The sequence below is a fragment of the Bufo bufo genome, chromosome 7, assembly GCF_905171765.1.
Source record: "Bufo bufo chromosome 7, aBufBuf1.1, whole genome shotgun sequence".
NCBI lineage: Eukaryota > Metazoa > Chordata > Amphibia > Anura > Bufonidae > Bufo > Bufo bufo.
The window spans coordinates 205,770,036-205,842,124 of NC_053395.1; the positions used below are offsets into that span (position 1 = coordinate 205,770,036).

At 47.1% G+C, this 72,089-nt stretch overlaps 1 protein-coding gene across 2 annotated transcripts; it reads left to right on the forward strand.

The window, feature by feature from the left end:
• The first annotated feature begins 16,079 nt into the window (after positions 1-16,079).
• On the forward strand, positions 16,080-42,631 carry NMI (N-myc and STAT interactor). 2 transcript variants are annotated; one of them, XM_040441370.1, is made up of 9 exons: positions 16,080-16,159; positions 17,928-17,982; positions 21,554-21,712; positions 21,926-22,042; positions 26,781-26,937; positions 33,435-33,541; positions 40,388-40,574; positions 40,817-40,923; positions 41,997-42,631. In XM_040441370.1, the coding sequence occupies exons 2-9, from the start codon at positions 17,938-17,940 to the stop codon at positions 42,183-42,185; spliced, it is 1,068 nt and encodes a 355-aa protein (XP_040297304.1). In that variant the 5' UTR covers positions 16,080-16,159; positions 17,928-17,937; the 3' UTR covers positions 42,186-42,631. The 2 variants fall into 2 exon arrangements, with proteins under 2 accessions (XP_040297304.1, XP_040297305.1); XM_040441371.1 differs by lacking the exon at positions 16,080-16,159 and adding an exon at positions 16,268-16,383.
• The last annotated feature ends 29,458 nt before the right edge of the window (positions 42,632-72,089 follow it).

The window sequence follows — 72,089 nt, forward strand, 5'->3', positions numbered from 1 at the left end:
CGTGTAGAATTGGCGGGAATCCAAGTCGGATCTCCCGTCGCTTCTATGACGCGCTTGCTGGGATGTGCTGTCACTATCCCAGTGAGTGCGAGATCTCGGCACCATGTCGCCGAGTATCAGCGCGACGCTGTCGTGCTAAAAGCACAATGTCACAAACACCTACTGTACATAACAGTGTTTCTGGTGGTAGAAACCCTTTAAATATCATTTTAATACTGTATTGATCATCCATCTGGTCCCAGATAGTTGAGTGCCCCCTACCTATATACTTATCATTTTTTGCTTTCACTGCGACCAGGGGTAGGCCGCAAGGGTTGTGCACCGCATCCAGTTGGTACGGGAGGTTTTGAGCCACTGTACCATTTGTATTTTCTTACTATCCCAAAAGTGCCTCATCTCCTGTTTGACCAATTCATGAGTATCCCTATCCATTATAAAAATCCAGTGGGGGTTTAATCTAAATAGAGGTCTTACTTTATAGTCTTTGTTATTTCAAGAGATAGGGGCACATGGTCCGATAGCGACCTGGCCTCGTATTTCATCGATTGACTAAATCTGAGATAGTTTTTATTTGTGGTCGTGGCAACCAAGTACATACCTATCCTACCTGGGATACCCTACCCCTAGGCGGTCAGAGTTGTGCCGTAACCGCGTCGTGGAGGGACGCCTGAAAGAGGGCAAAAGACATACTGATAGGCAGAAGTAATTTATTGCAAAGTCGTTACAAAGCTAAAGTTTGAAAGGCTGCCGACATTTCAGTTTCGGGGTGAGGTATGTAACGGTTGAAACAAGACGAGTGCCAACGCCCCAGTTTCTGTATGACATGCGCAGGCACTCGGTTTTTGGAGGCCGCGGATGCAGCACCTATGCGGAATGAATGTCCCGAAATTGTGGCAGGGTCACCGCCCGCGCTGGCCACAAGTGACCTTACATGGGATATGAACTGGTGGGTGGTGAGCGGAACCACCCCGAAGGGTAACAATGGACTATTCGGTCCGGCCTCGGACAAGGCAGACCGTAACTGACGGAGCACCGTGACGGGACACCATTGGTGTGCTGTGGGAAAGAAGGATACCGGAACAGGGGGGCCCATGTGGGAGGTCTTGGACGTCCTGAGCAGTAATATGAACCCGTCGGAGTTCTGGACCAGCTGGCTGACCGTGAGGAACCTGCTACTGCCTGGCGAACAGGTGAACTCCCCAGGTCTCAGGAAGGCGTAAAAAGCTAGATAGATGGCGGATTTAAGTACCAAGCTGGGCAAAACCCCGAAAGGATTACCGTCCAAGGCGTCGGACAGTTTGCGGAAAAGAGGGCCGGTGACCGCTTGCCTGCGTACTTGGCTTTGAGGCCCGCACTTGCCCAAACCCTTGAGAGCGGCTTTGACAGCATGCATGGTGAACACTGATGCTAGTTCGGGATGGCTAACAGAGAGGAAGTGTTGCACTCCCGCCAGGTACGACCTCACTGTACCGTGGGAGAGCCTGCGCACTGAGTGGCAGTAACCAATGAACGCCAGGATGTACTCTGGAAAACTGGAGTCCCCTTGAGGACATTCCCCTCGAAACCTGCAGAACGTCTTCCATCCGGTGTTGTATGCCCTGGTTGTGTTAGGTGAGAGGGAATAGCGTATCAGAGCGTGAGCCGTCTCAAGGTGGTTGGTTACATTAGCATTAAGGACTCGTGAGGAGGGACGGTGGCGCCTGTCGCATCTGCCTCTGGCATGACCTGAAAGAAACGGGAGAAGTTAGCCCTCGACAAGGCGTCAGCAGCCCCGTTTTGCGCACCTGGCACATGCGCACTGAAAACATGAAAGTGGTGACGTAGGGAGAGCTGCACTAACCGTCTGAGGAAACACATGACTTGGCTAGACTTTGACAGCCCACTGTTAAGGATGTCTACCACGGCTGAGTTGTCAGTTACGAACAGAACAGACTGACGCGCCCAGAGACTGCCCCAAATGTGGGCGGCTACCACGATGGGGTACAGCTCGAACAGCGCCGAGGTTTGGAGGAACCCCGGGATCTGTCCCACCTCGGCGGGCCATTCGTCTGCAACCCAGTGGGTGCCAAAAATGGCGGCAAACCCTGAACCCGCAGTTGCATCAGAAAAGACTGTAGGCGACCGACAAGACAGCTCGGGTACGAATAAGGACACCCCGTTCCACTGGCTCAGAAAATGGTCCCACATGTGGAGATCCGCTAGGGCTTGACTGTCCAGGCACACTGGGCTGTCCTGTTCCGGGGCGGAACTTAAGAGCGACAGTAGGCGAGATATGAACGCTCTGCCCTGCGGAATGATGCGCATGGCGAAGTTTAACATACCCAGTAGAGACTGAAGGTCAGCCTTAGTGACCACGGTTGTGACTGTAAACCTGTGGATGACTTCTCTAATCCTTGTTAACTTATCCGCAGGCAACCTCGCTAACATGTGCTGGGAGTCTAACTCGATGCCCAAAAAGGTGATGACTGTGGCCGGGCCTTCTACTTTCTTGGGGGAAACCTGGACACCTAACTGGGAAAAACACCTCAGCAACTTCCCCAGCCCTAGGGGGACTGCCCCTGGCCTCTCAATCAGCAGGAAGTCATCCAAGTAGTGGATGACAAACTCACAGAGGACCTTGTGTACCAAGACCCAGTGGAGGGCCTGAGACAACTGATCGAAGAGCCAGGGGCTGCTCTTGGAACCGAAGGTGAGCTTGGTGGAGAAGTAATACAGGCCTCTCCACTTGATGCCGTGCCACTGCCAGAGGGCTGGCATGATGGGAAGCAACTTGAAGGCATCCGATATGTCGGCCTTGGACAACATGGACCCTCGGCCCGTTTTCATGATGATGGCGATAGCCTGATCGATCGAAGCATATCTCATGCCCACTTCCTCCGAAGGAATGAGGGAGTTAAGGCTGGGGACCTGGGAGCCGTGTGGGGCCGACAAGTCAATAATGAGTCTTTCCTTTTTGCTGAACTTGCCTGTAACTACCCCCACGGGACTGACTCTCCAGCGTTGAAAGGGGGGCACACTAAAGGGACCGATCAAGAACCCTTTGCTTAACTCGGCCTCTATTAGTGCGTCTACCGAAGCGGGATTTCTTTCGGCTGACTGAAGGTTCCTGCATTCGTGTGTGAACTCTGGAGTCGTGATCAAGCCCGTATGGAAACCCTCGTGAAATCCTGACACCAGGAACTGTACAAACCCTGGATTGTGATGACCTTGCAAGTACTCTTGTAGACGGCTGATATTGACCACACTCATGTAATTTTTCACCGACTTTAATGAGCACGCTACTCGGGGGTGGGCCCTAAAACAGTTGGTACAGATATGTAACAGACGGCATTGCCCGAAATTGCAAGACGCGTAATTAAAATTGTTACATATCTGTGCCCTCCCTAGCTGAACGATGGGTCGGCCCAGCTTGTCTACTGAGTTGGGGGGTCTGAAGACGTCGAGTGGGCCAGCTGCAGAGCTGGAGGGGTAGGACGCCGTGCTGACGGCGGACTAATCGCACCACTCGACAGAGTGAAAGATAGACTGGCAGGCGGAACAGGAGGGAGCTTTCAGGCCTGCAAAGTGTCTGCAGAAAAGCTCAGTGTCCAGGTTGGACCAGTCAGTAACGTGTTGGAATTGGGAGAGAGCCGCTGCCGCCTTAGCTGAAAATGAACAGTGATAGTCATAGAATGCGTTCCCTCCATACCTGTGACCCAATTCTGTGACCCTGAAGAGATACAGGTCTAGTTCCTCCCTCCTGTCCGGCCTGGCAGTGCAAATCACATCCCTAAAAAGGCTAAACGCCATGACGAATTCCGGAATGGACAATTTGCGGTTGAGCCGGTGGTCGCGGCTTCTCAGTACCACTGACACTTCCCCGCAAGCTATGACCTTATTGTCAGATAGGTCCCTGGAGGCTATCAGTAGAGACGCAAGATTGACATCCCTACCCTCCAGGATGTCCTTCCTGATGTTGATCGGGACAAAGTGGGAGGGAGTCACGTTGGGGACGGACTGGACAGAACGAATGTCTGCCATGGCAGAGGTGGAGGCGACTGGAACCTCGGGGGAGGAAACTGGTAAGACTGTGCTGCGAGCCTCGATAGACTCCAACCTCGCCTGCATGGACGTGACGTCAGACGTCAGACTGTTTAGCATGACATGTATCTGAGTCAGCGAAGTTTGCATCGTGGCCGCAGGGGGATCATTGGTACTGGGTACCAGGGAGTCTTTCCATAGGCGATACAGCTCGGCTTTTCTGGCAGATGCCGGGAAAGGGACGCCCCGCTTTGTCAGCACCGCCATAAGCCTGGGGATGGTCCAAGCACGTAGGGACGGTATACTGCCCCCTTCGGATGTCTCTGCTACGACCTCGTCCACTGACGCTTCGACGATGTCTGATGCGTGTGACATCGTGGCTGTGAAAACAGTAACGTAAAATGACCGACTAGCCTAGATGACCGCCGGTATCCGTGCAGCAGTCTAAACCACGTAACGAAAGGGTGAACTATCCCCGTGAGGAATGCACATTGACACCAGAAGAGCCGTGAAGGAGTGGCCAGGAACCGCCACCTGGGAGTCCATGCAAGGAGACCTGCCGTACTTACCAACTGAGAAGCACTATACTCAGACTTTCACGGAAGTATCAATGAAAACAGAACAACCTGTACGTAAGGTAATGCATGAGACACAAGCCTGACAAAGGCAGCACCTTCCCGTCCCCCAACGTGTACCCCCACTACCTTGGTTGACATGGAAAATCAACTGAGATCCCAACCAACTTCTCTCTGACTAATAACTGCTTTGAACCTGGAAAACAACAACAGAACAACACAAAAGAACCAGTCAATGCGTAAGGCTCAATTGTAGAACGTGGGTTGTGAGTAGAAGGTATGGTCAGCTGACGAGAGTAGGTGTATTGATTGACGTTGACCACTACCTGACGTTGGCGATGAAACCCCTACCTGTCTAAGCGGCACAGCGGCCTGTGCCAGACTTTGGTGTGGGCGAGGAGCGGGCCGTTGCGTGCCCCACCATGCTTCACGGTAACCACGTGGGGAGCGCGGGGTTCCCTGGCATCGTGAACCAAGTGGGGGTGGACCTCTGGGCAACGGCTGACACCCCACGCCAACATGACTCGGGTGCCACGTGGAGAGCTAGCGCATGTCCCTGACAGGGTGCTCAGTGCGGGGGGCCCCCTCCGTCCCAGGGCTGGCCCGCCCGCCGGCTGAGCACTTCTGCCGCGTGGGGAGCAGCGCAGCCCTCTAGCATGAAGTCGACCCAGGGGGGGCCCCCGGCGTCGAGGGCCCCACCTTGCCAAAACTAGAAATGCCGCGTGGGGGGCCTCACCGGTCCCTGATGGAGAGCTCAGTGCGGGGGAGCCCTCTTACCTCTGAGGGCCAACCCACCGCCGGCTGGGCATCTCCACCACATGGGGAAACGGCGCTGCCCCCTGGCATAGGGGGAGGCTTTATCAGACATAGCCTCCCCCTTTCTAATATGCGAACATGCCACGTGGGGGGCCCAGCGCTCCCTGATGGGGTGCCCAGTGCAGGGGTGCCCCCCTACTCCATGAGGGACCGACCCACTGCCGGCTGGGCCCCTCCACCACGTGGGGAGAACGGTGCTGCCCCCTGGCAAACCTGGGGTAATGGGGGAGCTTGTGTGGCTCATCCCCAACTCCGTGTCGTGATGGGCGGAGCCACGTGGTGCCGCCCCGCTCCCCGGCAGGGCGCTCGTCACAGGGGTGCCTCCCCTAGCTAGGGGGCCGGCCCACCGCTGACTGCGTATGCCCACCACGTGAGGGAGCGGGGTAGCACTGGCTGTGTGTGCGGGGCGAAAGGGGGCGGAAGGGGCCGGGGAGGCGGGCGGGGGGAGGTCCTCTTGTGACCACGAGCCCCGCCCCCCCGCCGGAGAGTGATGCCGTGACCGGACCTGGGCGGCGGAGGAGGGAGGTGCCGTCTCCGTGGGCTCGGTCCCCCCCCCCGCCGGCGGCTAAGAGGTACCGCAGTTTTGCAACGGGCAGGAGGGGTCCCCCGTACTGCCGAGGCCCCGCCCCCCGCTGTCTACTGTTAGCGACGTAGTGGCCCGGCGCATGGCGGCCCCTACTTACCAAAGGGCTGAACCACCGCACGGACGTTCACTCACCTAATCTTCCGACCAAGGACTGCCAGGTACGAGCGCACGCTTCCTGCAAAACTCTGCACGTCGTACGTATGTGGGAGGGTGCCGGCCGTTGAAGTAGGTGGCCAAGCCCCTCCCACAAATACAGGCCAATGAATCGGCCTTTACACTTATCAAGGCCAGGTCTATCCTAGACATGGAGTATCTAGATTTACTTATACAGGAATAAGCTCTTTTCCCTTTTCCAATCCATCCCCATACATCCACATATCCTGCTTCCAGACCAAAACGTGCCAGGGGGGGCCCCTGGGCTGGAGTGTAAATATCTCCCCCCAAGGAAATCCTATCTATTTCTGGGTTTATAACACAGTTAAAGTCCCCAATCATTAGTGAGGGACATTCAGCCCACTGATCGACAAAGGCCTCATGCACACGGCCGTTGTGTGTTTTGCGGTCTGCAAATTGCGGATCCGCAAAACACGGAAGGCATCCGTGTGCGTTCCGAAATTTGCGGAACGGCACTGACAGCTATTGATATAACTGCCTATTCTTGTCCGCAAAACGGACAAGAATAGGACAGGTTATATTTTTTTTGCAAACCACAGAACGGAGCAACGGATGCGGACAGCACACAGAGTGCTGTCCACATCTTTTGCGGACCCATTGAAGTGAATAGGTCCGCATCCAATCCGCAAAAACTGCAGCTCGGATGCGGAACCAAACGACGGTCGTGTGCATGAGGCCAAAGGTTAATAGGTTAATAATCAATTGAGTACATGTAGGAGAAAGGGGGGCGGGATATAAACAAAGGCCAAAATACAAAATCTTCCCGAGAGTTTCCCATATAAAAAAACAAACCTCCCCTTATCGGTAGAAGACGCCTCTTCAGTAGCATGGGTCTTGACCAAACAAATAAATAATCGCTGGTAGATGTCTCTGAACCTGGTCAAGAACAGCCTATCTTTTAGGGCTCATGCACACGAACGTATTTTCTTTCCGGGTCCGTTTAGTTTTTTTGTGGACCGTATGAGAAAAAAATTCATTTCAATGGGTCCGCAAAATAAACGGAAGTTACTCCGTGTGCATTCCATTTCCATATGTCCGTATTTCCATTCCGCAAAAAAATAGAACATGTCCTATTACTGTCCGCAATACGGACAAGGATAGGACTGTTCTATTAGGGGCCAGCTGTTCCGTTCTGCAAAATACGGAATGCACAGAGACGTCATCCGTATTTTCTGCGGATCGTAAAATACATACGGTCGTGTGCATGAGCCCTTAATCTTATCCCCAAGGCCTCGCACATTCCAGGTGAAAATTCGAGCTGCCATCAAACCAACCGACAGATTCCCCTACTATAAATACAATCCAAATCTCCACCCCAACCCCACCTTAGGAGAGTGCATTGTATTTTTAAATCAATCAGAATGTTATCTGTTATAGTCCATTTGTGGGACTATTAAGTGGTAAAGAAAAAAAACAAAAAACTAAAAAAAACAAACCATTTATTAAATAAAATAAAAAAATCCAGTAAAAATACTGCAAAAAAAATCTGGCCCCATATGTTTGGTATCGCTGCATCCGTAACGACCCACACTACATTAATATCATGTAAATTATCCCCTACAGTGAACGCTGTAAAAAAAAAAAATAAATGACAGAAGTACTAATTTATACTTAGTTGCCACTGAAAAAAAAATTAATAAGGCCTCATGCACACGGCCGTTGTTTTGGTCCGCATCCGAGCTGCCGTTTTGGCGGCTCGGATGCGGACCCATTCACTTCAATGGGGCCGCAAAAGATGTGGACAGCACTTCGTGTGTTGTCCGCATCCGTTGCTCCGTTCCGTGTCCCCCGCTAAAAAAAATATAACATGTCCTATTCTTGTCCGCGCTTTGCGGACAAGAATAGGCATTTATATTGAAGGCTGTCCGTGCCGTTCCGCAAATTGCGGAACACGTATGGACGCAATCCGCGATTTGCAGACCGCAAAACACACCACGGTCGTGTGCATGAGGCCTAACAAGCGATCAAAAAGCGTAATTTACTCCAAAATGATACCAATGAAAACTACAAGTCGTCCCACAATAATCTAGTCCTCACACAACTCCATAGAAAGAAAAATAAAATAGTTGTAGGTCTTGGGAAGCGGCGATGCAAAAATAGTCGCAAGTCGCTTGATAACCCACAGTGCACCTGCATTGAGCTGCCCCCTCCCCCACCAGCAGGAATTTCCACTGTATGTACATCTGTGCCTGTGTCGCATTCCTTCCACTGCATGCAACTCATCCCCCATACACAGGTATTGCAGCCTAACCGGCTGATAAATACTAGGGTTCATTTATCATGCTCATCTGTTTTGCAGAGTGTGATTAGACCAGCGTAGTGGATCAGTCTGTCTTTTTTTTTTTTTGCATACAGTGCCTTGAAAAAGTATTCATACCCCTTGAACTTTTCCAAATTTTTTCACCTTACATTCACAAACTTAGGCCTCTTGCACACAAACGTTTTTTTTTCCGTTCATATTCCGTTTTTTGCGTTCCGTATACGGAACCATTCATTTCAATGGATCCGCAAAAAAAAAACGGAAGGTACTTCGTATACCTTCCGTTTCCGTATTTCCATTTTTCCGTTCCGTTCAAAGATGTCCTATTATTGTCCGCACAACGGACAAGGATAGGACTGGTCTATCAGGCGCCAGCAAAAAACGGAATGCACACGGACGTCATCCGTATTTTTGGAGGATCTGTTTTTTGCGGACCGCAAAATACGGAAAAAGCCATACGGTCGTGTGCAAGAGGCCTTAAATGTATTTTATTGGGATTTTATGTAGCAGATCAACACAAAGTAACAAGTATGTGTGAAGTGAGAAGAAAATGACACATGGTTTTCAAAATGTTTAATAAGTAAAAATCTGGAAAGTGCGGTGTGCATTTGTATTCAGCCCCCACTGAGTCTATACTTTGTAAGACCACTTTTCGCTGCAATTACTTCTGTAAGTCTTTTGGGTATGAATCTACCAGCTTTGCACATCTAGAAGCTGACATTTATTTTTTTTTTCCTTTTTTTTTTTTTAGCCCCTCTAGGATCTACCTAACAATGCTATTCTCAGACCTGTGTGTGGATCCGTTTCACAAAAAAACGAGCCAGTGGACGAATTATCGCGCCTGCGCCGTGCGCGTCTGTATTCGGCGCAGGCGCAGCTAATGTCTGACCGCTCCCTGCACAGACATCTCCACTGCGCCTGCGCCGATGACCGAGATGTCTGTGCAGGCAGCGGTCAGACATTCACTGCGCCTGCGTCGAATACAGACGCGCACGGCGCAGGCGCGAGAATTCGTCCACTGGCTCAGATGGAGGATGGCATTCAAGAGGAGATGGGCGGGCTTAACGGACGAGCGGGGCGGCATACAATGTGAGTAGACCGAGCCTCTAGGTGCTGAAAAGACACCCCCATAGCACCTAGAGGCTCATTAGCATATTAATAAAAGTTCATTTTTTTGTGAAACGGATCCACACACAGGTCTGAGAATAGCATTGTTAGGTAGATCAGACACTAGCAGATCGCTAGTGTCTGAGAGCTACTTAGGTCAAAAAGAGGTGGTAGAAACCTTTAAAGTATAGTTCTCTAGAACTACAGTATAAGCTCCAATTGGGGTTAACCTATGCTGGCCTGCCGCCTGCAGAGGAACTGCAGCTCTAATATTCTGGGTCTCTTCAGAGCGAATCAGCCTGTTAGAACAAAGGACCGGCTTCCCTGATCACCACAGAGGCCACAGAGCTGCGGTGAGTGCACTGACTTCTTCCTAGGCCAGTAATACCATGTTCATTACAAGGACACAGAGTGCCGTGTGTTCTGTCCCCACATGAAGGCGAATGAAGGTGTAACTGATAATGACTGTGTGACTGTCCTACCTTCGTATCCAAGCAGTGAGCAGACCGGACCGGCAGATGCTCAGGTTAGATGGATCCAGACGTAGACATGAGGATGCAATCAAACGTGGGTTTATTTGATCCAAAGCAGCGACATACGGTGATACAATACAGGAATGCAGTAGATGCTGTCATGTGGATGTCTTTCCTGAGGCTAACTGCTGGTCAAAAACTGATGCCTTCACAAGCCAAGGTGTGTGTCTCCAGTCACAAAGGAATGCAGCACTGAAAATGGCTACAGGAAGTGACAAGGACCAAGGCTGCTAAAACCACGCCCAGCAGAGAAAAACTTTATTTAACAAGAACAAGGCGTGCAGCATACGAATTCCGGGCAGCAGATGGCAGCAGAGAACAATACATAGAAACAACATAATAAAAGAAGAGATAATAATGCAGTGTATGAATTAAATTTGAAAGAACAGCACACCGTGGCCTCTTCAAATAGCTGATCAGCAGGGGTGCTGGGTGTTGAACCCCCACATGATGAACATCCTGGACATGAAGATTTGTTTTCTCTGCTTTTGTTTTACTGTAAATCCACGCCCGGTGGCTGAGTTATGTTTTACCGTAAATCCACGCCCGGTGAAGTTATGTTAGCTGATGCAAAGCTGATGACTTCGTAAAGGAAACCTCCACCTAAAAGAATAAAATGTAGTTTGTACAGTAAATATATGTTAAATGGGTTTTCCCACCATAGCATTTTACAGTTACCATAGTGCCCGCACCTTTTTTAGGCTTAAAAATGCTGTTTCAGACAGTCTTATTTTTTTATTCATATTTACTACTGAAAATGCGCCTGTTTTGGAGACATTTGCGCCTTGTTCCCCTATTTAGATTTTTTAGATTAGTTCAGAAATTTTCTAATTTTGACACCTACAGGGAGTGCAGAATTATTAGGCAAATGAGTATTTTGACCACATCATCCTCTTTATGCATGTTGTCTTACTCCAAGCTGTATAGGCTCGAAAGCCTACTATCAATTAAGCATATTAGGTGATGTGCATCTCTGTAATGAGAAGGGGTGTGGTCTAATGACATCAACACCCTATATTAGGTGTGCATAATTATCAGGCAACTTCCTTTCCTTTGGCAAAATGGGTCAAAAGAAGGACTTGACAGGCTCAGAAAAGTCAAAAATAGTGAGATATCTTGCAGAGGGATGCAGCACTCTTAAAATTGCAAAGCTTCTGAAGCGTGATCATCGAACAATCAAGCGTTTCATTCAAAATAGTCAACAGGGTCGCAAGAAGCGTGTGGAAAAACCAAGGCGCAAAATAACTGCCCATGAACTGAGAAAAGTCAAGCGTGCAGCTGCCAAGATGCCACTTGCCACCAGTTTGGCCATATTTCAGAGCTGCAACATCACTGGAGTGCCCAAAAGCACAAGGTGTGCAATACTCAGAGACATGGCCAAGGTAAGAAAGGCTGAAAGACGACCACCACTGAACAAGACACACAAGCTGAAACGTCAAGACTGGGCCAAGAAATATCTCAAGACTGATTTTTCTAAGGTTTTATGGACTGATGAAATGAGAGTGAGTCTTGATGGGCCAGATGGATGGGCCCGTGGCTGGATTGGTAAAGGGCAGAGAGCTCCAGTCCGACTCAGATGCCAGCAAGGTGGAGGTGGAGTACTGGTTTGGGCTGGTATCATCAAAGATGAGCTTGTGGGGCCTTTTCGGGTTGAGGATGGAGTCACGCTCAACTCCCAGTCCTACTGCCAGTTTCTGGAAGACACCTTCTTCAAGCAGTGGTACAGGAAGAAGTCTGCATCCTTCAAGAAAAACATGATTTTCATGCAGGACAATGCTCCATCAGACGCGTCCAAGTACTCCACAGCGTGGCTGGCAAGAAAGGGTATAAAAGAAGAAAATCTAATGACATGGCCTCCTTGTTCACCTGATCTGAACCCCATTGAGAACTTGTGGTCCATCATCAAATGTGAGATTTACAAGGAGGGAAAACAGTACACCTCTCTGAACAGTGTCTGGGAGGCTGTGGTTGCTGCTGCACGCAATGTTGATGGTGAACAGATCAAAACACTGACAGAATCCATGGATGGCAGGCTTTTGAGTGTCCTTGCAAAGAAAGGTGGCTGTATTGGTCACTGATTTGTTTTTGTTTTGTTTTTGAATGTCAGAAATGTATATTTGTGAATGTTGAGATGTTATATTGGTTTCACTGGTAAAAATAAATAATTGAAATGGGTATATATTTGTTTTTTGTTAAGTTGCCTAATAATTATGCACAGTAATAGTCACCTGCACACACAGATATCCCCCTAAAATAGCTAAAACTAAAAACAAACTAAAAACTACTTCCAAAAATATTCAACTTTGATATTAATGAGTTTTTTGGGTTCATTGAGAACATGGTTGTTGTTCAATAATAAAATTAATCCTCAAAAATACAACTTGCCTAATAATTCTGCACTCCCTGTATTTTGCGACCTATTTATGTAGGTGCGGCTTATTTTTTTTGCCTGATTTACTCGCAAAAATAGTCTAATTTCTACTCCACTCCAGGGCAGGCGTACTTTTCTTTGTCTGTTTTCAGTGGTGAGTTGCTCTACATTTTGCCTAAAAAGACGCTCTTTCATGGAGACGTGCGCTTACTTCCAGCTCGCTTGCACAACATTTACATGCGCATACTAATTAGGTAAGTCTTAGGGCTCATGCACACGACCGTATGTATTTTGCAGTCTGCAAAACACGGATTCGCAACAAAAAAGAGATGCCGCCCGTGTTACATCCGTTTTTTTTGCAGATCTATTATAACTATGCCTGTCCTTGTCCGCAAAATGGACAGGAATATGACATGTTCATTTTTTTTTTGTGGAACGGATTTGCAGACATACGGAGACAGAATGCACACGGAGTCATTTCCGTTTTTTGCTGCCCCATTAAAATGAATGGTTCCAGACAAAAAAACAAAACGGAACAGACAAAAAAATAAGTTTGTGTGGTGTCAGACGCAATTTTATGGTGTCTGGAACCTCGTTATCTGGTAATTGTTGTGTTTCGTTGATCTCTTTGCCTGAATGTGAAGTGCTTTCTCGCCATATAGTGATCATTAAGTGTATTACAGTTTTTCATTTTTTCCCCAGTGACTACACAAACATCTTCCAATGAGTTGGTTAAGTCTGGTTTTGTAATTACAAGCGCCGATTATTTCTTGTATAGATGTTCTACTGTTTTCCTTGATCTTTGGATCATTTGGCTCATCCAAAATATCTATGGCCTGCCCAAACCTTGTCTGACCTACACTGTTCTTTTAACTATAGTTACCTATTCTACCAGACTACTGAGAGTCTCTCAAAATTTGGGAGCAGGCATCTCCGGCAAAGGCTGCTAGAAGCCACCACTACGGTGAACTTGGTGATTACATATGAAATTGCTCCCATTAACATCAATGGGAACTGTATAAATATGTGTGCGGTCTGCCCCCTAGTGGCAGCTGCAAGCAGACAGAATGTCATCTCTGCTGTGTAAAGGCAAGCACTGATAGCATCCGTGTTCTGTCAGTGGTGTTGATGGACCATTTGTAGGAGATGGTCTAGAAATCTTTTAGCCTAGCAGAGTACGTGGAATACGTGATACGCGAAGGGCGAATAACGGACACACGGACTAAAAACGGACATAGTCACAGATGAAACATTGACTGACCTGTCTTGTCATGGATGTCATCACAGACACATCTGTGTGTAAGGGCTCATGCACACGAGCGTGTGTGCCCTGTTCTCGTACACCGGCCATGTGCGCTCCATATCACGGATGCAGACCCATTCACTTGAATGGGTCCACAATCCACAAGATGCGGCACGGAGCACACACACGAGTGTGCATGAGCCCTAAGGCCTGAGATAGGAAAAACTGACCCCCGCTGTGGACAAGGACCGATATATAAACGGTGGCAACCTTTGGACAGAACGGGCAGAATCGTCTGGTGCTCCACACAGTAAGCAATGGGAAATAAATTTGATACAGATCAACACATTGCCCCAAGTTCTAATCATTTTAGGCCTCTTTCACACTTGCGTTGTCCGGATCAGTCGTGTACTCCATTTGCCGGAGGTGCCCGCCGGATCCGTAACACCGCAAGTGAACTGAAAGCATTTGAAGACGTATCCGTCTTCAAAATACGTTCAGTGTTACTATGGCAGCCAGGACGCTATTAAAGTCCTGGCTGCCATAGTAGGAGCGGGGAGCGGGGGAGCAGTATACTTACCGTCCGTGCGGCTCCCAGGGCACTCCAGAATGACGTCAGAGCGCCCCATGCGGATGGATGACGTGATCCATGTGATCACGTGATCCATGCACTTGGGGCGCCCTGACGTCATTCTGAAGCGCCCTGGGAGCCTCACGGACGGTAAGTATACTGCTCCCCCGCTCCCCACTACACTTTACCATGGCAAACAGGACTTTAGCGTCTTGGGAGCCATGGTAACCATTCAGAAAAAGCTAAACGTCGGTAATGCGCCGAAACGACGTTTAGCTTAAGGCCGGATCCGGATTAATGCCTTTCAATGGGCATTAATTCCGGATCCGGCCTTGCGGCAAGTGTTCAGGATTTTTGACCGTTCCGGAACTGAAGACATCCTGATGCATCCTGAACGGATTTCTCTCCATTCAGAATGCATGGGGATAAAACTGATCAGGATTCTTCCGGCATAGAGCCCCGACGACGGAACTCTATGCCGGAAGAAAAGAACAACGCAAGTGTGAAAGAGCCCTTAGTGAAAACTAAGCCTACAAAAGTTGCAACTTGCACAAAAAAAAAAAAAAATCACAAAAAGTTGTGAATTGTGCGAAACAAAATTCACTTTTTACGTCATGCTCAACAAACTAAAAGAGCGTTGGTTGTTACCGGACTAAGATTTCATTTTTCAACTTCAGGACGGTCTAAAATGCGCCAAATGTATGAAGAGGCGTGCGCCTTTTAAAAAATTTGCCACAATTCACTCCAACAACTTTTTCTTTAGGCCTCTTGCACACGAACGTTTTTTTTTTTCGTTTCCTTTCTTGCAGATTCCGTTTATGGTCCATATGCGGAACCATTTATTTCAATGGTTCCACAAAAAAAACGGAATGTACTCCGTATGCATTCTGCTTCCGTATTTCCGTATATCCGTTCCGCTGAAAGATAGAACTTGTCCTATTATTGCCCGCAAATTACGATCCGTGGCTCTATTCAAGTCAGTAGGTCCGCAAAAAAAACTGAATGCATACGGAACACATCCGTATGTCATCCGTTTTTTGCGGATCCATTCCCACTTTTCCCATGTGTATACTGTTAAAACACATTACACGTACATTACATTAATGATTAAAAATGTTATGTTTGTTTGTGATCCACAAACAACGGATCGCATACGGAAACCATACAAAGATTTTTGGCGCAACTATGGAACGGAAACAAAAAACGGAACAACGGATCCGTTTAAAACGGGCCGCAAAAGAAAAAGCCATACGGTCGTGTGTAAGAGTCCTTAGGGCGCGGCCACTCGCTCAGGTTTCCTGATGCAGTTTTAGGGTCCATTTACACGTCCGTGGAATGGTTCCGCATCCGTTCCGCAATATCCGGAACGGGTGCGGATCCATTCATTCTCAATGGGGCAGGAATGGATGCGGAGAGCACACTATGGGCTCTCCGCATCCGCATTTCCGGAGCGCGGTCCCGATCTGCCGGTCCGCAGCTCCGGAAAAAAATAGAACATGTCCTATTCTTGTCAATTGCGGACAAGAATAGGCAGTTCTAAGGGGCGATGCGCGGATCCGCAATACACTACGGACGTGTGAATGGACCCTTAGAAGCCAGAACTGGGAGTAACTTCATGAAAAGATTAGAAGTCGTATCCGTCCTTTATGCTTTCTCTCCTTTTATGATTCACTCCTGATTTTGGCTTCCAAAACTGCATCCATAAACCTGACCGTGTGAATAACACGCCCGTCTTCACACATGTGGCCCGTGCTGTTTAGAAACAGGCTTGACCTTTGACACAAGAAAATAGAAAGTGAAAGTGATCTCTAAGTTTCTGTTCTGTGGCAGGAAGAGCAGAGGACGAGGAGGCGTCTTAATTTCCTGCCGTCTTTCTGGAATTCTCCTGGTTTTGCTGCCTCAGGTAAGTCGCTGTCTACTGACCGCCTGCTTCTGATACCTCTGGGCGTGCTCGGCGACCGCCTGGACCTTCCCCAGATCCGCACCCTCCTCCGCCCGTCCACCTCGCTTCTACTTCCTTGTCTGCTTCATATCCCAGAATTGTAGACTCAGTAATCCGTCTCAAAAGACTCCAAAACCCCCGCCGGACACATCACATAACCTTTTCAGGACCAGGCTGTTTTGCGTGTAAGGACCACGCAATTTTTTTAAACATTTTCCATTTCTGGTGAACATGGTTTTGTATTACTGCCATCCTCCTGCCGGTCATTGGACAGGACAGCGGTAGAGCCCAAATGATCACATAATAATGCAAGGCGCTTACCGTGCTGTGACATCCGTGTTACATCCGTTTTTTTTTCAGATCCATTGTAACAATGCCTGTCCTTGTCCAGAAAAAACGGACAAGAATAGCACTTGTTCTATTCTTTTGCGGAACGGACATACGGAAACGGAATGCACACCGAGTCATTTCCGTTCTTTGCGGACCCATTGAAGTGAAAGGTTCCGCATACGGGCTGCAAAAAAAAAAATAAGAAAAAAACGGAACGAACACGGAAAGAAAATACGGTCGTGTGCATGAGCCCTTAGAAAAACATGGGTGCTTACTTCTAGAAACAACACCACATCTGTCCGCAGGTTATGTCTGGTACTGCGATTGAAATGAATGGGGCTAAGCTGCAGTACCACACACAACCCGTGTTAAGGGGTGGCGCTGTTTTTGCAAGAAAGCAGCTACAATTTTCTAATCCCGGACAATCCCTTTAACTAAAATCTGGTTCTCTGGCGCAGTAGCCATGTGAGAACTTGCAGAAATCCATGCATTCAACTCCTTTCACATGTACGGAACTGATTTTTGGTCGCAGAACTTTCCGCAACAAATCTGCCATGTGTGAATACACGCTAACGAACCTCCTGTATAGCTGCCCTCGCCCCCACCGTTGCTGCTGTGGCAAAAAAAGCCCCATACCTATAAACAACAGGGTACTTCCAGGGGCCCCTATAGCAGCCACATGGGGTCCTCTATCATACATATCTGCAGACGGTATAAATGCTGTGCCTATAACTGGTGACGAGCGAACTTATCAAAGATTAGATTCGGCTGCTTCGCCTGAATTTCACAAAGAAATTTGATTCTTTACAAATTACTTCATCACAAAATCGCATTCCAATCGCACGGTGATCACGCTGCCCCCCCATCATTGAACCCCTAAGATGCCACACTCATCGCTGATCGCGGCATCTGACATTAATTAATTGAGGCCTTTCAGGGGTTAATCAGGGTAAAAAAAAAATAAAAAAAAATACTCACTTCATCCATTTGCTCGTGGAAAGGCTGTCTCAACCATCTTGATTGTAGAAACCGTGCAAAATCTCGCCTGGTGATGTGATGACATCATCACGCTGGCCGGGTGCGGTGACGTCATCACTGATGACGTCACCACGCCTGGCCAGCATGGTGACCTGGTGACATCACACGTCACCACGCGGTTTCTTCAATCAAGATGGTCGCGACAGCTTCTCCGGGAGCAAATGGTTGAGGTGAGTATGTTTTTTTGGGGGGTTTTTTACCGCCATTTCAGGTAAAATTGATTCATTACCACGAAGCGCGGGGAAATTCGGCTTCATGGCGAATCAAATTTTTCCTGAAATTCAGATCGAAGTCAATTCGCTTGACTTCGATTTGCCCATCTCTACCTATAACTATAGCATTGGTTGATTTTTGATTTCAGGTGAGAAACGATGAATACAATTCAGCAGTTGAAAGAAGAACTGGAAAAATGGAAGGTAATATTTTTCATAGTTTTCTCATTTAAAGGGAAACTGTCATATTTTTTTTATTTGCTAGTTTATTAGAGCTAGACATGTATACCTGGGTTAGTCTGTCAATGATTGCCAAAAGATCTGTAATTACCTTATAATAACAGCTTTCATTAATGTCCTCTGTCCCTTTCCACTGCTCCCTTAAAAGACCGTTGCTAGGGCTCATCTGTCTTCCTTTTAGTATAAACAGAAGACGGAGGGGCGGTCCTTCACACTGCAGGCCTGCATTAGGCTTCAGAGTGAGGAGGTGTGTCTCTCAGTAATCCAATCTGATTGGCTGGCAGGGAGCAAGTGTGTATGTGAAGTGAGGGAAAGCAGTTTTGGCCTCATAGAACTGGCAGAGGAGCCATCTTGAGAAGGTCCTCATATTGTAAATGTTTAAACAGCCGTAACTAAGGGAAAAACTCAAGGAAAACAGTGGTATGTGAAGAAACTAAAGATTGCTTTATGTATAATGCTGCAGCAGTAACATATGGTAAAATTGATATTTTATTTATGAAAACATGACACTTACCCTTTAAACATTTGTGCAGCGATCAGCGGAACATACAGCACAACCTGCACTTTGTCAACCGATTTTCTATTGCTCCAATACATCTAAAAATTAAAAAAAATATATGACAATAGTCATGATTTAAAATATTCTCATCGTTTTGTGTTTGCATGTCTATGTGTCTTCTTGGTTACAGATTGTAAACCCATCTGATCCTCCAGTCATGTGTTACTGGCTTCCTCTCCATCTAATATCAGGATGTACATAGATCCCATGGGTCCCCGCAGCTAACTTAAAGCACCCCCACACACACACACACACTGAGATTTCTGATGAATTTATGATTTTTTTTACTAATTGGAGGACATTTTTAATTACAAAATAAATAAAAAGTCGGCCTCCACTTCCCCCACTTTACTTGACTTTTTCTGTTTGAAAAATTGGAACAGGTGCTTCATTTCTAAATGTCTTGACAGCAGACAACTGACATAAATACTTTGATCAATCCCTGCACAGGAATTTATAAAGTTAAGGCCTCATGCACACGACCGTTGTTTTGGTCCGCATCCGAGCCGCAGTTTTTGCAGCTTAGATGCGGACCCATTCACTTCAATGGGGCCGCAAAAGATGTGGACAGCACTCCGTGTGGTGTCCGCATCCGTTGCTCCGTTCCGTGGTCCGCAAAAAAAATATAACCTGTCCTATTCTTGTCTGTTTTGCGGACAAGAATAGGCAGTTATACTAATGGCTGTCCATGCCGTTCCGCAAATTGCGGATCACAAAACACACAACGGTTGTGTGCATGAGGCCTAACATTGAAATCGATGGAAGCTGTAAAATCTTTTTGCGCTGAGCTCCCCCTAGTGGTGGCTGATGGAAATTGCCTGGGATCGGGAGATCATACATCACCTCAGTTTTGCCTGTGGTGTATGACTATGGTGACACACAGGACTGCCCAGGGGTTGTAGATTTTTTAACCCCTTAACATGTCTGCCTGATTTTCATAGTTCATAGTTTTTATTTTTATTTTTTATTTTGATGTGATGTAGCGGTATGAAGACTTTTTTTTTTTTTTTTTTGCGGGATTAGTTGACTTTTACAATTTATTGATTACATTTTATTACTTTTTAAGTAGGAATGCAAAAAAAGAGACAAAAAAACCCAGCAATTTCGCCATTGTTCTCCCCCCCCCCCCCCCCCCACTATTTATCATATGTTTTAAATTCCATATTAACATTTGTACCTTTGCACAATGAACACCAGTTTTTATGGGGGAAAAAGTTTTTTTAGGGGCCCCACATCCGAGAGTCATAACTTTTTAAATTTTCCTTAGGCCTCATGCACACGGCCGTTGTTTCGGTCCGCATCCGAGCCGCAGTTTTGGAGGCTCGGATGTGGACCCATTCACTTCAATGGGGCCGCAAAAGATGGGGACAGCACTCCGTGTGCTGTCCGCATCCGTTGCTCCGTTCCGTGGTCCGCAAAAAAAATATAACCTGTCCTATTCTTGTCTGCGCTTTGCGGACAAGAATAGGCAGTTATATTAAAGGCTTTCTGTGCCGTTCCGCAAATTGCGGAACGCACACGGACGCCATCCGTGTTTTGCAGATCCGCGGTTTGCGGACCGCAAAACACACAACGGTTGTGTGCATGAGTCCTTAGATGTAGCCATATGAGGGCATACCGTATGTTTTTTTTTGCAAAGTGAGTTGTAGTTTTTATTTTTATAATTTGGGGACACATAATAATTTTATTTTACACCAGGCACTATAATTATGGCTACTTTCACACTCGTTTGGTGCGGATCCGTCATGGATCTGCACAGACAGATCCGTTCAGATAATACAACCGTCTGCATCCGTTCACAACGGATACGTTTGTATTATCTGTAACATAGCCAAGACGGATCCGTCTTGAACACCATTGAAAGTCAATAGGGGACGGATCCTTTTTCTATTGTGCCAGATTGTGTCATAGAAAACGGATCCGTCCCCATTGACTTACATTGTTTGCCAGGACGGATCCGTTTTGCTCAGTTTCATCAGACGAACACCAAAGCGCTGCAACGCTTTGGAGGCGGAACGGAGCCAAACTGATGCATTCTGAGCGGATCCTTATCCATTCAGAATGCATTAAGGGCAAAACTGATCCGTTTTGGACCGCGTCTGAGAGCCCTGAACGGATCTTACAAATGGAAACCAAAACGCCAGTGTGAAAGTAGCCATATTACGTTATCTTTATTCTATAGGTTACGATTGTGGTGGTCCCATATACAGCATGTATATTTTTGCAGTTACCAATTTTTTTTAAACAAAATATTTTTTAATTAAAAGGGTGATTTTTTTTTTTTTTTGGTGGGGGGGCTATTTCTTTTAACTTTGTAATAAAGTTTTTTTATTTTTTTTATTTTCCATCCCACTCGGGGACTTGAAGCAGCACATTTTTTGATGGCCTATTAGCCAGATGTTGGTGGCAGGCCAGAGCGTCTTTTTAAAGCCACTTGGTTGCCATGGTAATGCATCAATACCCCGCGATCGTGTTGCCAGGTGCCAATAGCCAGATCGCTATTGACTGTGGCATATAAGGGCTCAGACCGCCAGGATCAGAGCTAACTCCAGCCTCTGCAGTTGCAGTGGGGGCCCTGACCGTATACTCAAACTCCACTTCCGTCACCATCCTGTGGGTACAATGGGAAGTACCCAAGAGATTCCGAATATATATCCATCAGGATACGGGAACTACCACCTCCTTATAATGGATATTTATGTTATTCATCCTTAAGGGGTTAACTGGAACTGGTTACAAATTTGCATCTTACTTTTATTAGATGCGTTGAAGCAATAAACATGGTTGCAAAAGTATTCACACCTCTTAATATTTTATATGAAGTTAGAGTTGAGCTGGATAGATACCTTAAAGGGGTTGATCCCATCTCGTCGTTTACACTGTTTTACGTAAGCCCGGCCACATGGGGTCGGTACTTAGTCCCATCTCGCCATTTCTACAGCCCAGTGATGATAATTTACGTTCTCATTTCTTAAGGAACAATGTGAGGAGGCGGAAAAGCGCAAATCAAATACACTTTTAGATAAACTGGAAGCAGACGACCAACAAAAAGACAAACAACAAATACTGAATCAGCTGCTGCAAAAGTCAACTGAAATTGAGGATGCTCTGTCCGAAAAGCAGAGTCTTTACCAAGTAAGAAAATCCTTGAAATCTTCCCTATAGTCGTAGCAAGAAACAGCGCTGTGTCTGGTATTGCAGGATTCGAGTTCATGGGCCTAAACTGCACTTACCAAACACAGCCTGAAGACAAGAGTGGCGCTGTTTCAGAAGAAAAAAAAAAGCCAAAGTTTCCTTCTAATCCCGCGTTTTTTTAAATGAATTTCATGTGTTCTATTTTTCATTCAGAGCGAGATTCAAGATCTAAAAAATAAAAATGAGGAATTAAGGAGAAATGTTGAGAAACTTGACTATAAGATGACGGAGTGCAGGAAAACATTTGATAAGGCAAGAAATGATTTACAGGTAAGTAACACATAATTAAAAAGGTTCAGATTTGTTATAAAGTGAAGCCTAAAGGGGTATTCCGGATATAAGAATTTATCCTCTATAAACCGGATAGCAGATGACTAATAGATCAGTGGTGGCTCGACTGCTGGGACCCCCACTAATCATGAGAACAGGGGCCCCATACCCTGAAATGATAGAGCATGTGCCATGCCGCTCCATTTATTTTCTATGGCCGAGCGCTGTACTCTCTCCGGCAGTGCCATAGCGAATGATTGGAGCGGCATGGCACAAGCTCGTTATCATGATCAGTTGGGGTCCCGGCGGTCAAGACCCCACCGATCTAATTGTTATTCCATATCCTGTGAGAATAGTTGACAACTGTCCCAAATTTGCAGAGACTGTCCTGGCAAATTCAGGCTGTCCTGGGGTGAAAATGGGCATGGCTTATGGTAACCTTGCCCATAAGTGGGTGGTCTCTGGGACAGGGTTTTGTACGCCCTGATTTTACCAACTTCAGCTTTGGTAACTACACCTGTAGGTCGGTGTACCCCTTTAAGTTCATAATCAGCTACTCCCAAGGAGTATGGCTCCATGGAGTCGGCGCAGTCATGAGGTGTCCGTGCCAGTGTGCAAGTCAGCGCAGTCTCTAAATTCATTGTTAAAAGAACGAATCCTCATTGATTGGTTCACAAATTGCAGTTTTTGACGTGTTAAAAAATAAAAAAAGGCACATAAACAAGCGTGCATTTTTACTGCAATCACGGTTTCTGGGGGTGAAATGCGTTAAATCATTGGGGGAGACTGGTTTAAAGGAAAACTGGCTTAGTTGCCCATAGCGACCAATCAGATTCCACCTTTCATTGTCCAATAGGACTCTGAAAAATGAAAGGCGGAATCTGATTGGTTGCTAGGGGAAACTAAGCCAGTTTTCCTTTACACCAGTTTTGATATGTCTCCCCCATTTAGGGTCACAAAAAAAGACAAAACGCATAAATTACCACACGCGTTTTTGTTGTTTTTTTTGTTTTGCTGATATTCTCGTTGCCATTAATGATCTACCAACAATATTTTTTTAACGGTTAATTTGAACACCTTGTAAGTCAGGCTGCATCACGGCCTTGTTCCGTTCTCCTGGCGTTCATTCTGTGGAACCGTTTTCTCATAGACATCAATAACCCAAATTACTGATCACTTGAAGCAGGGCATCGGGGGGAATCACATAACACCCATCTCCCCGCTATCTAACAGGTGTGGGCAGCAAGATACATCTTTACGTATGTCAAAAGACACTGTCATTTGCCCTGCACGTTACAGCAGACCCTTTAGGGCTCATGCACATGAACGGCCTAGGCCCGTGCTGAAGACCCCTGCATGGGTACCAGTGGTGTGCCTGCCGTTTGCGGCTGAGGAGCCATTCACTTGAATGGGTCCGCCATTCGCAAGATTCAGTCCACACTGCAAAAAAAGCAGAACATGTTCTTTATTTTTTTGCTGTGCGGAGGCACAGACCAAAATCCCACGGAAGCACTACAGATCGCTTCCTTGGGATTCCAGTCTGTGCCTCCGCACAGCAAAAAAGTCCGTACCACCGCACCACACTGTATCTTGCAGATTGAGGACCCATTCAAGTGAATGGGTCTAGATCCGTGATATGGTGCACACACAGCCAGTGCCCGTATATTGCCCTTATACTGTCTGTCCTATTCTTGTCCGTTTTGCAGACAAGAATACGGACTGTTATATAAAAAAAAAACTAGTGCAACACGGAAGTCATCCGTATTTTTTGCACCCTTTGAATGCATCGTTAGGGCTCATGCACGCGACCATATGTATTTTGCAGTCCGCAAAATACAGATCCGCAAAAAAAACTGATGACATGTGTGTAACGTCCGTGTTATACATTTTTTTGGCTGATCCATTGTATCAATGCCTGTCCTTATCCACATAACGGACAAGAATAGGACATGTTCTACTATTTTTGGAACGGACATACGGACACAGAATGCACATGGAGTAATTTCCGTTTTTTTCAAGCCCCATTGAAATGAGTGATTCCGCATACAGTCCTGTTAAAAAACAGAACAGATACTGGAGAAAAATACGTTCGTATGCATGAGCCCTTAGGGCTCATTCACGCGACCGTACGAACGGGTCCGTATCCACTACGCTATTTTGTGGAATGTGTGTGGACCCTTTAATTTCAATGGGGCCACAAAAGTTGCGGACAGCACAACTTTTGCTGTCTGCATCCGTTGTTCCGTGGCCCCTCAGAAAAGATAGAACGTGTCCTATTCTTGTCCGTTTTACGGACAAGAATAGTCATTTCTATAATTGGCTGCCTGTTCCGTTCAGCAAATTATGGAATACACACTGGTGGCATCTGTGTTTTGCGGATCCACAATTTGCGGACTGCATAACATGGCGTGGTCTTGTGAATGTGCCCTTACTCTGTGTATTCTGCTTAGGCCTCCAGCACACGGCCGTGTTCCGCGGCCGACAGCGGTCCATGGTAACACGGCCTGGATTCCTGTTGAGAGCAGGAGCGCACGGCGTCATTGGTTGCTATACACTATACGAGTGTATTACTGTAGTGCAGAGGCAGCATGAAGCGCACGGCGTCATAGCAACCAATGACGCCGTGCGCTCCTGCTCTCAACAGGAATCCAGGCCGTGTTACCATGGACCGCTGTCGGCCGCGGAACACGGCCGTGTGCATGAGGCCTTATAGCGATGAAAGGGCAATGGGGGGTTATAACTTTTCTTCAGGTGTTTTGCGCCATTACTTCTGTGGGATCCTCCTTAATCCCAAAAACAATGCCAACAATGCCTGGCAGAGCAGAGGCAAAGGAGACACTCTACATCAAAATGAATCTAAAAGGATAGGTGGTAACTGGTAAATGCTGGTGGTCCAGTCGTTGGGGACTGGGGTCCCCTGTGTGAATAGGTAAGTTTAATGTGTGGGACTGGCGAATACAGGACTCTGCTATATCTGGCAATCCCATAGACAGTTAGGCTGGGTTCACACGGGCGTGTCTGGATTAGGTCCGGATGCGTCCCGGTGTATTGCGGCAAACCCGCGCGAGTAGGAATGCAATTGCAGTCAGTTTTGACTGCGATTGCGTTCCGATGTTCAGTTTTTATCGCGCGGGTGCAATGTTTTTTGCACGCGCGTGATAAAAAACAGACTGTGGTACCCAGACCCGAACTTCTTCACAGAAGTTCAGGTTTGGGTGAGTTGTAGTGTAGATTGTATTATTTTCCCTTATAACATGGTTATAAGGGAAAATAATAGCATTCTGAATACAGAATGCATAGTAGGTGATCAATTGAGGGTTAAAAATTTTTTTAAAAATTAACTCACCTCCTCCGCGTAGTTCCCGGTCTCTTCTTTACTTCTTTAATGATGAGCTACAGGCTAGGACCTGTGGTGACGTCAGATCACATGCTCCAATCACATGGTCCATCACCACGGTGATGGACCATGTGATTGGAGCATGTGATCTGATGTCACCAAAGGTCCTTTAGCCGACAGCTCATCAGAAGAGACTGGGAACTACGCGATCAAGAGGAGAAGGTGAGTTAATTTGTTTATTTTTTTTTTAACCCCTCCAGTGCTATTTTACTAAGCATTCTGTATTCAGAATGCTATTATTTTCCCTTATAACCATGTTATAAGGGAAAATAATACAGTGAATAGACTGTCTCCTAGCAACCATGCGTGAAAATCGCACCGCATCCGCACTTGCTTGCGGATGCTTGCGATTTTCACGCAACCCCATTCACTTCTATGGGGCCTGCGTTGCGTGAAAAACGCAGAATATAGAGCATGCTGCGATTTTCAAGCAACGCACAAGTGATGCTTGAAAATCATCGCTCATCTGAACAGCCTCATAGAAATGAATGGGTCCGGATTCAGTGCGGGTGCAATGAGTTCACCTACCGCATTGCACCCGCGCGGAAATCTCGCCCGTGTGAACGCAGCCTTAATGGGGCTGTGGTCATGCATGCACACTAGGGTACATAGGGGAGTTGGGGACCCCACTACCCATGGCTGGTTCTCTAGCGATCAAACATTTATCACCTGTCCTATGGATAAATGTATTTAGCAGAAAAACGTTCCTTGTTGTTTGTAGCAACCAATCACAGTGCAGCTTTTATATTTTCAGTGACGTCTAAGAGATTAAATCTGAGCTATGATTGGTTGCTGGTCACCTGGCCACCAGTTAGACTCATTCAGATGTGGACACACCGCTTAGACTCATTCAGACATGGACACGCCACATAGACTTACTTGGACTTGGGCACACCCCTTAGACTCATTCGGATATAGACACACCTCTTAGACTCATTCGGACATGGGCACACCCCTTAGACTCATTCAGACATGGGCCCACCCCTTAGACTCATTCAGACATGGGCCCCCCAGTTAGGCTCATTCAGATGCAGACACACCCCTTATGCTCATTCAGATGCGGACACACCCCTTATGCTCATTCAGATGCGGACACACTCCTTATGCTCATTCAGACGTGGACACACCCCTTGGACTCATTCGGACATGGACACACACCTCGGACTCATTCACTACTATGTAAAGGTTCCTCAAAAATGGCCCAATGAGCTACTACCGGTAGACATTTGGCCATATGTTGAGTCTCCCTTTTTACATAATTTCTCCGGTTTCTTTATAATCACTTTCACATCAGTTCTTGATTTCTGCTCGTTCCTTATTACGGTTTTGTCTCTACATCAGGTTGACAACAAATTGCCACAAAAGAATATAAACTTTACAGAGAAAGCGTCCGGTCCGGGAAACCTTTCCAGTATTTCTTACACCTGTCAGATCTTGATACATCACCCATACATCTTACAGGAACGACAAGCTCTTCTAACCTTTGAAAAAGAAGAAGGTATGGCAGATAACAAAAAATAATAATGGTAATAATAATTAGAATTTTTATGGATTATGATCATAATAACCTAATAGGTCCAGACAGAAAAGTGGAGAGGTTGTCCACATAGAGCTAGTAGTTACAATCTGACTGGTTGTCAGGGCAACTGTTCATCTTTTTGCCACCTCTAACACTAGTCTGTGTAGATTTGCTTGTCAGTAGTGTTGGGCGAGCATGCTCGGCTGAACACAAATTTTACTTGAGTATCGCGATGCTCGGCAGATTGCGGTGTTCGGCCGAATACCACGTGTGCACGAGCGCGATGCTCAAGTCTCCTACACGCACGTTTGTTGGCTGCTACGCAGCCAATAAACGTACAGGTAAGTAATGCCATTCACTGTAATGCCGTAGCCATGTTGGCTGCTGGCATTACAATGATTGGCTGGCCGGAACGCGTCATCGGGTGCTATATAGCACCCGATGACACGTGTTCGGCTCAGTCTTAGTCAGGGAGAGCTGGAGAGCAGAAGCGAGAGATAGTGTAGGGAGTGAAGGATTTTAAAGACTATTGTGTGTGGCAGCAATATATATTTTTAGTGCAACCTGCGCTAAATAGCTTGCAATTGTTTGGCCGCTGCAGACAGCGACATTATCTGCGCTACATCTCCTGTCTAACATGTGCGCAGCCTAAAAATTTCTGTGACATTCGGTGTACTTTTTCCGTAGACGGTGTCCGCTGCGGACAGTTACATTACCTGCGCTACATCTCCAGTATAACGTTTGCGTATCCGAAATATCAGTGACATTCAGTCAAATTTTTTTGCTGCTGGTGGCAGCGACATTACCTGCGCTACATCTCCAGTATAACGTTTGCCCATCCTAAATATCAGTGACATTCACTCAGTGTAATTTTTTATTAGCTGCTGGTGACAGCGACATTACCTGCGCTACATCTCTTGTATAACGTTTGCACATCCTAAATATCAGTGACATTCTGTGTACTTTATTTGCGCATACACTTACAAAACCTGCGCTACTGTACTTGTGACATACTTGCAAGCATATATACCATTTAATATGCACAAGGCAAGCAGTAAGGGGCGGGGAAGTGGCCGTGCTGCTGATGGAGCACGCAGAGGCCATTGCCCTGGGCGCGGTGAAACTGTGCCTGCTGCCAGAGCACAAGAAACACACTCATCCACGATACCTAGCTTCATGTCCCAGTTTGCAGGGGGCGGCTCAGGACAATGCTCTCGAAGTCAGACCAGTGCGACCAGGTGGTCGGTTGGATTGCAGCAGATAATGCTTCCAGTCTGCTAAGCACCACCCTGTCTTCCACAAAGTCCAGTCTCAGTAGCCAAGAGTCTAGTCAACAGAATCCTCACCCTGATACTCCTTCCACCCACCATTGAGAGTCTTGGCAAACAAGTGGTCCAACACTCGGATATTCCGAGGAGCTCTTTTCATCGCCATTCCTTAATTTGGGCCTCTCGTCAAGCCCGCTTTAAGAGGGACATGAGGAGATCTTGTGCCCTGATTCCCAAACTTTGAGCATCCACAGTCAGAAAAAGATGACAGTGGGGAACGGCAATTAGTGTTTCACGAGGTGAATGATGATGATGAGACACAGTTGCCAATAAGTTAACCGCAATTAGTGTCTCAAGAGGTAGATGATGAGGATGAGACACAGTTGTCAATAACTGAGGTTGTTGTTAGGTCAACAAGTCAGGAGGATGACCAGAGTGAGGAAGTGGAAGAGGAGGTTCTGGATGATGAAGTCACTGACCCAACCTGGGAAGGTGGCAAGCCGAGCGAGGACAGCCGTACAGAGGGGGAGGGATCCGCAGCACTGCAACAGGCTGGAAAAGGCAGTGGGGTGACAAAAGGGAGAAGGCGGGCCACACCAAACAGGCCCGCAACTGTTCGCCGTAGCACCCCCTTGCGGCAATCTCCCTTGCCAAGGGGTAGGTGTTCTGCAGTCTGGCGATTTGTTGAGGAAAGTGCGGACGATAAAAGAATTATCATTTGCAACCTGTGCCGTACCAGAATGAGCAGGGGCGTGAACACTAGCAACCTCACCACCACCAGCATGATCCGCCACATGGCATCAAAGCACCCTAATAGGTGGGCCGAACGCCTGGGTCCACAACAAGTGTTTGCGGGTCACACCACTGCCTCCTTTTCCCCAGTGTTAAGTGCTGGCCAATCCCCTGTCGAAGACGCAGGCCCGGATGCCTCCCGCCCTGCACCTGGACCTTCGCAAGCACCATCAGCTAGCACATCCACTTCTGTGTCCCAGCGCAGCGTACAGATGTCTATACCCCAGGCCTTTGAACGAAAGCGCAAATACCCAGCCACCCACTCACAGACCATAGCACTAAATGCGCACCTTTCCAAATTGCTGGCCCTGGAAATGTTGCCATTTAGGCTTGTGGATACTGAGGCTTTCCGCAGCCTGATGGCGGCAGCTATCCTGCGGTACTCTGTCCCCAGCCACCAATACTTTGCACAGTGTGCAGTCCCAGCCTTACACCAGCATGTGTCCCGTAACATCACCCGTAACATCATCTTGCAGCACCAGTCAGCCATCAGTCGGTAGCTGGAAGCAGTGTAGCACTGCAGTGGGGAAGTGGCAACAGGCTGTGCTTAAGCTGATCTGCTTAGGTGACAAACAGCACACCTGTAGTGTACGGGAACTGTAATACCCGTCACTACCAAAGGTCACTTGGTGTGCTGTCGTCCCTCCTTAATTATGGAGAAGTTGCTATATGTCAGTTTTATAAAATGTCATGTAATGTGTGTATTTCCCTGTTACTGAAACTTGCATGTACAGGCCTGCTAGGGGTGTCATTCCTACTTCTAGTCCATAGAGGGAGCTGGGGAGCCCTAGTTTATATAAGGCCCAGACAGGGAAGTAGAGGGCAGACGGAGTCTAGTGTCTGTAATCTACAGTTGGAGATTAGACAATGTCTGAGACAAGTCCAGGCCTGAAGCCTGCTGTCCAGGAGAAGATTCCCTCCTGAATTCCCATGTGCAGAAGCAGGAATATGTTAGACCAAGAGCCTGAGGAACCTTTCAGAAGCTGAGAGAGACAGAGGCAAAGATCAGGAAAGCCAGAGGTACTCAGAAAGACAGAGGAGGTACTTATAAAAGCCATAATCAAGGATATAAAGCCAGACTTAGGTTAATGGGCCTTGGTGAAGAATTGCTACATTCCAGGATCAGACAGAATTAGAGTGCAAGCTCCTGTGCTGCAAGTCCTGTGTTCAACACTCTGTAATTACCCTGCTGTAACTGAATTGCCTGCATCGACCGAATTGCAAAATCGACTGTATGCTAAGGAACTGCATTTCCATTATTGTCTCTGCTTGGAAAACCTACTAAAGTTGAAGTTCTGTTCAATCATACGTTTCCTCAATTTATTCCTGCATCCGCAAACGGCGTGCCACCGTTTACTTGGCACTGGCGTCACAAACTATTTCTACCTATACCTGCCCTTGCAGAGAGTCAGCCGTACCAGGTTAGTGGGCATTGCACTACATCACCCAGAAACACCTATTACCCACAACTTGAGTACGCTGCACACCACCTCAGAGCTGTGGCAGGGGATAAGGGACCAGACTGAGCTGTGGCTCTCGCCACTCAACCTACAACCAGGCATGGTTGTGTCTGATAATGGCCGTAACTTGGTGGCGGATTTGGAGCTCGGCAAGCTCACACACATCCCATGCCTAGCCCACGTGTTCAACCTAGTGGTTCAGCGGTTTCTTAAAACCTAGCCCAATTTGCCTGAGCTACTGGTGAAGGTGCGCCGCGTGTGTGCCCATTTCCGCAAGTCATCGACAGCTTCCACCGATCTGGCAATGCTGCAGTAGTGCTTGCAATTGCCATCTCACCGACTTTTGTGTGATGTGAGCACGCGCTGGAACTCGACGTTCCACATGTTGGCCAGGCTTTGTGAGCAGCAAAGGGCAGTAGTGGAATACCAGCTGCAACATGGTCGTCGCCTTTCCAGTCAGCTTCCGCTATTCACAAGCGAGGAGTGGGCATGGATGTCTGACCTCTGTGAGGTTTTACGCAACTTTGAGGAATCAACACAGATGGTGAGCGTCGATAATGCTATTATCAGCATAACCATCCAATTTCTGTGTCCACTCAAACGCTCGCTGCTCACAATGAAGGCGGACACTTTGCATGTGGAAGAGGTGGAAATGGGGGAAGAAAGTGCACAGGGTGATAGCCAGACCACCCTCAGTTCGTCTTCTCAGCGCAAATTGGATGATGATGAGGAGGAGCAGGAGAGGGTTGCCTTCGCTACAGAGGGTAGTACCCATGAAAGTTTTATTCTGTTCAGTGTGGATGGGTAGAAGAGGAGGAAGAGGATTAGGAGTTAGAGTCATCCTCCTGATGTGGACATCGAAGTTATATCTGTTGGGACTCTGGCACACATGGCTGACTTCATGTTAGGCTGCCTTTCCCATGAACCTCACGTTATATGCATTTTGGCCAATACCAATTACTGGTTGTTCACCCTTCTCGACCCCGGCTACAAAAAGAACTTCTTATCTCTCATTCCTGTGGTGGAGATGACAAGGAAAATAGTGCAATACCAGAAGGTCCTTGTGAAAAAATTGCTCCAAAAATTTCCAGCTGACAACCCTGGCTGCAGAGTAGGACTTGGCCAACCGAGGAGGGGAGACGAGGGGAACAGACAGCAGTTCCAACAGAGGCAGGGCAACACTCTCCAAGGCCTGGAGCAGTTATGACACCCCGCCAGCACCCTCAACCTGATGCGCGGCCTAGTGTCACAAGGAGGGAAAAATTTTGGAAGATGCTGAAGGAGTACGTAGCTCTACGCCTTGGAGGTGCTGGCCTGCCCTGTCGCCAGCGTTTAGTCAGAGCGGGTATTTAGTGCTGCTGGGGGCATAATAACTGATAAGCGCATCCTCCTGTCAACTGAAAATGCTGCTGAACATAAACATAAAGGCACTCTAAATGTGGCTTTTATGGTGTATTGAATACACTGTATTCCCATGCACCCCTTCCACCACTAAAAAGGGTATATGGTTCAATCTTCCTTTTCTCGTCGTCGTCCTCCTCCATCATATCAACATGCTTATTAGGCTGCCCTCGCTCCTAATGTTTTAGAGCAGCTCAGCAGCGGGCCCTCACCCATAATGTTTTTGAGGGTCACCAGCAGGCCCTCAACCATAATGTTTTAGAGGGTTAGCTCAGCAGCAGACCCTTACCCCTAAATTTTTAGATGGTCAGCTTGGCAGCAGGCCCTCGCCCACAAAATTTTGAAAATGGTCAGCTTGGCAGCAGGCCCTCGCCCACAAAATTTTGAAAATGGTCAGCTTGGCAGCAGGCCCTCACCCCTAATGTTTTAGATGGTCACCAGCAGACCCTCACCCCTAATGTTTTAGATGGTCAGATCAGCAGCAGGCCCTCGCCCCTAATGTTTTATAGGGTCACCAGCAGGCCCTTGCTCCTAATGTTTTAGAGGGTCACCAGCAGGCCCTTGCTCCTAATGTTTTTGAGGGTCACCAGCAGGCCATCAATCATAATTTTTCAAGGGTGTGTATTAGGCCCTCCTTTATGTGATATACAGGTTGTATCGGAGTGCCTCTTCCTTGTAATTTTTGGCAGCGCTTGCACTTTATATACAAGTAAATATACAGGAAAGAATGTTTCCTAATAATTTTTCCTCTAAAATCGATTTTATCTTCGGTTTGGTGCGTATTATTGTCAGTCTGTAAAAGTGGCGTACTACTCGGACAACATCGTTTCCAGCAGCAACCTGGGAGTCCAAGATGCATCCAGACATCCTCCGCATGCTGTTCCATCAATTTCTGCCCTTTTCCTGCGAACCAGACACCCTCCCCTCTTCAGAGCAGGGGGTACCTGGTTTAATGTTCGGGTTTTCCCATTGACACTCATTGTGTTCGGTCGCTCGACCAACACTACTTGTCATGCATTTAAAAAGCCACCTTTCAGCAGGATCAACCCCATTGAACCAGGTGTACTGCCTGGTAGGGTTGACCATGGTGATTTAAAATGATACCTGTCTTGTGAAAATCAATTTTGGCTTTCCCAATAATTTTTTTTTAATTCTTAATACAAATTGAAGCTTCAGTGTAGCCAGGGGTGGGGCCAGCCCTGGAAAACTGAGGTGCACCGAGAGGCTAGGACCCCCTCAGTGCACTGATGTCTTCAATTGTATGAAGCATTAAAGTTATTTTTTTCTCTGGAACGCCATAACCAATATTCACAAGACAGGTATCATTTTAATCAGTAGGATGAACCCTACCAAGCAACATGCTGGTTTAATAGGGTTGACCCTGCTGACAGGTGCTCTTTAAGACCAATGTAAAATAGCAGAGCTATCCATATCATCCATACATTTTAATGAAGAGTACCCTCAATTCATCATGAATGGGCTCTATTCACCCCCATTTTTGGGGACTGATATTATGAAGTTAATATATTTTTTCAAAAAATGTTTTTTTTTACAGTGGCCCAAGGTATTATCAGGAATGGAAGACATAATGTTGACTTCAACAATGTATATGAAGAAGTCAGAGCATGTAAAGTGCAGCTTGGAAGAACCATGACATTTGAGGTATAAAAAATAAATTGTCTGGATTAGAAAACAATTTTTAAAATTCTGAGAGAGAGTTATTTTTTTTTCTGGGACTCCTATATTGATGACCGATCCACTTCAAACTGCTGATCAGCATGGGTGCTGGGAGTCAGACCCCCACCAATCAGATATTGATGACCTATCCTGAGGATAGGTCATCGGTATATGAATCCCGGAAAACCCCTTTAATTGAGGGCAGTTCCTCGTTTATAAGCCTTATCTATTAGCCAGAAAAGAGAGTGGCGGCTTTACTGTGGCGGACCTGAAATCCTACTGATTTCAGGGCAAACTATGGAATCCTTCACCTCCCCTGCGGAGGCGCTGCAGGGAGACAAGACACTTGCTGATTGCCTCCAGCACTTATTACACCTCAACGTAGGAGGCCCAGCAGCATAACAACCTACTGTATTTTCTGGGAACCCTTCTAAGGCCTCTTTCACATGACCGGATGGCTTTTTCAGTATTTTACGGTCCGTTTTTCACGGATCCGTTGATCCATTTTTTGTTTCCATTGTGTTTCTGTTCCGTTTTTCCGTATGGCATATACAGTATACAGTGATTACATAGAAAAAATTGGGCTGGGCATAAAATTTTCAATAGATGGTTCCGCAATAATAATATAATAATATATTTTACACTATGGCAGAAATGGCTGACCTGAAAAAGTATAGCCACCTGAATCAAAAAGAAGATAACCCTAACACTTGGTTTGACGAGGAGTGCAGAGCTGTACGGAAAACCTTAAGAACGGTCTTAAAAAAAAAAGCATAGAGATCCCAACAATACCAACCTACGGGAAGTCTACGACACAACGCAGAGGCAATACAAAACCCTCCTCAGAAGGAAAAAGCAAGAATATGCCTCAACCAAACTTACACAGCTTAAAGATGCCCTCCAAGATAACTCCTTCTGGGAACTATGGAACCACGTGGGCACAAATGAGAAGAAAAACAACCTCCATATTCAGAACGGCAACATCTGGCTCCAGTATTTCAGACATCCCAAAAGAATAACGTAACCCAGACCAAGAACAACTGAGGTCAAAACTGAAGAGCATGGAAGAGATATTTAAAGATTTCCAAAGACCGCTAGACTCACCCATAACACTGCAGGAGATATCAGAGAGAATATCAACCATAAGAGGTAAGAAAGCCAGCGGCACAGATGGCATCCCACCTGAAATGATTAAGTACAGCCCACCAGCAATACAGGCAGCCACATCAAAACTGTACAACATTGTGCTAAGCGCTGGCTACTTCCCCAAAGCTTGGAACCATGGTGTCATAACCCCAATACACAAGAGCGGGGACAGGTATGACCCGGCCAACTACCGAGGGATATGTGTCAGCAGCAATCTGGGGAAACTATTTAACAGTATCCTAAACCAGAGAATCCTCGGCTTTCTCACCCAGCACAATATATTCAGTAAAAGCCAAGCAGGGTTCATGCCAAACCACTGCACCACAGACCACGTCTACACCCTGCACCGCCTCATCCAGAGCCATGTCCACAACACAAAGCAGGGAAAGATATATGCTTGTTTTGTGGACTTCAAAAATTGCTTTGACTCGGTGTGGCACCCAGGATTGCTCCTAAAGCTATTGGAGAGCGAATAGGAGGAAAGACATACGACATAATCAAAAGATCCTACACCGAGAACCGATGCAGCGTGAAGGTAAATGGGAAAAGAACGGCTTATTTCCAGCAGAGCCGAGGAGTCAGACAGGGCTGCAGCCTCAGTCCAACTCTCTTTAACATTTACATCAACGAGCTGGCAGTGGCTCTGGAGTCCTCCTCAACACCAGGTCTCATCCTCCATGACACTGAGGTGAAATTTCTCCTGTATGCGGATGACCTTTTCCTACTATCACCAACTGAGAAAGGTCTCCAAGACCAGCTAGTCATTCTGGAGAAATTCAGCACCACATGGGCCCTTCCCATCAATTTAAAAAAGACTAACACTATGGTGTTCCAGAGAAGGAAAACAAAGTCAGCCAGGACCCCTACCTTCACGCTACACAACTGCCCTCTTACAGCCACCAACAGGTACACCTACCTGGGCCTGATAATTGACCAAACTGGGAGCTTCAAATCAGACATTGAGGAGCTGAAAGACAAAGCATGCAAGACCTTCTACAACATCACAAGATGACTGTACCACCTCAAAGCACCAGTGAGGGTCTGGCTTAAAATCCTTGACTCCATCATTGCACCAATCCTCCTGTATGGCAGTAAAGTCTGGGGCCCTCACACGTACCCCGACTGGTCAAGATGGGATTCCAGCCCAACATAAATATAGGGTGATCCAGCGCCATTCCCAACAGGCACCCACATCATGATAATAGACCGCTGAGGAAGGCCTTCACGGGCCGAAACATCCAGTCGCTATATCTTATGAATGTGAACACTGTAAATTCCCTATGACAGAACTGGATCATGAACTTTATGTGATGTAATACAATTAAATAATTAACTGCAGATAGAAAGAGACTGTGTGCCGCAATTTTCTACTATTTAACTGCCACTTATAAGTCTTTGCTGGCACCAGCAACAACAGTGTGTGGTGCTTCACCTCTACAACAGTCAACAGAAATTTTCCACCTGGAATTCTGTAAGCATCTCCTCCAGGTCCATCGGAGCACCTCTAACAGTGCCTGTCGAGGGGAGCTGGGCAGATTCCCTCTACACTTTACAATCCAGAAGAGGGCGCTATCATTCTGGGGCCATCTACATGGTAGTAGTGAAGGCTCCTATCACCATAAAGCCTTGCTACACCAAGGGATCCCAGGCAAGGCAAAGCCCCAAAATCAACTTACTGAAACCCAGACCGACGAGATAATCACCCCACACCACCTCACAAAAGACGGTACCAGGAACACCGTAAACAAGAGACAAGAGGAATACGTCAGTGAATGGAGGAAGGAGGTGAGAGCATCCCAGAAGCTGACAGTGTACCAGAGCCTGCAGAGAGACTACAAACTGGCCCCATATTTGGAGAAACTAGGGAACCCCAGAGACCGAAAAGTCCTGAGCCGCTACAGACTGAGCGCCCACAGCCTGGCCGTTTAATCCGGACAGCATCGACAGAGCTATATGTCTAGAGAAGGAGACTGTGCCAGCAGTGCCACCTGGAGGCGGTGGAGGATGAGGCCCACTTCCTGATATACTGTCCCAAATACTCAGCAGTGAGGGACATCCACTTGAGGAGACTCTCTGATCTCTGCCCAGAATTCAGCTTCATGGAGGAGGAAGAGAAGCTGCCCATCCTGCTGGGAGAGGATGAGAACACTGAGGACATAGCAGCACAATATATCAGTGCCTGCCACAGACTGAGAGGAGCCTGATATGCCATGGACTTCGGTACCCTGACCCGGGGTGTGTCCGCACCCCTTCCCCCCCCCCCCCCCGTCATGATACGCCAAGGACTCCTATACACCGACATCGGGTGTGTCCCCATTTCTCAACCCCCTATTTCCCAGATGCTTTGGCATTACTAATGTAAGAGCTAGGGGTTATAGCCAGGGGAGTATACAGCGTATAGCAATCCCCACACACATGAGACGAGGCTCTATGTTGAATGTAACACAGGAACTCTTTATTGACTACACAAGCATTGCCTTTTATACACATTTTCCAACAAGGGTACCACCCCTGTGGACCTGGTTGGGAACTGAGGACATAAAATAGCAGCCAATCCTTTACAGTTTTACAGTTTAAACACAAAAACTATACATTCAACAAACACAATGGCATTGCTTGTGACACAATCAATAACAGAATAGGCATTGTCTGTGACGCAATTAACAACACAATGGCATTGCCTGTGACATATTTAACAAACACAATGGACTCTGCCTGTGATATATTTAACAAACACAATAGACTTAATCACTCACAGGCATAAAATACTCATTTTTCCCAGCCACAGAAAACACCCCAAAACACCACATATCCTCCCCATAAAAGTTACATCCCCTGATAGCCTCGATCTGGGTGAACAACCTATCCAAAAATCACCCAGATTGGTTGAGGGGTTCAGGAATTTTCTGGAAGTCTTATTTTTGCCCCACCGTGCACATGGTCACATGCCCCAAATAGTTCCAGTATGGGTACTTTCACACTAGCGTTTTTCTTTTCCGGCACTGAGTTCCGTCCTAGGGGCTCAAATCCGGAAAATAACTAATCAGTTTTATCCCCATGCATTCTGAATGGAGAGTAATCCGTTCAGGATGCATCAGAATGTCTTCAGTTCAGTCTTTTTGACTGATCAGGCTTTTCAGAAAACCGTAGCATGTTGTATTTTTACCTCCGGCCAAAAATCCGGAACACTTTGACTGAACGCCGGATCCCGCCTTTTTCCCATTGACTTGCATTAACCCAGGATCCGGCACCGTGTGTTCCGTCAAACCTTTTGCATGTTAAACCCGAAAAATGTGAAAAAAATGTGATCAAAATGTGATCAAAATCCTGATCAGGATTCAAATGTAATCCGTTTTCACACGTTTTTCCGGATCCGGCGGGCAGTTCCGGTGACTGAATTGAACGCCGGATTCAAACAACGCTCGTGTGAAAGTAGCCTAAAAAGTCCATGGGGCAGAAACAGAGCCTTTGAAATCCAATATGCCCAAATAGTGTCCCAGGGGTCATAGTCACAGGGCAAGAGGCTGGCAAGCAGGCCTCTCCAACTCCCAGTGACGAAGGTGCTTTCGTCACAGATAGATAGATAGATGGATATGGGAGAGATAGATAGATATATCTGAGATAGATATGGGATAGATCGATAGATAAAGAAAGAAAGAAACTCCACGGCACTTCCAAAAATAATGTGCATATTTTATTCCACCAGATGCAACGTTTCGGTCCTTTCAATGGAACCAGGAAAGAAGGCTTGAAAAAGGTTCCATTGAGAGGACCGAAACGTTGCATCTGGTGGAATAAAATATGCACATTATTTTTGGAAGTGCCGTGGAGTTTCTTTCTTTATATTTGTTTGGTGGATAGCATCTACAGCCGCTGGCACTTCTACTTTTCTGTCTTGATTGCGGTGCTGCCCAGTGTTATATTTTTCATAGATAGATAGATATGGAATAGATATATAGATAGATAATATGGGATAGATATTGGATAGATAGATAGATACAGTAGATATGAGATAGATATGGGATGGATGGATAGATAGATAGATATGGGATAGATCAGGGATGCTCAACCTGCGGCCCTCCAGCTGTTTTAAAACTACAACTCCCACCATGCCCTTCTGTAGGCTGATAGCTGTAGGCAGCCCGGGAATGCTGGGAGTCCTTTTGCAACAGTTGAAGGGCCGCAGGTTAGATAGAGAAAAATATGACACTGGGCAGCACTGCAGACAAGGTAGGAAAATGGAGTGCCAGCGGCTGTAGAAGTGATCCACCAACCAGATACTGTATGTAAAAAAAGAAAATTCCACGGCACTTCCAACAAAAACGTGTGTATTTTATTTCACCAGATGCAACGTTTCGGTCCTCTCAATGGAACCTTTTTCAAGCAGTGACAATAATGGTGCATAGTACATGTATAAATACCTCCCACGTGGTAATAATTAAACTGATTAACATATGAAGTGCAATAGTGCTCAAAATATTACATGAAAATTTTAATATATAAAAAACAATCACTAGTAATGCAACTACATAGCGAATTCATCCATAGAATTCATAGTCCATGTGTTAAAAAATATCCAAATAATACAAAAGTGAATAATGACTCATAATTAATAAAATCTATACACTTGTGACTTCCCTATGTTAATCAGTTTAATTGTTTTATTACCACGTGGGAGGTATTTATACATGTACTATGCACCATTATTGTCACTGCTTGAAAAAGGTTCCATTGAGAGGACCGAAACGTTGCATCTGGTGAAATAAAATACACACGGTTTTGTTGGAAGTGCCGTGGAATTTTCTTTTTTTACATAGATAGATAGATATGGGATATATAGATAGATAGATAGATAAGAGATAGATAGATAGATATGGGATAGATAGATAGATGGATAGATATAGGATAGATAGATAGATATGGGATAAATAGATAGATAATAGATAGATAGATAGATATGGGATAGATAGATATGGGATAGATAGATATGGGATAGATAGATAGATAGATATGGGATAGATAGATAAATAGATAGATAATAGATTTCATAATGTTTCATACTGTTGAGCAAATCTAAGCCAAACGAATTGACTTTGATCCAAATTACAGGAAAAATTTGATCCGCCGCAAAGCCGAATTTCCTCGCTCTTCTTGTTAATGAATCTATTTTTCCTAAAATGGAGGTAAAAAAGAATACATACTCACCTCATCCATTTGCGTGCGAAGAGGCTGTTGTGGCCATCTCGATTGCAGAAACCTCGCAAAATCTTGCGCGGGGTGACTCACGACATCACCACGGCGGCGTGCTGGCCAGAATCGGTGACGTCATTAGTGATGACATCCCCATGCCCCGCCAGCGTGATCACATCATCACGTCAACGTGCGTGATTTTGCGCAGTGTCTTCAATCAAGATGCCCATGTCGGCCTCTAAGCAAGCAAATAGATGAGGTGAGTATGTATTTTTATTTTATGCTGAATAACCCCTGAAAGGCCTAAATTGTAGCATCAGATGCCGCGATCAGCGATGAATGTGGCATTTGAGGGGTTCAATGATGGGGGCTGCATGATCGCCGTTTCCCGTCGTTGCACCCACTACATATAAAGGAATGTGCTTAGTGACAGAGTAATTCATCACAAATCGAATTTCTTTCCTTGTCTGACTTCCTTACTTTTCTATTACATAGGTCAACATGACCATCTCTAACACAAAAGTGAATGTTGGTAATCTCCCTATGAACCTCCCTGAGGAGACCCTGAAGGATAAACTGGAGCTCACCTTCTACAAATCTAACATAGGAGGTAGCGAAATAATGGCGGTGGACTCCGACAGGAGCAAGAATACTGCCTGCATTACTTACAAGGAGAACGGAGGTGTGTATTTGGTCTGGGTGTAAAAGTACTTCATGTTAGTGGAATATGAACATTTCAGTGTCTAGAAGTATGAAACGGCTCTCTCCACCCTCTCCCAGCAGGAAGTCCCAGCACAGTCTGGTTACATCAGTTGGGTGTATACATGCATTGTTTTTATTTTAGTCGTTTGTCGTTGGCATGCGGCAGTAACCTGGTGGTGTGGGCTCCTTTCTTTCATTGTCTGTATATTTTTTTTTCAAAAGTGGCTCAGCGTGTCTTGAAGACCCCTCAGCATCTGGTAAAAGTCCATGGGTCCATGTATGAAATTATGATATCACCATTAATAGAAATACAGCTGAAAAAACTACAGGTAAGATTCTGACATTGTGCAGTACTGTACATGAGGTTTTAAAAAATAATTCACCGATTCTCCATTTCTGAGCGGAAAATGCTTCCGTGTGGGTGTCAGCTTGATGATCTTTTTATAATTTAGATGAATTCTGCTCTGTTGTCATGGAAATTACAATGCTCTATACAATGACTTCATGGTGAGCTTGTGTGTGGTACAGTATTTAGTAATGGGGGAACAGGGCTTATACTTATATTCAGCAGCCAATCAGAAGAGGCAGATCTGCAGTGTAAAGCATGGGGGAACTACACAGGTACTTTTTGCAGTGGAGGGTCATCAATGATGTCAAAGTCAGTGTTGGATGCTGTTCACATCTGCAGCATTTTAAACAGGAGCCACGATGTAGTGCGGTCTTGTGTAAAACACTGTCGGGTCCTGACGAACCCCATATAATAGGGCCAATTTGATGGGAAGATTCATAATGGATATGACAGATCAGTTTTGCAAGAGATCCTAATGAATCCTTTTAACATAAAAGAGCAGCACAGGATATGCTGTTTAAAAGCAATTGAAACCAGACAGAACGGAAGTGTGAACAGAGCCTTAGGCTATTTCTTATATAATTAATGTTTAAAGGGGGTTATGCCATGACTAATGTAAAAAATGAAAATCAGACATCATATAGGACATGACAATCTATATCTGACAAAGCTAGAACCAGCCCTGTACCTCACATGGATCCAGAGATCTCCACATTCATTGCTCTGCTAGATTAATATCAAGCTGGCAGCTCAGGGGTGTGTCTTTTTTCTACTGAAGCTCAGGGGGCGTGTCCATGCTCTACCTATCACATCTCAGGAGGCAGTTGAAGGATGAAACTGAGCATGTGCGGCCTTCTCAGTGAGCAGGACAAAGAAATAAGAAAAAACTAACAGCAGGTGGCGCTGTACAGATACATTTTATTGGATAAGTCTCTGGCTATGCTAAATTTTTAATTACTTACAATTACAAAATAATTTAGATCCAGGCTCTGGTTTGAAAACTGTAGAATATTTTTTTGTGGGACAACCCCTTTAATTTTCTTTTAATTTCAGATATTTTCTGGTATTTGCCAAAGAACAGTGCTGCTGGAGGAGATTAGGAATCGGGCCGAGACTGAAGAGGACATTAAGGATCTGGTAGAGATCCATTTTCAGAAACCAAGTAATGGCGGCGGCGAAGTGGAAAACATAGCATTTTCCCCGAAGAAGCAATTCGTATACTTTGAGGAAGATAAGGCTTAAAATCTTAAGCAGCAAGACAAGAGTTAAGGGTTAAAGGAAAACGCTACGGAAAAACGGAGGCAGCGTGTTATACTTAGTGCTGGGCCTGAGCATGACTGGTATTCAAGAACACTTGAGGTCCATTCACACGTCCACAACTGTTTTGCGGTCCGCAAATTGTGTATCCGCAAAACACGGACATTGGCCATGTGCGTTCTGCATTTTGCGGACCGCACATGGCCGCCACTATGATAGAAATGTCTATTCTTGTCCGTGGCTGCGGACAAGAATAGGACATGCTCTATTTTTTTGTGGGGCCCGCGGAACCGAAGTGAGAATGCGGATTAAAAATGAATGGGTCCACACCCATTCCGCAAAATTGCCGAACGGATGCGGACCCAGTATGCGGACGTGTGAATGCTGCATGATAAACTGTCCATTTTTAACGGACATTTTTTTCACTGATGCCTTTCGGAGAAATGGATGTTAGGCCCCTTTCACACGAGCGAGTATTCCGCGCGGATGCGATGCGGGAGGTGAACGCATTGCACCCGCACTGAATACCGACCCATTCATTTCTATGGGGCTGTTCACATGAGCGGTGATTTTCACGCATCACTTATGCGTTGCGTGAAAATCGCAGCATGTTCTATATTCTGCGTTTTTCACGCAACGCAGGCCCCATAGAAGTGAATGGGGTTGCGTGAAAATCGCAAGCATCCGCAAGCAAGTGCGGATGCGGTGCGATTTTCACGCACGGTTGCTAGGAGACGATCGGGATGGAGACCCGATCATTATTATTTTCCCTTATAACATGGTTATAAGGGAAAATAATAGCATTCTGAATACAGAATGCTAAGTAAAACAGGGCTGGAGGGGTTAAAAAAAAATAAAAAATCATTTAACTCACCTTAATCCACTTGCTCGCGATGCCCGGCATCTCCGTCTGACTCTTTTACTGTATAGGACCTGTGGAGAGCATTAACTATAGTTTAGGGACCTGGGATGACGTCACTCCGGTCATCACATGGTACGTCACATGATCTTTTACCATGGTGATTCACCATGGTAAAAGATCATGTGACGTACCATATGATGACCAGAGTGACGTCATCCCAGGTCCTTAAACTAAAGTTAATGCTCTCCACAGGTCCTATACAGTAAAAGAGTCAGACGGAGATGCCGGGCATCGCGAGCAAGTGGATTAAGGTGAGTTAAATTATTATTTATTTTTTTTTAACCCCTCCAGCCCTGTTTTACTATGCATTCTGTATTCAGAATGCTATTATTTTCCCTTATAACCATGTTATAAGGGAAAATAATACTATTTACAGAACACCGATCCCAAGCCCGAACTTCTGTGAAGAAGTTCGGGTTTGGGTACCAAACACGCGCGATTTTTCTCACGCGAGTGCAAAACGCATTACAATGTTTTGCACTCGCGCGGAAAAATCGCGGGTGTTCCCGCAACGCACCCGCACATTTTTCTGCAACGCCCGTGTGAAAGAGGCCTAAAAACGGACAAGATAGAACATGTTCTATATGTTGACGTGTTTTTCACTGACCGCCAAAAAAAACTGCCGTGTGAATAACCCCATTAACTACTATTGGTCTTAAAATGGACTTGTGATGGCCGTTACAAAAACGTCCATCACATGTCCGTTTTTCACTGTAGTGTGCATGTAGCCCAAAGAGATCTTGTGTCATGCTCCGCCCCCCCCGCCCTGCACTAAGCATGACACAGTGTATCAGTTTTGCCAGGTTTGCTCGGAGTGTTCCTTTATCACCAACAAGGTCTCTTGATTTAATACTATTATAAGTAAAACAAGTTTCCTTAAATCATTTAAAATATAAGAAGAAAAGGGACCGTTCACACAACAGGTTTTACTGTGGAATTTTGGCGCAGACTGCTGCACCGAAATCCCGCCGGCGGCAGCTCCCTTTCTGCCTCCCAATCATTTCAATGGTAGGCAGTGCTGAGGCAGCTGAAAGTCTCACCGAGAACGCACATGCGGTGCAGGGAGGCAGAAACCACGTGGCCACCGTCGACATTTCAGCGTGGGTGAATATACCTTTAAGGGATTTAGAAAATCCACCTACAAAATTTAGTGCAGAAATCCACGCGTGTGTTATTTTTTTTTTCTTTCATCTCGTTATTTCACTTTTGTTCGGTTTTTGATGCTTTGATGCCGGTCAGAAAACACACACCGAAAAATAAAAAAGTGCTGTCAAATACGGAGCCTTCTGGAGCTGATCAGCGCCAAAATCAGTGCCAAAAAAACTCCATCCTGAGAACGGGGGCCCCATATCCCCTGCAGCTCCCCTGAAATGTATGGAACGGCCGCTCCATTCATTTCTATGGAAATTCCGGAGATATCCCAGTACAGCGCTGCCGGGCCCGCGCTGCAGGCCAGTGGTGTGGGACCCCTTTAGCCACAGTCATCATGTGGCTGATAACAGAAAGAAATAGCTCAACGGATGAATTGATGTCAAAATAAATGAACCTGTTGTATTTGTAAATGATATCCATAAAACAACCTGCACTCTGCTCTGTGGTTTGCTTTTCATTTTTTAACACGAAGATCCAAATATAGAGACTATCTGATAATCTGTCGCCGATCAGCTCCCAGTTATACTGGACGAAGGAATTTTTAGGATTTAGTCACTGGGAAACCAGCTCACACACACCACACATGATACTCTGAGCACTGCAAAGCTTTTTACAGTCAGGGGGCACGCCCTTTCTCAGGGGATAAGTCCTTTCTGTGGCAGCGTTTTCCCTGTAGCTGTCACAGCGTCTAATAGTAGGTACGACTGGTGTCAGTTGAAGGGTGGACCTGAGCATGTGCAACCACCTTGGTGATATTACTGGGGTGGACGGGGAAACAGAAATAAGGAAAAGAACATACAGCAGGGGGTGCTATGCAGATAGATTTTATGGACTAGTTCAGTGGCTATATAAAATTTTTAGTTGGATGCACTTGGGTGTTGGTTTGAAAAAGGTAGAATATATTTTGGGAAACAATCCCTTTAAAGTGCATCCAGTAACATAATTATGGATGGTGCAGAAGAGCACCTGGGCCCTTGGGAGTCCAAGACCCCTTTGGCTCAGGACAACTTGTAAAATCATGGCATATTGCTAGGATATTACATCACTTTATGATTGGTGAAGGTCCCACCTTTGGGACCCCCATAGTTCCTGTCAATGAAGGTGCTGGAGCGCGGTTTAGTGTTCCCTCCACAGAGGAGCACGGCCACCGGTCTATGCAGGGTCCTGCAGAACTGCCTCATTCAAGTCAATAGGGCTGACTGCAGTTCCCTGCACGGCCACGTGGCCTGGAGCGGCACTGTGCAGGAAAAACTTCACAGTGCTTAATAAACACTGCTTACCCACAGTGATGAGTGGCAGGGGCAATATTCGAATTCGCAAATATTTGGGCGAATATTCATCATATATTCGTGAATTTGAGAATTTGTGATCTTCAGTCATTATTTTCTTGATTGCGAAAATCGGCAGTCGGAAAATTTGCGATCCGAAAATTTGTGATCGTCACTACTGCTAAAATCAAAGACATTGCAGCCTTCTCATTGGCCCACAAGCAAGAAGCAGTGAGGGATCGTGGGTACTGATGAAAAAAAATCTAGAATATTCGCGATTACGAAGATATAGCACTATATTCTAGATATTCGCGAATTGTCGAAGTGCCAATATTCGCGATAAAAATTTGCGATTAGAATATTCGCGATCAGCACTACTTCCCCATACAGTACTTACCAACTCTCCCAGAACATCCAGGAGGATCCTGGAAAAAAAGAAGACTTCCTAGCCTTCCATTAGAGCTGACAAATCTCCCAGGACAGGCATGGAGGGCCGCTATCTCCCTGAAAGATGCCCTCGATGTATTGTAACGGTAAGAGGTGGAGCTACATAAAAAGAGGCTGGCCCTTTAAAAAAATCGGGGCATCACGATTTCAAAAAATTCTGGTAGTGCACTCCCATTCTCCTAGGGGCGAGTATGTGCCTACACTTCATTCTTTCGGATCCTAGAAGTCGGACCCCCATCCAATCATAGAGTGATAGCATATCCTAGCAACTTCTTAAGATGGGAGTACCCCTTTAAGAATAATTTTCAGAGGGATATGATATGTGTCAGTAAATTTCATGGAATTTCTGTGTAAAACCAATTCACAAGTACGGGCCATTTACCCCATAGTGACATTGAAAGGGCCCCCCATTAACTGTGCCATGATCGCCTTCCCTAAAAAAGTGGCAGCAGAGCCTAAATAAGTTGTTGCCGCAGAGTTCCCCCAAATACGGTGCCTGTAGAGGGCCTCCCTTCACATAGCCAAAGCTGGCTGCAGGTAGTCACCACTAGGGGGAGCCAGCTGCATACATATTTATCCACTATATATATGTGTGCAGTAAATTGTCCTTGTGGTGCTATACTGCTCAGAAAAATTTATTTCTTAATGAATGCCTTCCGTCACACGTCTCTGTGGATAAATAATAACTAGTGATGATCAAAGTATTAAAAAATTCGATTCGACTGTTTCACCGAATGTTACAAAAAAATTCACTTTGTGACGAATAACTTTGTCACGAAACATTTGCAGTGTACTCAAGTTGTGCGTAGTAGGTGTTTCTGAGTGTAGTAGTGCAATATACACTAACCTGGTACAGCTGACTCTCTGCAAGGGCAGGTATAGGTAGGAATAGTTCGTGACGCCAGTGCCAAGTAAACGGTGGCACGCCGTTTGCGGATGCAGGAATAATTTGAGGAAACGTGGTGTTAAAACAGAACTTCAACTTTAGTAGTTTGCAGGCAGAGACAATATTGGAAACGCAGTTCCTCAGCATACAGTCGATTTTGCAATTCGGTCGATGCAGGCAATTCAGTACAGCAGGGTAATTACAGAGTGTTAAACACAGGATTTGCAGCAAAGGAGATTGCACTCTAACTCTGTCTGATCCTGGAATGTAGCAATTCTTCACCAAGGCCCATTAACCCAAGTCTGGCTTTATATCCTTGATTATGGCTTAAATAAGTACCTCCTCTGTTTCTCTCAGTACCTCTGGCTTCTCTGATCTTTGCCTCTGTCTCTCTCAGCTTCCTCAGGCTCTAGAAACTTCTGAGCTCTGGTCTAGACTGACTTCTGCACTCCACACTAGATCAGGTTACACTGCCTTGCACTTCCCTGACTGGCCTTATATAAACTAGGGCTCTCTAGCTCCCTCTAATGCCTAAGAGCTGGAATGACACCCCTAGCCGGCCTGTACTTGCAAGTTTCATAGCAACAGGGAAATACATGCATTACATTACATGACATTTTATAAAACTGACATATACCAACTTCTCCATAATTAAGGAGGGACGACAGCACACCAAGTGACACTTTGGTAGTGACGGGTATTACAACTCCCGTACACTACATACCCCACTGCTTTAAGCTGAGTACGACCTCGTACTCCATCCTGGGTCTCCCAACTGGAATCTCTACCTGAAATAGAAAAAGAGACATGCAGGCATACATACATGTAATTCATCTGCATTTATATTGACATCAGGTCCAATTGGCAAAAATGAAGTGTGGTGACAAGGGGCGTCGTTCTCTTCTCTCAGGATAGTGAATGGAACGGGGGCGCTGACCTGGCACAGCGTAACATCAGAACCAGGATAGTCCATGACAATGAATAAGTCCATGATAAAACAGTAGACAACGGTATAAAAGTTCTTGGAGGCTCAAATAACAAACATGAGTCCGTACCCAGGTTATTTCTTATTAAATCACAGAGGCTCTCATGCGGTGGAGTCCATCTCTGGGCACAATACTTTAGTATGAAGTTGCACAATAAAATGACAGCATAAAAACGGAACTACCCAGGGGTTTCCTGTGGGTGTAGCACAGGCAAGGGCTCACGTGGGGGAGTCCATTCTTGCGCACAAATGTCCAACAAGGTGTTCCCAGTAACAACGGTTTGGGAGGAGACGCCACCAGAATAGTCAAAGTCTCCTAAACGGACTGGCGGGCGTCCCCTGGTCATCCGGGTAGACCTTCTCAGTACAGGGGTCTCCTCTTCCCTTAGCAACGAAGTAGAAGGGACAGGAGCAACAGGAGGGTCTCCATCAGCGAGACCCTGGTCAGGAACAACTGGAACAACTGGAACAACTGGAACAACAATATCCACGAGAGGGGGAACTGGATCCGGGGCATCTTGAACTGGCTCTTCTGGAGGTGAAGAAACAATAGGTGCCGGAGCAGGCACCAGCAAGTTCAACCAAGGTGTCAGAAGCCAATGCATGGGATCAGCGTCATACCTCAGATTACTGACAGTCTGCATAGGATCCTCGGGCTGTATTGCTGACTCTGACACAGGATATTCAGATCCAGAACTCTCGGCACTAGGTTCTGGTGTCAGGCAGAGCTTCAACCGGTTTCGATGTACAATTTGGGATCCCTTGTCTTCCCGGGTGATCTCATAAGTGTGAGTTCCAACATTTGGGATTGCAGTGACAACATAAGGACTTCGCTCCCACTTACTGTCCAATTTGCTGGTACGACGGTTATTCTTTAACCATACCACGGACCCTATGGTCAAGGGTTCTGCCTGGGCTGCCTGATCATAGTCCCTCTGCTGTCGGTCTCTGGCAAAGTCCATACGTTCCTGAACAATGGCTTTGGCTGCATCCAATCGCCTTTGGTGCTCAGCAACCCAGTCGGTGTTAGGTAGTGGGTTAATGCAGTCAGGCACATGTACATCCAATGAATGATCAGCAGGCAATGTCCCTTGGCGCCCAAACATCAAGTAAAAAGGGGTATACCCGGTGGAACAATGTATGGTATGATTGTATGTGAACATGAGCTGTGGCAACAGACTGGGCCAATCTCCTCTGTTTTCAGGAGGCACGGCCCTCAGCATCTCTATCAAGGTCTGATTCATTTTTTCACATAATCCGTTACCTTGAGGATGGTAGGCCGTTGTCCGGATCTTCTTACAGTTGTGTAAGCGGCACAGTTCATGGAACAGATGAGACTCAAAAGCAGGTCCTTGGTCGGTGAGGATCTTTTCTGGACATCCATAGGGCAGGAGGAAGTGCTTCCAGAACATTTCGGCTGTAGTCTTGGCTGTCTGGTCTCTCACAGGCACTGCTACAACAAACTTTGTGAAATGGTCAATAATAGTCATGGCATAAACATACCCTGAGCGACTAGGCTCCAGTTTTACATGGTCGATGGCGACAAGTTCAAGAGGACGGGTACTTACAATGGGTCTCAGTGGTGCCCTCTGATCATGGTGCTCACTTCGTTTCAAGGCACAGGCTACACACTCTCGACACCACTTCTCCATGTCTTCTCTCATGCCCACCCAGTAAAACCGCTGGCGGATAGTAGCCTCAGTCTTTTGGACCCCAAAGTGACCGGATTGATTGTGGTACATCTCCAACACCATACCTGCATCTCGTCGAGGTATGAGAATCTGGTGTACTCTTTCGTTGGACACTGGGTCTAGGCTCCTCCGTAGCAACAGGCCCTTTTGTATGAAGAGTTGGTGGCGCTGTCTCCATAGTTTGATGAGCTCAGGATCTGCACTCTTACGCCGAATCCTCTCAGGGGCTCTGCCACTGGTAATGAAGTCCAACAGCTCACCCAGCACTCTACTTTCAGACTGCAGTCTCACCCACCTTTCTTCTTTAGGTTCAGGCCTATTGGAGGATGAAGGAACTGCAGCTCTGTTATTGGTAGCTCGAGCCTGATCCTGTTGAGCAAATTTGTTATAGAAAGCCGGCATCTCTACATCTTCCCAAGCATCTCGCACATCATCAGGAGCTGTCTCTGTGGGAAGCCTGGATAAAGCATCAGCGTTATCATTAGTACGTCCAGCACGATACTTTACAGAGAAATTATAGTTGGCAAGGCGAGAGGCCCATCTCTGCTCCAAGGCCCCCAATCTAGCTGTATTTAGATGTGCCAGAGGGTTATTGTCAGTGAATGCAATGAACGGGGTGGCGGCTAGATAATCCTTGAATTTTTCCGTCACCGCCCACACTAATGCCAGGAACTCTAGTTTGAAGGAACTATAATTCTGGTCATTTTTCTCAGCTCCTTTCAGGGAGCGGCTTGCATATGCTATCACTCTCTCTTTTCCCTCTTGGATTTGGGCTAACACAGCTCCCAGGCCTTGCTTGCTAGCGTCAGTATAGAGATGGAAGGGCTTGCTATAATCTGGATAACCTAACACTGGAGGCTCAGTCAGTTTCTTTTTTAGCAATTGGAACGCTATCTCTCTTTCCTCATTCCACTCAATGGGCACAGGAGTTCTAGGACTCTTTTTGGGTTGCCCCCTCAAGAGCTCCTGGATAGGATCAGCTATTTGAGCAAAATGGGGGATAAAACGTCTATAGTAGCCGGCAAAACCCAGGAAACTCCTCACCTCTTTGACAGTAGTAGGAACCGGCCAATTACGGACAGCTGCCAATTTATCAGGGTCAGGTTGCACTCCCTCTCCGCTTACTATATGCCCCAGGTATCTTACTGCAGGTTTGAGCAGGTGACACTTGGATGGCTTTACCTTCAAGCCATATTTGATAAGGATTTCAAATACTTCTGCCAAATGTTTCAGATGGTCCTCATATGTTTTTGAGTACACAATGACGTCATCTAGATACAGCAGCACTGTTTCGAAATTTTTGTGACCCAAACACCGCTCCATTAGTCTCTGGAAAGTTCCTGGGGCATTACATAGCCCGAACGGCATACAATTGAACTCAAACAGGCCCATGGGAGTAGTGAAGGCAGTCTTTTCTCTATCTGCAGGGGCCATGGGTACTTGCCAGTAGCCACTGGTCAAGTCCAATGTGGAGAAATAGGCAGAGGAGCCCAGAGCAGTTAGTGACTCCTCAATGCGGGGCAGTGGGTATGCGTCTTTGTGGGTTATTTGATTGATTTTCCTATAATCCACACAGAAACGGATACCACCGTCCTTCTTCTTTACAAGGACTAGGGGTGCCGCCCACGGACTACGGCTGTCCCGGATTACATTAGAGTCTTTCATCTCCTGGATCATTTCCTTTACAGTCTGATATGAAGTAGGCGGTAAAGGTCTGTATCTCTCCTTGATAGGAGGATGAGAGCCAGTAGGTATAGTGTGTTGTATGGCACTCACCTCTCCATAATCAGTGGCATGCTTACTAAAGGCCTGGTGGTGCTTTTTGACAAGCTGTATAATCCCTTCTTGTTGCCGTTGGGGGGTATTCTCGTCCCCGACATGGAGCTCTTCCCACCAGGGCACTTGTGGCTGGGTCACCGGCGAACATCCGCTGTCTGCAGCTGGTGGCTTTTCTGTCACTGGAAGACGAATGATGTCTTGGAAGGACACCTGGGACAGCTGGGCAACAGGGCAATGCTTAGTAAGCGCAACAGGATGATTACTCAGATTAATCAGACGGACAGGTACTTTACCTTGGGAGACGTTCACCAGGCACTTGGCAGCTCTCACATAAGGGTAATCCTCCATCTGGATTGGTTCCACCAGGGCTGGATAATCTCGGCCTTCGACTCCCAGGACAGCACGACACCACAAAAGAGTTTGAGAATTAGGAGGCAAAGTCACAGGCTTAATATCACGGATCCTGGCAGTACAAATTTCTCCTTTCTCATTAGCAAACCTCTGCTGGGCACTTAACACAGTAATAGTCTTTTGAATCACTCTCCTGGATGCAGAGGAAGCAGTGGGCAAAGTTTGATGTAATACAGCAAGTATTTCTGAATAACAGTTTTTGAAGACATTGGTGCCTAGAATGACAGGATGTCCTCCTCTGTCACCGGCTTGTACTACGATCACTCCCTGTTGAGGCAGGGTTACTTCTCCCACCTGCAGGGTGGGTTCCCAGTATCCATGAACCTTTACTGGTTTGCCATTGCTGGCGATAATCTCCACCCAGGATTCAGGCGGCTGGGTCAATTGGTTGGTGTCCCAGAACCTTTCAAAGGCGGGCAGCTGAATAGTAGTGACTTGAGACCCAGTATCTAATAAGGCTTCAAAGGGGACCCCGTTGATCTCTATATTGATTTTAGGATGGGATCCTACATACCGTGGCATCCAATTTGGATCTTCTGGACCTAGTGTTCTACCTCCCGAGGGGTGGTCCTCAGCCTCAGGGGTTTCCCTGTTTAACTGCCAGCACGTGGATTCTGTGTGTCCCAGCTTTTTGCAGTATGTACACACGGGCTTCTTGCGACCTCTATTACGCCTCCCAGGATCCCTGGGGTGAGTCTCTTGGTATGGAGGTGAGAACGACCTAGGAGATGACAGGAATTCTTCTTCTGTCATTATGGGTTTTTCCCATTCCTCTATTTTTCTGCACACTTTCTCTAAACTTTTAGTGAGGTGATTTACTTGCTCTGTCAGCATGGCAATAGTATGGGTAGCTGACACTTGAACAGCTTGGCCGGCCTCAGCTCGGTTAGTGACAAGCGGTTTTGGCCTGCAGGCTGATGACTCAGGTGGGGTGCTCAACTCAGGAGGTACTGCGGACCCCAGAATTTTTATAGCCAGTTCTTTAAAGTCCAGAAAGGCACTGTTAGGGTGCTGGGCGGACAGCATCTTTAACTGGGTCCTTATTTGTTCACTAAACACCCCGGTTATAAATTGTTCCCTTAGGGTCTGGTCCCGGTTATCAGCCTCTTTGGGATCTATCTGAATTACAGCCCCTAAAGCCTCCTGAAGTGATAGGGCATAGTCACGGAGGGACTCACCGGGTTTCTGTCTCTTGCCAAAGAAGTGCATCTTTATCTCTGAGGCAGTCCTAGTTTCAAAAGTGGCTCTGAGGCGGGTGAAGATCTGTCCTAGAGTACTCCGCTCAGTAGCAGGCCATGATAACACTTCCCTGCGGGCAGCCCCCTCCAGTTGCGCCAGCATGATTTCCATTTGCTGGTCGGCATTTATAGGGTATAATCGGAATAGTGCCAGCAACTTTTCTTCAAAGTCCCGTAGGGTATGGGTCTCTCCCCTGTAGCGGGGGAACCATGGGGCCCCGAAATAGTAGGGCATGGTAAAGGGCATCATGCTGGGGGCCGCCGGATGACCAGGAGCCGCAAGCTCTCCTGGCTCTGACATGGTAGTCTATTGAGAGGTGGCCGCTGGCGACTAAAGAGGCCGGTACACTCCCCTTCCCTCCGGTTACAGGTGCTTACCGGTATCGTCGGGCCTGCGCAGGCCAAGTCTCGCGAGATCCCGGACGTCCTGAGACCGCGGTGACGCAGGAGAAGCAGGGCCGCGGCGGTGCGATGATGAAGAGGGGCGGGACTCTCTGTGTCTTTGCAGGGATCCGCCCACGAAGTCCTCAGCGGCGCGGGAAACTTTACTCCAGGCAGCCGGTGGCCATCTTTAGCAAAACGCTGTCCATTCACTGACAGCAAGCAGGATTGTAAAAAGTCTATAAATCCACACTCAAATGCGCCGATTTTCTTCCTCTGTATAGCGCAATACTGCACAGCGCTTTTTAGAAGTTTTTGGTATACTTTGGGTATAATTTTCAGTCCACAAAGTCCACTTGAAATAAACAGGCAAATTGTCACTTTGGTCACAGGGCAACTGTATAAGGCACAAAGTTCACGCTTCTTGCACTATAAAGCGTGCGTATCCGTGTTCGTGACGCCAAAAGAGAGGTGCAGTGTACTCAAGTTGTGCGTAGTAGGTGTTTCTGAGTGTAGTAGTGCAATATACACTAACCTGGTACAGCTGACTCTCTGCAAGGGCAGGTATAGGTAGGAATAGTTCGTGACGCCAGTGCCAAGTAAACGGTGGCACGCCGTTTGCGGATGCAGGAATAATTTGAGGAAACGTGGTGTTAAAACAGAACTTCAACTTTAGTAGTTTGCAGGCAGAGACAATATTGGAAACGCAGTTCCTCAGCATACAGTCGATTTTGCAATTCGGTCGATGCAGGCAATTCAGTACAGCAGGGTAATTACAGAGTGTTAAACACAGGATTTGCAGCAAAGGAGATTGCACTCTAACTCTGTCTGATCCTGGAATGTAGCAATTCTTCACCAAGGCCCATTAACCCAAGTCTGGCTTTATATCCTTGATTATGGCTTAAATAAGTACCTCCTCTGTTTCTCTCAGTACCTCTGGCTTCTCTGATCTTTGCCTCTGTCTCTCTCAGCTTCCTCAGGCTCTAGAAACTTCTGAGCTCTGGTCTAGACTGACTTCTGCACTCCACACTAGATCAGGTTACACTGCCTTGCACTTCCCTGACTGGCCTTATATAAACTAGGGCTCTCTAGCTCCCTCTAATGCCTAAGAGCTGGAATGACACCCCTAGCCGGCCTGTACTTGCAAGTTTCATAGCAACAGGGAAATACATGCATTACATTACATGACATTTTATAAAACTGACATATACCAACTTCTCCATAATTAAGGAGGGACGACAGCACACCAAGTGACACTTTGGTAGTGACGGGTATTACAACTCCCGTACACTACACATTTCTTTGTAAGTAGTGGGTGCAATGACAGGGAGCGACAATTGCGCCCCCCACCATTGAACCCCTCAGATGCCGCGCTCATAGCTGATCAGAGCATCTGACATTAAAGGGCTTCTGTCACCCCACTAAACCTTTTTTTTTTTTTTGCTTACTTATAATCCCCACACTGCGATTTATGCCTACATAATCAAATTAATCATTTTGGTCCTGTAGATTTTGTTTAAAACATGCTTTTAAAATATGTAAATTACCTTGCTACCAGCAAGTAGGGCGGCTACTTGCTGGTAGCAGCCGCATCCTCTGATCCTAAAGACGCCCCCTCCGCATTGTGATTGACAGGGCCGTACCTGTCTTCAATCGGCGCAGGCGCACTGAGAGGCGGACACTCGCTCGGCCGCTCCATCCTCAATACGCCTGCGCCGATGACGTCACATCTACACCCGGCGCAGGCGCATTGAGGATGGAGCGGCCGAGCGAGCGGCCGCCTCTCAGTGCGCCTGCGCCGATTGAAGACAGGTACGGCCCTGTCAATCACAATGCGGAGGGGGCGTCTTTAGGATTGGAGGATGCGGCTGCTACCAGCAAGTAGTTAGTTTTCAAGTTTTCAAGTGGTTTTCCACTTTAAAAATCAACGACCAAAGTTATTCAACGAAGTCACGCCCGACTTTGTGAATGTGCGATCTTCAATCAAGATGGCGGCGGACGGCTCTTCGTGCTCAAGTGGATGAGGTAAGTATGACTTTTATTTTTTATTTTTTTACCGCCATTCAGGGAAAATCACTTCACTATATAAACTACAAATTGACGTGGTGATGAAAAGCAGGAAGTGCTCAACCCCATATGCAATGGCGCATCTATACCGGGGGGGGCAGATCCTGCACTTGTGGTCCGCTGCTAATGGCAATCACCAGCAAAAATGCATACAATGGTGGATGCCCGCAGCGGACCACAAGTACCACAATAGACATCCTACACAGGATAGCAAATGTGTGGATGTGATAAACAAAATAACAATAACATATACAAAGACAGGTGCACTCTGCGGTCTTACTAAACCCTCATACTGATGTAAAATTGAGAGATTAGCCAACATATCCTACTGTGTCTGTGCCGGAGCACCGCGCCAAGGTTTCTCAAGTAGCTCGGGACCTAACGCTAAACCTACCTGTGCTGTATGGGCAATATGAGCCTATATCAGCCAGTCTTGGGTGGGGCTTGGAGCTCTCACCCTTCTCCCATTGTAAGCATGGCTGCATGCTGGAGGTAACTGGGAGTTTGCTGTGAGTCAGACCTTGCGCTCTGTAATTTGCCCACTAGCTCCTGGTATTGCCCATACGGCACAGGTAGGTTTAGCGTTAGGTCCCAAGCTACTTGAGAAACCTTGGCGCGGTGCTCCGGCTCAGACATGTCCTCTACAGTAGGATATGTTGGCTAATCTCGCAATTTTACATCAGTATGAGGGTTTAGTAAGACCGCAGAGTGCACCTGTCTTTGTAAAAATCAATTCACTACCACGAAGCATGAGGAAATTCGCTCAACCCCAATAATAAAATATATAATAATTATAATGTTATTGCAATTCAAAGATTTCATTTCTGCAGATATAGTTGTCGAAGTCAAACTACACAATCTGTTACAAGCATTAACAGGAAATTGAAGAATAAACTGAACTGTCTGCACACATTCTAACAACCCAAGACTTGGCTTGTGTATCATAATGGCCACTAGATGGCGCTAGAGCCTAACATTTGTAGAACTGCTCCTCTCCTGTGGACATCTACAATGCATCTTCTTAATTGCCTTATGCACATATTAAGGATCTGTTTTTTCAGAAGGGCCTATAGTTTAATAGATTTTTAAAATTATTTACTGTATGTTTTTTTTTTTATGGGACATAAAAGAACATAGACCAGTATAGGGGGTATACATACCATAGATCCTGTGCAGCAGGCCACCGGGGAAGGGGGGGGGGGGGGAACAAAGAGGATAGGAGTGGTGGTAGTTGTGGCGTAGGAGTAGTAAATCATCCAGCAGTAACGAGGCAAATTTCCACAGCAAATAACATTGCAATCCTTTCCAAACCATATGGTCACCAGCAATGGTGGCGGTTGTGGTAGTCCCTCTCTCTGTCTATTCCTCTTTCTTGGCCGAACCTGGGCATGCAGTGAGGGTCTCAGTGGATACTTCTGCAATTCCGGGGCTGAGGAGTGCAGATCTAATATATGGCTGTCCAAACTGTCTCAAAGGGTGGAAGTTTGCACTGCCAATGTTCTCTGTCACAGCACCAAAGTCCCTCTGCCATAAACGTGCACAATACTTTGCTGACTGACTCTAATGCATGGTCTTGTAGGTTCTAGATCTTCTAACTTCCCTTTTCTCTGGAGCGCTTGGTTCGTGAAGGTGCTTTCTTGGCTGCAGAAGTCGTAAATGGTGGGTCTCTGAACTCAGGCCTAGCTCCGAAGAACCTGCACATGTAGGTCTTCACTGTAGCTTAGGCTCTCCTCCACACTAATGCCTTGTTCACATTTCCGTTTTTTTAACTGAGGTGTACTATCAGCATTTTTCACGGAGAGCACGCGTACCACGTCTGTTTACATTTCAGTATTTTTTTTACTGGTCAGTAAACATGCACTACTTTGATCTGTGATGCGGACCAAGCACGTCCATTGAAGTCTATGGATCCGTGAAAATCATAACACAGATGGCATCCGTTTTTCACTGAAGACTAATAGGAGATTCTTTGAAAATTAATTTTCAGCTGAACAACGTCCGTGAATTACAGATGACGCACGGATGGTAAAAATAGACACACGGACCAAGCACGGATCCTTCACGGATGAAATGGGTACGATTTATTTCACAGAGATGACACTGACACGGAAATGTGAATGACACCTAAGTCATTATTTAAAATTAATTTTCAATGTTTTTAAAAATGCAGAAATTAATACCGAATTCATTGACCGAAGTCTTCTGCGACTTCGGCTGAAACTAATTTTGCAACGAATTCAGAGCCAATACATTTTAATGCTGTACAGAGACAAGTTTTTGAACAATTCGACTTTCGGATCAATGATCCGAAGCTCGATTCGCTCAACACTAATCATGAGCGTACTCCTCCTCAATGGGTTAATTGATCACATGACTTGTTGGGGGAACGCTCCCACTGAATCACAGGCCTTGATATAATAGATTTTAGTTGAATATTATTTTTCTGACTCATCAACTGAAATAGCGGTTTCCAACATGTCAGGGGCATAAATAATGAAGTCGGACACCTGTCTCCGCGTCCTGCAGTAGATCTGCACAGAACCCGCTGCTGGGAGTGGAGGACGCTCGCTGCTTGACAAGATCGCAGACGGCAGATTCACAGCAGAAATGTTTATTCACGGAGATAAGAGAATCAAAGAGAAAGTCACGTATCGCAGATAGAAAAACACTGGCTTTCTGGAAAGACACATTGGGGGTCATTTATCAAGCTGGTGTAACTATAGTAACCAATCAGGTTCCTCCTTTCATTTTCCAAAGGAGCTGTCCAAAATGAAAGGTGGAATCTGATTGGTTGCTATGGGCTACCAAGCCAGTTCTACTTTACACCAGTTTGATAAATGACTCCCATCATTTCTCTGCTCGCTTCAGTGGGCGGCTCTTCCCGCTGTGATGTCAGAACCATGCTGTGTGCTCTTGGCCAATCAGATGTCCTCCTTGCTTCTCCCACTCCCTACTCCTGCCCATGCGGTGTCACTAAGGCTACATGTAGCGATGGGCAAAGCGAGCTTTGGATACTACATCCGAAGTCGCTTTGTTCAAAAACTTCGGATTAATCCGTATCCGTATTTCAGCATTAAAATGTACGGGCTCCGATGAGCCGAAGTCAGTTATTCTGACTTTATGATGAAATAAAAAGTGATCAAAAAGTCATACACAACCCCAAAATTATATTGTTAAAAGCTACAGTCCCTCAAAAAATGAGCCCCCCCCCCCACATCTCTGTAGACATAACGATAAGAAAGTTATGGGAGTCAGAATATCACAATGAAAAGAAAAAAATCTTTTTTTTCAATTTTTTCCCCCCCAGTATTAAAACGCAAGAAAAAATATATGTGGTATCACATATATTTAAACTGACCTGTAGAATGAAGAGCACAAGTCAGTTTTACCGCATAGTGAACGCCCCGAAAACACCCTATAGCCCCCTACATCCCCTTAAAACTGTGGCGAAATTGCATTTCTTTTTTCCAATTCCACCCCATTTGGACTTTTTTCCCAGCTCTCACTACATCCTATGTCATATTAAATGGTGGCATTAAAAAGTACAACTTGTCCTGCAAACACAAACCCTTATACGGCTATGTGAATGGAAAAATAAAAAAGTTATGGCTCTGGGAAAGCAGGGAATGAAAAATGAAAATGCAAAAATGGAAAATCACCATGTCAGGAGAGTTTGACTATGTGGCCCTTGGGTATCTGTGTATGCCAGGGAAATTAGTGACCATTTACGAAATTCATGGAAAAGTTACTTGTTTTTATTTCTTTCCAGAGATTGCCACCCAGCTTCCCCAGACTCCCGAATGGTAAATTTGCACTGTATATGCAGGAAGCGGCCGTACTGATGACCCAGCTTTTCCCGAAAAAGTGAGGAGAGTGTAGATAGATTTCTTGACCTCTTGACTGAACTAGTATCTGATATTTTAATTGGTTTTTATTGTAGGTGGGAGCGCTGGCATGGGGAGGGGTGCAGGCAGCAGACATCTTGGACCGGAGTTCCTAGTGACAGTAAATATTGATAGAGGTCTGTTTACACGGCGCTTCCATCAGCTGCTTGGAAATGTCTCTCCATTATATTTTAATTCATTGACAAATACATACAAAATGTAGCACATAAAGCCCTTTCTTTGGCGCGCTGAGCGAGCAGATGGGGTAATTGAAGCCATTTATAAGCACTGGAACCATGACAATTCCTGGTATCAGCCTCCATCTGGACTGGGCCGCAGCACAAAGAGTGAACGCTGGCGACTGGTCAAGGAGCTTCTCCCGAGAACTTACATGACAGCAGGACAATAGATCGGGCATGGACAAGGGACAATTCATTTGGGGCATGGGTCAGTGTGAAAGGCTTACTGTGATATCGAGAAGGTTCTAGGAGATTAGAAAACAAGATTTGAATTAATTATTTTTTTCCAAAAATGGTGCCTTTCTGGTCTACAGGCTGTGTGGTGCTGCAGCTCCGTCCTATTGAAAGAGGACCTGTCACTTAAAGGAGCTTTCCAGGCTCCTGATATCGATGACCTATCCTCAGGATAGATCATCGATATCCATCTCTAAGGCCTCTTGCACACGAACGTGCCGTGTTTTGCGGTCCGCAAATTGCGGATCTGCGAAACACGGATGCCACCCGTGTGTCTTTTTCCGCAATTTGCGGAACGGAACAGACGGGCCCATTATAGAAATGCCTATTCTTGTCCGCAAAACAGACAAGAATAGGACATGATCTAAAATGTTTGCGGGGCCACGGAATGGTGCAATGGATGCGGACAGCACACGGAGTGCTGTCCGCATCTTTTGCGGCCCCATTGAAGTGAATGGGTCCACACCCGAGCCGCCAAAAATGCAGTTCGGTTGCGGAACCAAACCACGGTCGTGTGCAAGAGGCCTAAGTGTGGGGAGCATTGGAGGCAATTAATCCTTTCTACATGCAGTCAAGTATTGTGCCATAAACGAGCGTTACCTTACTGCCTGTATGCAGCACGATCCTGGTTCTCTACCTTCTATAAAGGTCTGCGCTCTTTCTCTCAGGGGCAGTGTTTTGGTTCAGTTGATCTCTGGAAGCTTTCAGTCACAGGAATGAAGATTACCTGGACCAGGCTTCTCTTTCGGCCTCATGTACATGGCCATTTCAATTTGCGGTCCCCAATGCATGGGCACTATCTGTGCGGCTGCCGCAACGGATCCAGACTCATTCAACCTGAATGGGTCCGTAATCCGTCTGCACCACAAAAAATTGAACATGCTCTATCTTTTTTGCTGTGCAGAGGCACGGAGAGAAACCCCACTAAAGCACTCTGTAGTGCTTCCGTGGGGTTCTGTGCCCCTGTTCTGCACCATACCTTCCGGATTGCGGACCCATGAGTGAGCACACTGCCGGTGCCCGCATATTGCGGACCCGCTGTTTGCGGGGCGCAATATGGGCACCGCCGGGCAACAGCCGCGTGCATGAGGCCTTAGGCGTACATCTCAGGAGCTCACACATGCCTCTCTTGTGACTAGACACTCCCTACTCTGCAGGTCCAACCTGTCTTCCAGCAATCAAAGTTGGACTGCCAGTGTTATCTATATGTTGCCCATACTGTACATAACCATGTGGGATTCACAGTCCATAAGTAAAAAGAGAATACTTTAGCATAAGACAATAAATCACAACATTTTACTCTTTAGCAGTGATCCACTGGGTCACTGCATTTCTATAAAAATGCAAACATAGGAGTGGGGAACTACTGTGACTGTCCAAATTTCCTCCATTAGTTAATCCTCACACAGTAAGGATTTGCTTTTCAAGTGCTGTGTTTCCAAAATGAGATTGCACAGCTGCCTGACAACCAGCCGAGGTGACAACCGTAAGCTCTTGTACAGACAGAGCAGATGTATGATGTAGTGGCAGTAATCCGTGCCCTTGGCAACAAGAAAACTAGGGCCTCCGCTCTACAGTAGACATTTTTAGATAGTTCACCTGGTCATTTGAGCACAAATAATAATGTCATACAGCCCACATAATACTACCATATAGTGCTCATATATTCAGCCACTCTCCTGTTCATGGCGTGTGACTGATATTGCAGCTTTCACATCGGTCTCATGCAGTACTAGAATTCCATTCCCATACAATACCACCATACTCTGAAAAATAACACTGACTCAGGAGTCCCAAGTAAATGGAAGCCATAGACAGTTGGTAGTGTGGGTGTCTCTCTCATATCTGTTATCTCACTTTATTAAAGTATATGGCCAGTTGTCCCCAGCACTCACCATCAATGGCTCGCCATCAGGGGCATAACTACCATCGCGGCAGACCATGCGACTGCAATGGGGCCCAGGGTAAGAGGGGGCCAGCTGGGATCATCTCATCTTCTACTGGGGGTGAAAACTTGGTCAGGACTCTACCCTCTAAAGCAGGGATGCTCAACCTGCGGCCCTCCAGCTGTTGTAAAACTACAACTCCCATCATGCCTGGGCAGCCTACAGCACTGCATGGTGGGAGTTGTCGTTTTACAACTGCTGGAGGGCCGCAAGTTGAGCATTCCTGCTCTAAAGGAACAACTTTTAGCAAATAAGGCAGTGAAAAAATGACCCAAGGGTCATTGAAAGGGGTTTAGGCGGAAACCCTTCTGTCCTGTGGGGGGGGGGGGGGGGGGGGGGGGGCTAGTTTGATCCTTGCTATGGGGCCCTTACTTCTCTATGTACGCCACTGCTCCCCACCATCCATCAGCCAGGAGAACCCAACCAGGATGTGCCCCAGAGAAAACTACTGCTACTTCTATCTGACCCCCTCATCCAGTGGCGTAACTACAGGTGAAGCAGCTGCTTCGGGGCCCGGGCTGACAAGGGGCCCGGCGCCCAGCAGCGTGAGGCACAAACTTTCCTAATTATCTAATAGTTTTTCAGGCCAGGCCCCTTCACATACAGTGCAGCTCCAATTGGGGGCCTGTCCATCACCAAACACCGCCCCCTGTGTGACCAAATGTGAGCAGCAACACAGTCTCCAGCACAGCCCGAAGCATGACTCCGCCCACTCATGTAACTGATCACATGCTCCTGACATCATGAAAGGTCCTTTTGCTCACTATGAACTCGCATCTCCTGAGGTAGGACATGTAACTGAAATAGTATATAGCCAGTTCACAGTGAGTTGGTCCCCCCCACATCTTAGTGTACAGTCCCCCCATACCTCAATGTACAGTCCCCCCACATCTCAGTGTACAGTCCCCCCACATCTTAGTGTACAGTCCCCCCCACATCTTAGTGTACAGTCCCCCCATACCTCAGTGTACAGTCCCCCCACATCTCAGTGTACAGTCCCCCCATACCTCAATGTACAGTCCCCCCACATCTCAGTGTACAGTCCCCTCCATACCTCAATGTGCAGTCCCCCCACATCTCAGTGTACAGTCCCCCCATACCTCAGTGTACAGTCCCCCCACATCTCAGTGTACAGTCCCCCCATACCTCAGTGTACAGTCCCCCCCATACCTCAGTGTACAGTCCCCCCCACCTCAGTGTACAGTCCCCCCATACCTCAGTGTACAGTCCCCCCCCATACCTCAGTGTACAGTCCCCCCCACCTCAGTGTACAGTCCCCCCACATCTTAGTGTACAGTCCCCCCACATCTTAGTGTACAGTCCCCCCATACCTCAGTGTACAGTCCCCCCATACCTCAATGTACAGTCCCCCCACATCTCAGTGTACAGTCCCCTCCATACCTCAATGTGCAGTCCCCCCACATCTCAGTGTACAGTCCCCCCATACCTCAGTGTACAGTCCCCCCACATCTCAGTGTACAGTCCCCCCATACCTCAGTGTACAGTCCCCCCACATCTCAGTGTACAGTCCCCCCCATACCTCAATGTACAGTCCCCCCACATTTCAGTGTACAGTCCCCCCATACCTCAATATACAGTCCCCCCACATCTCTGTGTACAGTCCCCCCATACCTCAATGTACAGTCCCCCCACATCTCAGTGTACAGTCCCCCCCATACCTCAATGTACAGTCCCCCCACATCTCAGTGTAAAGTCCCCCCCCATACCTCAATGTACAGTCCCCCCACATTTCAGTGTACAGTCCCCCCTATACCTCAGTGTACAGTCCCCCCCACATCTCAGCGTACAGTCCCCCCCCATACCTCAGTGTACAGTCCCCCCACATCTCAGTGTACAGTCCCCCCCTGAGGTAGGACATGTAACTGAAATAGTATATAGCCAGTTCACAGTGAGTTGGTCCCCCCCACATCTTAGTGTACAGTCCCCCCATACCTCAATGTACAGTCCCCCCACATCTCAGTGTACAGTCCCCCCACATCTTAGTGTACAGTCCCCCCACATCTTAGTGTACAGTCCCCCCATACCTCAGTGTACAGTCCCCCCACATCTCAGTGTACAGTCCCCCCACATCTCAGTGTACAGTCCCCCCATACCTCAATGTACAGTCCCCCCACATCTCAGTGTACAGTCCCCTCCATACCTCAATGTGCAGTCCCCCCACATCTCAGTGTACAGTCCCCCCATACCTCAGTGTACAGTCCCCCCACATCTCAGTGTACAGTCCCCCATACCTCAGTGTACAGTCCCCCCCATACCTCAGTGTACAGTCCCCCCCACCTCAGTGTACAGTCCCCCCATACCTCAGTGTACAGTCCCCCCCCATACCTCAGTGTACAGTCCCCCCATACCTCAGTGTACAGTCCCTCCCCATACCTCAGTGTACAGTCCCCCCCACCTCAGTGTACAGTCCCCCCACATCTTAGTGTACAGTCCCCCCACATCTTAGTGTACAGTCCCCCTATACCTCAGTGTACAGTCCCCCCATACCTCAATGTACAGTCCCCCCACATCTCAGTGTACAGTCCCCCCACATCTCAGTGTACAGTCCCCCCCACATCTCAGCGTACAGTCCCCCCATACCTCAATGTACAGTCCCCCCACATCTCAGTGTACAGTCCCCCCATACCTCAATGTACAGTCCCCCCACATCTCAGTGTACAGTCCCCCCCATACCTCAATGTACAGTCCCCCCACATCTCAGTGTACAGTCCCCCCCCATACCTCAGTGTACAGTCCCCCCACATCTCAGTGTACAGTCCCCCCCATACCTCAGTGTACAGTCCCCCCCACATCTCAGCGTACAGTCCCCCCCACATCTCAGCGTACAGTCCCCCCCACATCTCAGCGTACAGTACCCCCCACATCTCAGCGTACAGTCCCCCCCACATCTCAGCGTACAGTACCCCCCACATCTCAGCGTACAGTCCCCCCTATACCTCAGTGTACAGTACCCCCCACATCTCAGCGTACAGTCCCCCCCACACCTCAGTGTACAGTCCCCCCCACATCTCAGCGTACAGTACCCCCCACATCTCAGCGTACAGTCCCCCCCCCACATCTCAGCGTACAGTTCTCCCCCATACCTCAGTGTACAGTCCCCCCCACATCTCAGCGTACAGTCCCCCCACATCTCAGTGTACAGTCCCCCCCACATCTCAGCGTACAGTCCCCCCACATCTCAGTGTACAGTCCTCCCACATCTTAGCGTACAGTCCCCCCATACCTCAGTGTACATTGCCCCCACATCTCAGTGTACAGTCCCCCCCACATCTCAGTGTACAGTCCTCCCACATCTCAGCGTACAGTCCCTCCCATACCTCAGTGTACAGTCCCCCCCACATCTCAGCGTACAGTACCCCCCACATCTCAGCGTACAGTCCCCCCCACATCTCAGCGTACAGTTCTCCCCCATACCTCAGTGTACAGTCCCCCCCACATCTCAGCGTACAGTACCCCCCACATCTCAGCGTACAGTCCCCCCCCCCACATCTCAGCGTACAGTCCTCCCCCATACCTCAGTGTACAGTCCCCCCACATCTCAGCGTACAGTCCCCCCACATCTCAGTGTACAGTCCCCCCCCACATCTCAGTGTACAGTCCCCCCACATCTCAGTGTACATTCCCCCCACATCTCAGTGTACAGTCCCCCCCCCCACATCTCAGTGTACAGTCCCCCCCCTACATCTCAGTGTACAGTCCTCCCACATCTCAGTGTACAGTCCCCCCCATACCTCAGTGTACAGTCCCCCCCCACATCTCAGTGTACAGTCCCCTCCATACCTCAGTGTACAGTCCCCCCCCCACATCTCAGCGTACAGTCCCCTCCATACCTCAGTGTACAGTCCCCCCACATCTCAGCGTACAGTCCCCCCCCACATCTCAGCGTACAGTACCCCCCACATCTCAGCGTACAGTCCCCCCCCCACATCTCAGCGTACAGTTCTCCCCCATACCTCAGTGTACAGTCCCCCCCACATCTCAGCGTACAGTACCCCCCACATCTCAGCGTACAGTCCCCCCCACATCTCAGCGTACAGTCCTCCCCCATACCTCAGTGTACAGTCCCCCCCACATCTCAGCGTACAGTCCCCCCACATCTCAGTGTACAGTCCCCCCACATCTCAGCGTACAGTCCCCCCCACATCTCAGCGTACAGTCCTCCCCCATACCTCAGTGTACAGTCCCCCCCACATCTCAGCGTACAGTCCCCCCACATCTCAGTGTACAGTCCCCCCACATCTCAGTGTACAGTCCCCCCCACATCTCAGCGTACAGTCCCCCCACATCTCAGTGTACAGTCCCCCCACATCTGAGTGTACAGTCCCCCCCACATCTCAGTGTACAGTGCCCCCCACATCTCAGTGTACAGTCCCCCCCACATCTCAGTGTACAGTCCCCCCACATCTCAGTGTACAGTCCCCCCCACATCTCAGTGTACAGTCCCCCCACATCTCAGTGTACAGTCCCCCCCACATCTCAGTGTACATTCCCCCCCCCACATCTCAGTGTACAGTCCTCCCACATCTCAGTGTACAGTCCTCCCACATCTCAGTGTACAGTCCCCCCCACATCTCAGTGTACAGTCCTCCCACATCTCAGTGTACAGTCCTCCCACATCTCAGTGTACAGTCCTCCCACATCTCAGTGTACAGTCCTCCCACATCTCAGTGTACAGTCCCCCCCACATCTCAGTGTACATTCCCCCCCACATCTCAGTGTACAGTCCTCCCACATCTCAGTGTACAGTCCTCCCACATCTCAGTGTACAGTCCTCCCACATCTCAGTGTACAGTCCTCCCACATCTCAGTGTACAGTCCCCCCCCACATCTCAGTGTACAGTCCCCCCCCCCACATCTCAGCGTACAGTCCTCCCACATCTCAGTGTACAGTCCCCCCCCACATCTCAGTGTACAGTCCCCCCCCACATCTCAGTGTACAGTCCTCCCACATCTCAGTGTACAGTCCCCCCCACATCTCAGTGTACAGTCCTCCCACATCTCAGTGTACAGTCCCCCCCACATCTCAGTGTACAGTCCCCCCCCCCACATCTCAGTGTACAGTCCTCCCACATCTCAGTGTACAGTCCCCCCCATACCTCAGTGTACAGTCCCCCCCCACATCTCAGCGTACAGTCCCCCCCACATCACAGTTCAAAATAAATGACTACATGAGTAGGTTCCGCATACTTCTCCCGCGCTGCTGACACTCACGAACTCCATGATCCATGTGAAAAAGCACGTTACTCTCCTGTTTCTGATCCACGTGATCTGGGAATGCCACGTGATGTTGTGACGTCAGTAGGTCCTTGCCGAGTATAGTGTTTAGCCATTGCCGTAGGACATGTGAATGGAGCATTTCCAGCACTGATGTAGATACGGGGGTCGCAAATAACCAGAGCCCCCCGCTTTCCTGTACTGCTTCTGGGGAACTACAAGTCCCAGAATATTAGTTCTTGCGATAGGTGTAAATCCATTAAAACCTGGCTACTTTGTAGGCTTCCCTTATGTATGGAGACAGTGAGCTGTGGTTATTAGGGGCTCAGACCATTGGGACAGTCTGTGTCAGCCCTGCAGCAATACAGCAATACATAGAATGGGCACCTATCCTACAGCAGGGGTCATACTGTGCTGTACATACAATGTAGTGTGACGTCATATTCACCTCTTCGGTTATATTACACAGGAAAGCACAACCTTCCCCGCCCCCCCTTCCCCCAGCCCTTGTCTATGCTGCCCTGGTCTGTGCCCCCCTGGCACCTGAGTTGCGAAGTGCACGGGGTGGGGGGCCCCATACAAAAAATTGCTGTGGGGCCCAGTCACTTCTAGTTACGCCCCTGCCCTCATCACTGTGCCAGTCTTAGGAGCGAGGGCAGAGTACCCATCCACCATGAGTACCATGATAACTGCTACTACCAGTACCACTACCACTCCCATCTTCCTCTCTGCACTCCCTCAGGTTGCTGAAAGCATGCAAACTACATCCAGATGTTGACCTTGGTTGGATTCAAATCCTGGATCAAGCACTGAAAATGAAATGTTCTACTCGATGAGCCACCATTCTGCTGCTTTTTTGTTGGTTGATCTAGCGGCTTAAAGGGATTGTCTGACTTGTACAACCCAATTCTAAATATGCTATCAGGACATTTTGAGATAATGGAGTTCCTTTGTCAGTTAGCCAGGGTGGAAAGCACCTACAAGGATCTTTTCTGGAGGACCCACTATATCGGAGAACAGCTATTTAATTTATGCACTGTGTAATGCCTCATTTCACCTGTGGGGGGTGACTGTCCCCCTTTAGATTACAGTTGATCGCTGGGGGTCCTGGCAGTAGGACATCATCATGTGATCAGCTTATTTCTGAGAGACCCTTCTAACAAAACGGGAATGTCCAAACTACGCAACAGCTCTTCATGGTATTTTCTGGGTGCACAGCTTTAGATATTTCACCACTTTATTGACACCATGGGGCTAGACTACTTAAAGGGGTTTTCCAGGACTAGTAATTTAATAGTCTATCTTTAGGATCGGTTATCAATGTCAGACTGGTGCGGATCTGACTCCAGACATCCCTGCCTATCAGCTGTTTTAAGAGGCTGTGTAGATCCAGTGAGCAATGTGGTCTCCTAGACCCGGGACATCATGTTCATAGGTCACCTAGACTAATTGCAGCGCAGTCCTATTCAAGTAAGTGGGCATGTGATGCAATACCAAGCACAGCCACTATATAATGTGTGGCGCTGTGCTTAGTTGGAGACTGTAGGGAGCTGTAGCACTCACTGGAGCACAATAGTCTCTTCAAACAGCTAATCATAGTGGTGCCGTGTGTCAGACCTCCGCCAATCAGATACTGATGGCTTATACTGAAGAAAGGTCATCAATATTCTACTCCTGGGAAAACCGCTTTAAGTGATGTCAGTATGTAAAAAAAATAGGACATGCGATACTTAAATCTCTCCACTAGGTGGCGATAAAGAAGCAATTATAAATCTGCCAAAAGGAATACAGAATGTGCATTCTAAACGAAGAAGTGAACTGGATCCAGAATGACACATTCAGCTTCTTTCTCCTTGAGCTTTGACGGATTGCCTAATTATGCCAGAGCACAAATAACAAAACATCTATTTACCAGAATAGGTCTCCTTCTCCAAGTGGCAGAACATCAATACCACGCGTCCACTTGTCAAGTTCCTACTTACCTGACTTGCAGTATTCTGCAGTGTTTAAAAACTTGTTTTAGGAAAAGCCTCGGAGGCAGTGTCTCTAGATCAAGTGGATTGTAATTTGGTACCAAGAAATGGCATAGGAAAAGTTGGTGCCTCATTGGTGGAGGATGCAAAGTATGTAGGTCAATGTACGTAGGGCTCTGGGATACCAGTGAATGGAAAGTTAAAGGCTATGTACACCTTTGGTGGCAATTTTTTATTTATTATAAATTCGAGTTAAAAATCAATTTTTCAATTGGTCTTTATTAAAAATGATGAGCCATTTGCCCTGCACAGCTTTGAGTTTCTGTATTTTCTCTCTGCTCTGTCAGGCATAGTGATAAGAATGTGGCTTAAAGAGGCTCTGTCATCCGGATCAACACTACACTACCCTACCAGGCATATAGCCTGGTAGTATTGATGATCCTGACAAAATGATACCTTTATTTCTGCTGTCCATGGTCCGGTGGTGCAGAAAAATGAACTTAAAAAAATATGCAAATGAAGTATTCGAGCACCAGGAGTCGGGTTTATGCGGTTCGAGCACCACTCCAGCAATGCCCCTGGTGCTCCATAATGACGCCCCCCTCTGCTGTAGTTCACGCCCCCTGCTTTTAGATTGACAGCGATCGACCCTTTTGTCTAGTGCTGAGATCCTACACCTGCCATGACGGCTCGTGCAGACTATGCATCTTCACAAGTTGGGAATCGCCGTTCTTTTTTATAGTTATGCATACGGAGCTGTGTAATGGCTCATTTTTTAAAGGGTGAGGGTGATATCATATTGAAGTGTGTGAGACTTTTTTTATCAGTTTTTATCAAATTTATTTGGAGATCTGAAGGGACAAAAAAATGGCGAATTGGCCGTTTTTTTTTTTTTTTTTCGTCACGTCTTTCGCTGTATGGAATTAATATTGTTATATTTTAATAATACGGGCGCTTTCGCACATTGTAATGCCTATTATGTGTGTTGGTTTTTAGTGGTTAAGTATTTTTATCTTTATTTTGGGGAAAGGGCAGTGATTTGAACTTTTTTTTTTTTATAATACAGTGTTGCCACTTAGTGGACTGTATTGGTATATTACACTAATAGCTGGCAAAGCCTACTTGAGGCTTCGAGCTACTAGTATAGCGTAACAGGTTCCCGAACTGTGCCGCAGGTCTCTGCTGTTTGAAACAGCAGAAACCCAGCGGCTATGGCGCCCACTACACATGCTAGCGGGCACCATGTTTAAAGATGCAACTTTGGCCGTACATGTATGGCGTAAATAGCAAAAGGGCTTTGCTTTTAAAAGGGGTGCGTCTAGCCCAGAAACCCTTATCTTCTGGACGCATCAGGCATAAAGTTGGCGAGTATGATAAATAAAGAGATAAAAATATTAATATGTATTAAGTACAGAATGTGCTTTAATAGGGTGTTCTGGTTGTTAAATATCGATGACCTATTCTCCCGACACCTTCGCCGATCCACTATTTTAAGAGGTTGTGGCACTCGGCCGAGCGATGTGGCCTCTTCCTGGGCCTGTGATATGACGATGGGATTGAGCAGCAATACCAAGCACAATTTCTATACAATGTACGATGCTGTGCTTGGTGCACCATGAAGAGGTCAGAGTGTTCCTGTAATGACCGGCGTCACGCAAAGGGAGGGAAATAGGAAGGCCCTGTCCAAGGGAGAGGGAAAGGTGGTGACCCCTGACTCACCTTGAGGCTGGCACCTGACTGCCCTGAAGTCCCTAGACGGGTTCCTCACCCGTACGCTGATCACGTGCCTAAACCCTGGCTTTCCCTAAGATGCCCTACGTAGTGAACAGGGCGGTGGGAACACTAGTCCGCACCACTGACACTAAGAGGAAAACACCAAGGAGAGGACAGACAAACATACAATCCCAGGTGGGCGACAACAACAGACCACAAAGGCCCAGCAGGAATCCGGAGGGTAACGTTCTGGAACAACAACCAGGGAACACAGCTACACAGCTCCAGTGGGTCAGTATAGAAGTCCAGGCAGGAAGCTCTATATCTGGCAACCAGAGAAGTGTGAGAGGGGAATATAAGGAGGTTTGGGAGTGCTGGACAAGAAACAGCTGAGGAGGAGAAGCTACGGATCCCTGAGTGAGCGAAAAAGGGTTGCAAGGCAAACCCAGAAAGCTACCATTAAGAAACAGCACTATCTTTATACATAGAGCGCGCAGCCACCCGCTGCGACTTCCTGACCCCGGGTATAACGGAGTCAGACGTGGCTCTTGACACCCTCGTGACAGTTCCCCGTGCAACGTGGCCACCACCAACAGCTAATTAGTGGGTGTGCTAAGAGTCTCACCCCTACTATTCTGATTACAAAGATAGGAGACAGGAAAGCTGGAGGCGCTGTTGCTTTAGAGACTATGGAAACTATTTGCCTGCACAGTGGTGAAAAGTAGTACTGCAAGTGACCGAAAGAAGCATCCTAATATCCCCAAATTGTCAGCCATCACTTCCCCTTTAATATTAGAAACAACTGACTGTGCAGTACCCCAGAACAAGGTAACAGCAAAAGGGTTAATTGTTGCGCTGCTATTTAGTTAATTGAAATGTTCTAACTTGTTGTATCTGTCTAGTCTGTAGAACTGTATGGATAGGTCAGGGTTAACAACCTTGACTCAGCCCTGTTAGAATGCTAGGAGATAGACCTGGGTCCACCCCTAGTCAGAGTAGAGAGAGTCTTTCTGTGTTACTGAGAGGACAGATGTCTGCATGCTTAAGGCTGATGGAGGCTGCCAGAAGGACTATTGCCAGCGTACCCTTTCACACTTTAAGATGGTCTGGCCAGCCGTACCACCAGGAATGAGCCCTAACACCAGGGTGTAAACCAAGGGAAGAAAGGGTGTTCCCTCCTCTCACCGCACGGCCCTAGGAGGGTATCAGTATGGAGAATGCCACTGTGATCTGTGTGTACACTCATTTTTCCCAGAGCCACTACAACTCCCATCCTCCACTCCATAATGAGGTGAATATAATATGCTGAGTCTGATATCCCCGTCCTACTGTATACAGACCTCTCTCTTCCATTAACAGGGTCCGTTCTTTCATTCTTGGCTCTTGATGATGCAGCAAATACAAATACATTGAGCTTGACATTTTAAGGATTATTTTT

What these genes read in the sequence shown, in the direction of transcription:
- NMI (XM_040441370.1), top strand. Translation starts at nt 17,938, where the DNA reads ATGAATACAATTCAGCAGTTGAAAGAAGAACTGGAAAAATGGAAG. An exon ending in AAGAACTGGAAAAATGGAAG is followed by an intron (nt 17,983 to 21,553) that starts GTAATATTTTTC and finishes TCATTTCTTAAG; the next exon opens with GAACAATGTGAGGAGGCGGA. An exon ending in AGGCAAGAAATGATTTACAG is followed by an intron (nt 22,043 to 26,780) that starts GTAAGTAACACA and finishes TCTCTACATCAG; the next exon opens with GTTGACAACAAATTGCCACA.